The following is a 72,089-nucleotide window of genomic DNA, read 5'->3' as shown; positions in this document are numbered from 1 at the left end:
TATAAGCACGTGGTACTGGTCTCACAAAGTACACCCCACGTGGGTTGAACATAAAGAAAAGTTGCTTTCTTGAAGAATATTGTCAAGACGAGACGTTATAATCTCACGCACATTCGCATTTAACATTGATGATCTAAGTTAGAGGTACAGATCATCCACATGTGGTTCCACTTTACTCACAAAGTAGTGACAAAGTAACTACTGCAAGATATTCTGAACTTCACACTCGAATTACACTGCGTTGCAATTTAAGATAACATTGGATAGTTTAGATCTAAACCTGAAATAAAGGTGATTAAATTTTCAGTTAGGCTGAACTTAAGAAATCCATTGTCCTACGGACTTAGCAGAGACGCGCTTAGCCGGAGATATTACCACTTCAGACGCTCGCCGCGGACAGACTGCCGTGGGCCCCTACCGAGGGTGCTTCACTGATACAAACGGAAGTGACCAGAGAGGCAGCTTCCCATACCAACATGACAAGAGACGGACAGGACCATACTAAGAATAGAAACCTCTTTGCTTTTAGAAACCGTAGCAACCTGTTCCGACGTGGTCCTACTGTTCTCTAGCAGACAGGCTTGTCTGCTACCATCAAGCATGCAACTAGAAATACATTTGCTCATTCATTCTTTCACACAGAAGGGAAGCGGGATGACAGTATCTTATCATATACACTATATGAAAAAAAAACGCATGTAGGTTCCATATGAGACTGTGTGACATGAATTACATATAAACTGTGTTTTAAAGTGTGGTAGTGTGACAGATCGTTCTCGTTTATGTGTAAAAGTAACACGTTCCACTGCTCAGTCTCCTCCCAGATAGAGTCAGAAACACCACAGTAAATTTAGACGTGGAGTGTATGCCGTAAATGACAACAGATTTAAGAAATTAACATGAAAGGAATCCAACAGAGACCTTTCACTATCTGGAAAGAGATACTGTGGGCGTAAAACCCACCAACCTCTCCTCGGGATGGGAGATGAAGGATGGTGAACAAAGAACGGGGGAAGGAGGAGGTGCACGGAGAGAGGGAGAATTAGGAGAGAGACAGAAGGGAAGGGGGAAGGAGATGGACAAAGAGAGAGGGATGGAGGAGATGGACAGAGACATGGTGGATGGGTAGAGGGAAAGGAAGAGATGGATAGAGGAAGGGGGAGCGGACGTGGAGGGAGACAGGAAGCAGGAGGAGATGGGCTCATAGGAAATTGGAATAAATAAATTCCCATTGGATGTTAGGCTTCTTAACTAGTACACAAATATAGCAAGAAGAAATATTTGTTGGGGGTATACTGCAACCATCCACAAATTGGTTTTAGGTTTTTTTATTAAAAAAAAGTACCCACACCGGTTTCGAATTTTGCACAATTCATCGTCAGGCGGTTTTCATCTTTCATCAGAACAAATGATACATTGTTTTCCTGTGAGCTGTCCTGGCATCAACAATCATTCACAGTTACGCGATTAACAATTTATTTCTCCAACCATGTATTTGTATTATAGGCCACTGAAGATGGTTCGAAAATAAAATGATGCTATACGCATCTTGCGACCGGCGAAGAAGTTGTAACGTCACAATAGGTTTCGTTACGTAGTTAAAATGAGTGTTATGTTGCTATCAGCTGATAGACATTATCAGCGTAAATTCAATTATTTTACATAATTAATGAACAGTGAAATAATCTCAGCCCCAAATTACATGCATGTAGAAACAATTATGGATTAAAGTCTTTTATTCTCATTACAATATGCACGTCCTGTGTCCCTATTTACATTTCCCCACCTCTCCTTAAAGTACGTGGCTAGGTGTGAATGTTTTGAGTGTGGTGGCAGACAAACCACAGATGTTGTGGGTCTCAGAATCTTCTACCAACTTTAACACAGTCAGTGGAAGGCAAAGAGCAGGAACAGGATGGTTCGACCAGAGATGCGAAAGCCTAAAAAAAAAAATAACGTTTTCTTACCAGAGGTTGGTCATGGGCCTCCCCCACCACCTCGCGCTGCTCGGGAGAAAGAGCCGCGCAGCGGTTACGGGGAGTCTTTTGGAATACAGGTAAGCGACCAGACGTTCCTTCAGAGCGCTGCGTCGAAATCAGGACAAAGGTATGTGAATGTTTAAATACGTTTAATGTTAACAATTTATTTATCAGAGGCTTTTTCGCGATTGATTAATGAAGAACCATTTATTGATTTTTTTTCAGTTTATCCGATATAAGAATAATCTTCTCCGTTCGAGATATCCGTTACGACCCGCCACGTGGTGCATAGTTTCAAACTGCAACCGCCGAGAAAGCTAATAGAGGCAGTTGTAGCCAGTTTTTGCGATTGCTGAACGTTTATGCTAGCTTGTGTCGATGGTTAACAACTTATTGATAATTTAGTGACGAGTGTAGCTTTTCGAAGATGAATCGTTTCGTATTCAAGCACTTCGCGCTGGAGATACCAGCCAGGAGTCCTGCTCGATGCCAGCCACTGTACATAGAAAATCTGCAAAGAGAAATAGTTACGATATTTGCATTTCAGTGATAACTTAGTGCATGTGCATGTATCAGCATAGTAGTAGTGACTACGTGCTCTCCAAGATTTTCCTTCCCCCCCCCCCCCCCCCCCCACAGGACGATGCAAATCAAAGGCAACACGGCTTGTAATTCAAAGGAGAAATAGTCTGTTTGCACAGTTAAATAATCTGTGTCCATAGTTAAATGAAAATTCAAAGCAGAATTAGTGAAATGTGTATTCAAAAGATTGTTAAGAAGTAATTTCGTAAATTTGTCTAACGTTGGTTAAAATAAAATTAACTTTGTTTTTGGAAGTAATTTCCGTTCTCGTCTTGCTCATTTAAACCATACCTAAGAAAAGAGAATCATATCAATCACGCGGCCCCTTAACTAAAATTATTGGCACAAGACTAGATTCGTGCAGGATGTAGTTTTCCGTTATCCGTTGCGACTTCGAATTCAATCGATAAGATTGTATTCTGAACTTTGATGGGCCTAAACATCAATTCTAAAGCGGGCAGAATGGTCAGGGAAGGTTCATCTACATCTACATGATTACTCTGCAATTCACATTTAAGTGCTTGGCAGAGGGTTCATCGAACCACAATCATACTATCTCTCTACCATTCCACTCCCGAACAGCGCGCGGGAAAAGCGAACACCTAAACCTTTCTGTTCGAGCTCTGATTTCTCTTATTTTATTTTGATGATCATTCCTACCTATGTAGGATGGGATCAACGAAATATTTTCACATTCGGAAGAGAAAGTTGGTGACTGAAATTTCGTAAATAGGTCTCGCCGCGACGAAAAACGTCTTTGTTTTAATGACTTCCATCCCAACTCGCGTCTCATATCTGCCACACCCTCTCCCCTATTACGTGATAATACAATACGAGCTGCCCTTTTTTGCACCCTCTCGATGTCCTCCGTCAATCCCACCTGCTAAGGATCCCACACCGCGCAGCAATATTCCAACAGAGGACGAACGAGTGTAGTGTAAGGTGTCTCTTTAGTGGACTTGTTGCATCTTCTAAGTGTCCTGCCAATGAAACGCAACCCTTGGGTCGCCTTCCCCACAATATTATCTATGTGGTCTTTCCAACTGAAGTTGTTCGTAATTTTAACACCCAGGTACTTAGTTGAATTGACAACCTTGAGAATTGTACTATTTATCGAGTAATCGAATTCCAACAGATTTCTTTTGGAACTCATGTGGATCACCTCACACTTTTCGTTATTTAGCGTCAACTGCCACCTGCCACACCATACAGCAATCTTTTCTAAATCGCTTTGCAAATGATACTGGTCTTCGGATGACCTTACTAGACGGTAAATTACAGCATCATCTGCGAACAACCTAAGAGAACTGCTCAGATTGTCACCCAGGTCATTTATATAGATCAGGAGCAGCAGAGGTCCCAGGACGCTTCCCTGGGGAACACCTGATATCACTTCAGTTTTACTCGATGATTTGCCGTCTATTACTACGAACTGCGACGTTCCTGACAGGAAATCACGAATCCAGTCGCACATCTGAGACGTTACCCCATAGGCCCGCAGCTTGATCAGAAGTCGCTTGTGAGAGACGGTGCCAAAAGCTTTCCGGAAATCTAGAAATACGGAATCAACTTGAGATCCCCTGTCGATAGCGGCCATTACTTCGTGCGAATAAAGAGCTAGCTACGTTGCACAAGAACGATGTTTTCTGAAACCATGCTGATTACGTATCAATAGATCGTTCCCTTCGAGGTGATTCATAATGTTTGAATACAGTATACGCTGCCGAGAGAGTAAAAGTGTGCATAAGATCCTTCCCCACAGTAGGCTTATATAAAAACGAATAAAATTAATCCCTGGTGATAAAATTAAGCAAACTCCCTTCTCAGCCTGCCACAGACAGGGAGAATTAACGACATTTACGATCTAAATACCAGTCGCTGGGAGCTTGCAAAGTCTTCGATTTACTAACAGACGAAAAATTTGTACACCAAGAAGATACCAACACTTGACATATATACAGGGTGAGTCACCTACCATTACCGCTGGATATATTTCGTGAACCACATCAAATACTGACGAAGCGATTCCACAGACCGAACGTGAGGAGAGGGCTAGTGTAATTTGTTAATACAAACCGTAAAAAAATGCACGGAAGTATGTTTTTTAACACAAACCTACGTTTTTTTAAATGGAACCCCGTTAGTTTTGTTAGCACATCTGAACATATAAACAAATACGTAATCAGTGCCGTTTGTTGCATTGTAAAATGTTAATTACACCCGGAGATATTGTAACCTAAAGTTGACGCTTGAGTACCACTCCTCCGCTGTTCGATAGTGTGTACCGGAGAGCACCGAATTACGTAGGGATCCAAAGGGAACGGTGATGGACCTTAGGTACAGAAGAGACTGGAACAGCACACTACGTACACATGCTAACATCTTTTTATTGGTCTTTTTCACTGACGCACATGTACATTACCATGAGGGGTGAGGTACACGTACACACGTGGTTTCCGTTTTCAATTACGGAGTGGAATAGAGTGTGTCCCGACATGTTAGGCCAATAGATGTTCAATGTGGTGGCCATCATTTGCTGCACACAATTGCAATCTCTGGCGTAATGAATGTCGTACACGCCGCAGTACATCTGGTGTAATGTCGCCTCAGGCTGGCACAATACGTTGTTTCATATCCTCTGGGGTACACGGTACACATTCTCCTTTGACGTACCCCACAGAAAGACGTCCAGAGGTGTAAGATCAGGAGAACGGGCTGGCCAATTTATGCGTCCTCCACGTCCTATGAAACGCCCGTCGAACATCCTGTCAAGGGTCAGCCTAGTGTTAATTGCGGAGTGTGCAGGTGGACCATCATACTGATACCACATACGTCGACGCGTTTCCAGTGGGACATTTTCGAGCAACGTTGGCAGATCATTCTGTAGAAACGCGATGTATGTTGCAGCTGTTTGGGCCCCTGCAGTGAAGTGAGGACCAATGAGGTGGTCGCCAATGATTCCGCACCATACATTTACAGTCCACGGTCGCTGTCGCTCTACCTGTCTGAGCCAGCGAGCATTGTCCACGGACCAGTAATGCATGTTCCTTAGATTCACTGCCCCGTGGTTTGTGAAACCCGCTTCATCGGTAAACAGGTGGAACTGCAACGTATTCTCTGTTAATGCCCATTGACAGAATTGCACTCGATGATTAAAGTCATCACCATGTAATTGCTGATGTAGCGACACATGAAACGGGTGAAAGCGGTGACGATGCAGTATGCGCATGACACTAGTTTGACTCAGTCCACCGGCTCTCGCAATGTCCCGTGTACTCATGTGTGGGTTCATGGCAACAGCATCTAACACACCAACTGCACCCGCTTCTCCTGTGACGGGCCTGTTACGGACCCGTTTGCGTGCTACGACCATACCTGTTGCATGCAGTTGGCGGTAGATGTTTTGCAATGTGCGGCTCGTTGGATGCTCTCTGTCCGGGTACCGTTCTGCATACACCTGCAGGCTTCAGCTGCATTTCGTCGACACTCGCCATAGATATCATCTCCGCCTTTTCAGAGTTCGAATACACCGTGGTCACAGTTCCTACAACACTACACTATCACAGACGTCTGGTAACACGATGTACTACAGTTGGTCTGCGTGCGGAGACGAATGCAGAATAACAATAGCAGCAAGCGCTACATGCGGACACTGCGACAGCTAGACCAAACCACAACAGTGCACTACAGCCACACTCGTAAACACGGTCGTCATCGTAAGCATGTCCCTGCAGATGCTGCTCGCCGACCGTGGCCCGTGTTTGTTACAACACGCAACTGAACGTCGGAGGTTTCAAGCGTCAACTTTAGGTTACAATATCTCCGGATGTAATTAACACAATGCAACAAACGGCACTGATTACGTATTTGTTTATATGTTCAGATGTGCTAACAAAACTAACGTGGTTCCATTTAAGAAAACGTGTATTTGTGTTAAAAAACATACTTCCGTGCATTTTTGTATGGTTTGTATTAAACAATTACACTAGCCCCTCTCCTCACGTTCGGTCTGTCGAATCGGTTCGTCATTATTTGATGTGGTTTACGAAATATATCCAGCGGTAACGTTAGGTGACTCACCCTGTATACTGATAATCTTTTCATGATGAGGAGATGCACTCGTAGGATGACTGACAACAGATTGACGGAAATCTTGCGCCGTGGGCATGCCTCGCTCCACATTACTGCCGCTCCCGTGTGCGCTCGATCTCGACGACCAAACAACAAGAGGCTGTAAAGAGCGCAGCCCGCAGCATCCGTCAGACGCCGCCCACGGCGCTGCAGAGCCCGGCGGACCGCCATGGATCACGCCGCAGCCCCCTCGTCCCTCACGCGGCGGTGCGCACGTCAAGCCGGGCAGGGCACACCCGCGGACGAAGACCAGCCGCCATCTTGCCCGTCTCCACAATAACTCATCACGCCGGTGACGCTGCAAGAAGCCAGCCCAAGGTCACTTCCGCTCCCATTACGTGATAAAAATCCATTTGTCGTCAGCGGTCGCTACTCGGACTCTCACGCTGCGACCTGTGTGTGTGTGTGTGTGTGTGTGTGTGTGTGTGTGTGTGACGTTCTTCTCCGCTACGCAGGGACCCGGATGACGGCCTGTTTTTCGCAATCGTCGGAGCCATTCCGCCATCATTTCTCAGTGTGCTGACAGTGAGAATTTGTCGCTCGCTGGCCACTGGATGCCAGAAAGATTAGTCGCTACTGACCGCTTCCCCATTCCCCTCTGCCGTCCGCCTGCTACCAATGGCCGCGCAGAGGACTGGGAAAAGTGCGAGCTAAGAAGCCGGTCGCGTTTATTTGTTTGTAGATTCATAAGAGACGAGAGCGTTCCTTCTTCGCGGATTTTCTGGCTGACTTGCGGGTCTGAGTTAAACTGGAAGTAGGGATGGCAAAAAGCGTCTGGTTAAAATCGATACCGATATCCTAGTCCTCAATAACCATTTTTCGGTTAGTGCTTTTATTTTTTAGTAATAACCGGATTAAAAATCAAAATATCAATTAACCATAGCATCAGTGCTAGATTTTTTCGTTTGTAAATACACATTTTTTAAAGAACGAGTAATTATTATTCGAAAAATTTTCATCGCTTTGAAATATTGCTTTATTACAGAAAATGAGAAAATCGATCAGTGCTGTTTTAATAACAACGCCAACAGAAACGAGCAACAAACACATAGAATAACAATTGGTGCAGCACTGCTGAGACAGTAACGGACCTGTCACGATGTGCCTTGGCGTCTTGGTTCAAATGGTTCAAATTGCTCTGAGCACTATGGGACTTAACTGCTGAGGTCATCAGTCCCCTAGAAATTAGAACTACTTAAACCTAACTAACCTAAGGACATCACACACATCCATGCCCGAGGCAGGTTTCGAACCTGCGACCGTAGCGGTCGCGCGGTGCCAGACCGAAGCGCCTAGAACCGCTCGGCCACTCCGGCCGTCTCTGATGATGGAAAATAAGACATAGCATCTTATGAAAGTAGTGCGTATCGGATATCATTAATAAATTAAAAACTTTACAGTAGTTCACTCAATCAAAATGGAAAGTATCTGATCTGCTGCCTTTGTGCCAGCCGGAGTGGCCGAGCGGTTCTAGGCGCTGCCCTCTGGAACCGCGCGACCGCTACGGTCGCAGTTTCGAATCCTGCCCCGGGCATGGATGTGTGTGATGTCCTTAGGTTAGTTAGGTTTAAGTAGTTCTAAGTTCTATGGGACTGATGACCTCAGCAGTTAAGCGGGTGCTGATAACGTTTTGGCTCACCCAGCCGGTTCCCCATCTAATCTACCCGGCGGGTTAACAACAAAGGGTACGAGTGCCGGAGGACGACGGTTCAATCCCGCCTCCGGCCATCCTGATTTAGCTTTTCCGTGATTTCCCTAAATCGCTCCAGGCAAATGCCGGATGGTTCCTTTGAAAGGGCACGGCTGACTTCCTTCCCTAATCCGATGAGACCGATGACCTCGCTGTTTGGTGTCCTTCCTCAAACAACCGAACCAACCAGACTGTAGCTCCTAGAACCGCTCGGCCACTCCGGCCGGCCCTTGGCGTCTTGGATGGTACGCGTAGCCATGCAGTGTGCATGGTCTGTATGGTAGTTTTTCACAGTCGTCGTCAGACATCAGTTGTGTTATAGAATGTGACCTTCCCTAGTCTGGAAGCATTTTACGAAATGCGGTATTACTGAGAAGTACAGTGCTCCATTTGCTTTACAAGATTAAAAATGGGATGAACCACAACAAACTTGTGACATAATATAAGGAGAAAACTTAAAAGTTAACAGTTCATTCATAGTTGCAACAAAAATAGAAAGCAGCTAATCTGCTGCCTTTGGCTACATAATATGCCTTTATCTGCTTTTAGCCTTTGAAAACGGACAAATTAACACGAAACGTAGAGTTCTTCAACCTGTTTTCACCCTATAACACTGATTATTCGCAATGTCTAAATAGTGGTATGATTCCCGATTACAACACGATCTTTGAGCAAAGTTTCGGAAAATTAGGGTCAGTAGGAACATACTGCTGATTTGTTGGAGCAGATAGCCACTTATCTCTTTTCGAGAAAACAGCGAACGGTGAACGGATTAAGTTTCCACTTATTTGCATATTTAATTTAACATTTTGATTCTATAATTATATCTTGAAACTGAGCGACTCAAAATGTTTCTCTCTTTGTTTGATTTCCACTTTCATTACAGAAAATAATAGGAAAAAACCAAAAATCGATTATTTCAGAAACCTGTTAAACCTAAAATCGGTTGTTTCAACGATAACCTCCACTCCTAGCTAGAAGGTAATGCATTTGATAACTTCGCTCGCCTACTGTTTTCTAAAAGACAGAAGTTTGTGATTTAACGCACGATCAATTTAGAGAAGACACACGGAAAGCTAAAGCTGCATAGCCAGATGAAAATTTGAAGGCCCGTCGTCTCAAATGCGAGTTCGTTGTGTTAACTACTGAATCACCTCGCCCGATTTGGTTACTGCACTTTGGGTCGCATTCTGCAACGAACAGGAGAGTGTTGTAGCTATACTATGTCCATATTTGAGTACTGCAGTGGTCTTCACTTTGTTACAGCCTTGGTCTCTTTGTACAATTTTTGTGTCAACTCTAGTGTCTGATTCCAGTCGTCGGCTTTGAGCAATGACGTCATACCTAAGGCATAGTCACGACATAGAGGCAATCTTTGAAAGCTACTGACCGTATTCGTAAAATTACAAACACAGTGCACGTGATTACTTACTTAGCCCCAAATTATATCGACAAGAATTAAAGGTAACGAAAATAAATAAGAACAAAAAAAGGGAAGTACACATGTCTGAAGTAAATTATTATAGTAATGTATGCGAGCAAGAAAAGCACAGAGAACCTTTGAATCCAATACAGTATAGCGCATGGTGACGTCATAATATTATGAATCAGAGTAAACTTTTAATACTAATTGTTAAATCTAGCGGGGTGAGGACACAAGTAACTAAAACTAACAAAATGTGGGGTATAACGAATACTGGAATCGGTAACTGAAACTGACCTATATGGTTAATTCTAGTTACCGATTCCAGTCATTCCACGGTTCGTTATTTAGATCGTTTTAACAATAAGTGTGGGCACTAAAGTGTTACAGGATTTCTACATACGGTATTACTATCTTCATTATTATGAAAAAGAGAAACTTGGAAGCTGTAACTGCAATATTTATTAGGTTTTCGGTGTAGTTCTGAGATCAATAAGAAATCTAGAAATCCTACAAAAATAAAGTCCACAGACTTACTGCAAAAATATCCAAAATTACGAACCATCGAAAAGCTGGAATCGGTAACTGGTATTGACCTTCAGGTCAACTGTAGTTACCGATTCCATCCATTCGATGATTCATTAATTAGATCATTTATTCATCACGTGTGAGCACTAAAATGTATGCTAATATGATTTCTGCATATGTAAGTGCTCTCTGAATTACTACAAAGAAGTTACTAATCTAGGAATCGGTAATTAGAATTGACCTATACAGAAGATCAGTTCTAGTTACCAATTCTAATTTTTGTTATACAGCGCATTAGTTGTACAGAGAAATTACAAATGTAGAAATGGTATTGCGTTTCAGTAGATACAACTGCAAAAAGAATTTACATATGGGTCATAGAGCGGTTGGAATCTGTAACTGGAATTTACCCACATAGGTGAATTCTAGTTATCGACTCCAATATTCTCTATTTTTTGTAGATGTTCATTTGTCATGTACTGGCTTTTCTTTCAGAAAAGGTTTCTACATATTTTATGCTACTCTTGCGTATTTGTTGTCATTCATTTAATTTTCCAGTTTTCCTGATTCATTTTAGTTTATCCCCGCCCAAACCACCACCACCATTTGTCATGTACTGGCTTTTCTTTTAGAAAAGGTTTTATGCTACTCTTTCGTATTTGTTGTCATTCAATTAATTTTTAAGTTTTTCTGATTCATTTTAGTTTCTCCCCGCCCAAACCACCACTTTCGTGTACTTCTCCCGTTAGACACAACAATTAACAAAAAAACGCTATTTTATAATAGTATGACTTCACGGTGCGCTTTACTGTAATGCAATTTAAAGGATCCCTGTGCTTTTTAAGTCACATAAATTACGAGAATACTTCTTACCAGAAATGAAAATTCGTTTTTAATTCTTGTTCTTAATCATTTTCATTATCTTCAGTTCGTTTCGATGTAATTTATGACTAAGTAAATAACTGCGTAAAAAGTATGAATCACCCAAAAGACACAGTCGGGTCTCAGTATAATTTGGTACACATGCGCACCATTGGGGTGTGTGTAAGTGATTAACATTGTAATTCTCTGTGACAGTTGTAATGGCCGACAGAGCGCATTAGTGTTTTTGGTGTTTAGTTGTGTTAACAGACCTGTTAGGATATATAAGGGGTGTGAACAGCGTCACACGTTGTATGTTCACACTGAAAGACACCGAGATACCGCGTACTTGTCTGAGATAGCGTTATAATCCCCTAACAGTTTGAAAGCGGCTCCATTGTGGGTCTTCATTTGGCCGGCTGATCGATTTGTCCACTATCCAGATTTGTGAAGCTTTTGGGGTGTGGCAGTGGTTCGATCAAGAAATTCTTGTGAGAGGCCCGCATGGAATAAAACGAAAGTAAATAGCCGATCACGTGGTCGTCGACATTTTGGGTGACGTCAAAATGACGTCACGTTTGCGGGAATTGTGAAACGCACGTTATTCTGTTTTTGTCATGCAGGGTATGTCGTGAACGCCAGTTGCTGGTAATGATCATTAGAATCTGAAGATGACCATTGTACGACGTAGTTAAAGAGTGTAATTATATTCTATGATTATGCAACAAAAAAAGAAGTGAATAATGAATGCATCAGTCACTCTGCTCAAATGATAAAATGTCGTTTCTTCCTAGAAATGTAAAAGTCTATTGATGGCATGGTCTTTCTGTCAGAAATAACTTAGAATTCTCAAATGAAATGAACATAAATCTTAGCACAACATATGGTTAAAATGAACAAAGCTGAGTTGAAAGGGAGGATGGTGAGCCGGAACGGATCATAAATATACTTCGACAGAGTTCCCTCTTAGACAAATGCACATGTTCACACCATTATTACAGTGAGTGAATTCCATCCGTGAAGTGTTACTCTCGAAAGTCTCCAAAATAGCTGCCTGTGGGTGTCACAGACTCTTTACGTAATTCGAGACTATTTCAGTCATGTATTACCCTATTACTTTAGTTGTGGAAATAGGTGACAATCGGTTGATATGTCAGATTTTCAAGCCATTCGTACTTGAAATTCCTTGGTGTTGCCACTGCCAAATACAGTAATTCTGTTTTCCTAATTACCATTATTGGCGGATGCACTGTCCTGATCCAAATCTCTTCTCATGTATTGGCCCGAATCATTTGCGTCGTATTTGGTAGCATATATGTTTCGCATTGTAGGGTAGCCAGTAAAAATTGCCGTTGTAGATTCCAATTTGCCTTGACCTTTGGTTGGTTGATTGATTTGGGGAAGAGGGCCAAATAACAAGGTCATCGTTCCTGTCGAAGTAGGGAAGGATGGGGAAGGAATTTGACCGTGACCTTTCAAAGGAATCATCTCGGTAATTGCCTGAAGTGACTTAGGGAAATCACGAGAAACCTAAATCGGGATGAACAGACGTGGGTTCGAACCGTCGCTCTCCCGAATGCGAGTCCAGTGTGCTAACCTTGCACGTGGGCTTGACCGTAACGTTCCTGGCAGTTGAAGTCAAGTTTTGCTTCCATATAATGCTTTGTGGCTTCTTTCTGGCGCTGGACCAAACGCCTCATAGACAGTAACAAATCGATGCTCCAAATTTGGTTCTTTTTGAATTGCCATCTAAAAATATCTGAGGATTTTGCTACTGAATAGCGTTAAACAAAGCCGGCACCCAATATGCGCGTAACTGTCCACAATTCAAACGTGATGCAAAATGTTCCGCACATTTCTCCTTAGAAACCTGTGGCAGGAATTGCGCCACACATGTTTACTCGCTAATTGTGTAAGTTCACATCATACTTTTTCTTGACATTTGGCATTGTAGCTTAGGAAACTTATGGCCGCAGTCCACATAAATCTCATCAGCTGTTGTATGATTTATACAAGGATGTCAACGCCAAAAACTTCGATCTCATAGAAATACTGATGAATTTCCACTGTCGATAAAGAACATACAATCCGCAGTTCATGTCGGAACGATAATCCAGTTAATCTGTTTGAATGAAATACACATGACGACGCTACTTTAGTAACACGTTTTATGAACAAAGCTATTCTTCACATAAAGATGAGATAGGACTTGCGTTATTGCTCTAGTGTACCAACGTAACAACAAGAAAAAGTTTCCTAAATATCAACGACGTCACCGTGCCATCCTGGACGACTTTTGTATTTTCCTCGTGGTGCTCCTTCTAGAGCGATATCTGTATCGACGGTGTAAGTAATGAATACTAAAGAAAAAACTGTGAGTATTGCATGATCAGAAGTTAAGGAATTTATCTTTTCAAAAGTTTAACACACTCAGAAATTTTTACTCCTTGATGTCGACTGATAATGTCTTCTACCACGTCTTGTACCACATCTACATCTACATCTACATCTACATCTACATTTATACTCCGCTAGCCACCTAACGGTGTGTGGCGGAGGGCACTTTACGTGCCGCTGTCATTACCTCCCTTTCCTGTTCCAGTCACGTATGGTTCGCGGGAAGAACGACTGTCTGAAAGCCTCCGTGCGCGCTCGAATCTCTCTAATTTTACATTCGTGATCTCCTCGGGAGGTATAAGTAGGGGGAAGCATTATATTCGATACCTCATCCAGAAACGCGCCCTCTCGAAACGTGGCGAGCAAGCTACACCGCTATGCAGAGCGCCTCTCTTGCAGAGTCTGCCACTCGTGTTTATTAAACATCTCCGTAACGCTATCACGGTTACCAAATAACCCTGTGACGAAACGCGCCGCTCTTCTTTGGATCTTCTCTATCTCCTCTGTCAACCCGACCTGGTACGGATCCCACACTGATGAGCAATACTCAAGTATAGGTCGAAAGAGTGTTTTGTAAGCCACCTCCTTTGTTGATGGACTACATTTTCTAAGGACTCTCCCAATGAATCTCAACCTGGCAATTAATTTTATATGATCATTCCACTTCAAATCGTTCCGCACGCATACTCCCAGATATTTTACAGAAGTAACTGCTACTAGTGTTTGTTCCACTATCATATAATCATACATTTGTCTATGTTAAGGGTCAGTTGCCACTCCCTGCACCAAGTGCCTATCTGCTGCAGATCTTCCTGCATTTCGCTGCAATTTTCTAATGCCACAACTTCTCTGTATACTACAGCATCATCCGCGAAAAGCCGCATGGAACTTCGGACACTATCTACTAGGTCATTTATATATATTGTGAAAAGCAATGGTCCCATAACACTCCCCTGTGGCACGCCAGAGGTTACTTTAACGTCTGTAGACAAATCTCCATTGAGATCAACATGCTGTGTTCTGTTTGCTAAAAACTCTTCCATCCAGCCACACAGCTGGTCTGATATTCCGTAGGCTCTTACTTTGTTTATCATGCGACAGTGCGGAACTGTATCGAACGCCTTTCGGAAGTCAAGGAAAATGGCATCTACCTGGGAGCCTGTATCTAATATTTTCTGGGTCTCATGAACAAATAAAGCGAGTTGGGTCTCACACGATCGCTGTTTCCGGAATCCATGTTGATTCCTACAGAGTAGATTCTGGGTTTCCAGAAATGACATGATACGCGATCAAAAAACGTGTTCTAAAATTCTACAACAGATCGATGTCAGAGATATAGGCCTATAGTTTTGCGCATCTGCTCGACGACCCTTCTTGAAAACTGGAACTACCTGTGATCTTTTACAATCATTTGGAACCTCCCGTTCCTCTAGAGACTTGCGGTACACAGCTGTTAGAAGGGGGGGGGGGGAGGGGGCAAGTTCCTTCGCGTACCATGGAAGGACGTTAAAATACACGCTAATACTACACCATTCGTTTTGTGACTTATATCGTCCTGCTAGTTTTATCGCTCGCACATCTGCTTCCGTTCAAATTTCCCGCATATCCTTTGACTTTCTGCTGCATACTACGGGCACGTGAACGAGAAGCAACAAGCGTATGCTGCACTGTGCGGCCACACTTTCGCCGCTCGGTTCCTTCCGCCCGGCAGGCCAGTCAGCGCTATTTCCGTTTTCCCCGCTCCTCGTCCGGTAAGCCCTTTCGGTGTAAACATTATAAGCTACCTCATTAGAGGGGGCACACTTCTTTCCGACTGCAATTACCGGGTCAATTTACAGACGCTAATGGCCGCCGGACGCCGCCGTCTTCTGAAATTGAATTTCGGTATCTCTTCGGAGATCTGATAAGCGCACGGCTCGGTTTTCTTGCGAAATGAGGGCTGGTCGGAAATCCGAGAAACGGCCTTTCGGTTTTCTTCGCGACGATTTTCGGATTCGTTGCTGCGGTTTCCCTCAGGCCAGAACATCATTTCCAGCAACGCTGTAAACTTCTTACTTTAACGTTATCAACGAGCAGAGATAGACGGTCAGTACTGAAGGGCAGTGAATAATAATTAAGCACTCGCCAGCCGCTCTAACGAGAAGTGTATTACTTCTCTCTACGATCCGCATAAGAAACGGTACGAGGTAAACATCATCGCAGCAGTTAAGAGAGCAACAGACAGCTGGCCATTTCATTTGGATATCAGTAGCAATCTGCATTTTGTTTATTTTATGTGGGAATGATGTGCTGCATCGTGCGTTTCTCTACATTGAGAGGCACTTAAAATCGTAAACATTATCTCTTAATGAAGAGCTGTACTACCCCATCGAATTTCTTTACTGTTTATTTATGTGGCGCATTTTCTTTTATCGTAAATGTAACTCCTGAGACAATTGATAAGGAACTCGAACTCTTAGTAAGTAGAGGAAGCATCGTTCATGACTTTAATACTTGTCACTGTTAAGTTACTATTTAATTCTGCCGCTCTGCTGTTTGAGCAGCGAGAGAACCGAATTCCAAACAGAATTTCAGCAAAAACTTCTGCCTCTATTTATAACAATACTTCCTAATTTAAGCTGAACCACACCAATAGCCGGACGTGCGCGCCAGAATTTGTATGTTGTTCTATTCCATAGGATGACAGGCATCGCGGCTATGTTCTGCAGAGCAGATTTGCTCGGATGTTGTAATCCTGTGTGACCCTTATGGTCAGGGCAATGTTTCTCCACTGTCCTGATGATGTGATCACCATATATATGCCTTCCTAAAACTGCAAGGGACACGGCAGACACCTGCCTTACGCAAACCAAAATCATCCTTTACAGACCCTAAAACACACTTCACACCGTGCTTACGCAGATTACGACCAATTGTATTGGACATTCTACCTGCGTAGCTCAGAAAGGTCCTAGACTTAGGAGGCTCGTCGTTAACATCTCTCAACCTTTTCCTTGCTCGTCAGTAGAGCTACTCCCTTCTCATTTGCGTTTCGCCATAACCTTTGTGGTGAGAGGTAACTTCGAGGTGGGCTAACTCAGCTGACCAAGTTTCAGGGTCTGAGTTCATGTCGGCCCAATGAACCATGGCACGAAGTACACCATCACTCTGGGTTAGTTGGTGCCAACTATCAGTCTGAAGATGCAACTTACTGTGAGCTAGCTTCATAAAAATGGCATATCCCAACGTTCCATCAACCATCGTGTTTTTTACACCTTCATAGTGAAGCGAATATTCGGGAGAACTGAGTTCAGATGTTGTAAAATACTGTTTAAATTCTCAAATCTATGAGGTCAAACGACAACAATGTGGTCCACATATCTACGAAAGTGCTCCGGTTTCAATGCAGCCATCTCCAGGCCACAGTCCTCGAAATCTTCACATAAAAAGATTGGCAATAATTAGAGGCAAAGGGCTGCCCATTACAGCTTCACATAGAATTGGTCACTGAATAAAATGTGAGTGCAAGTGCCAATGCGTCGAAGTAGGTTAGTAACTTTTACACCAGACCAAACCTAATCTCACTTAACGATAACGAATCAGGCGTGGGAAACGCGAGATAGCTCACATCGAAACTTGCTAAAACATCAGAGTTATTCAAACGCACTTCCTCTAATGAGCGTAAGAAATCAACAGGATTCCAAATGTGAGGAACAAACCGATGTACTAGAGGGATCAACAGAACAGCGACGAATTTGTCCACACGTTATATCCGAGTACTAACGTTACTGACAGTAGGCCTAAGGCGAACCGCTTCCTTGTGGATTCACCATCGATATCTTCTGACGCTAGTCAACTTTGCTTCTGTGGTGGCGCAAGTTGCTTACATTTCGTATCTGTCTTGTCTTTTGCATGTGCCATTTTATGGCTCATGGTCAGCGTATCCCCTTGCATACACAAGTTCTAAATTTCTTTACACTGCGCTTTCTGGTTGCGTTAGTGCCTTAACAACGAAGAGGCGTGCACCTATCGAAAAATCGACCGTGTTCAAAGATGTCACCCTCACTGTATTCCCACTACAAGCTGCTTCAACAGTACATACACTACGAGAGAAGTTGTGCCGTCTTCATTTTTAGAAGAACCATCCGAATTTACAAGGATACACCTTACATCTGTAATCACATCACGACAGGGACGTCCAGGGCGTGCTAAACCGCATGCGAGCCTGATGTAGGAGCCGCGCGTGGGCTGCTGACGTTCGGCCAGTCTCTACCTTGTTTGGTCAATCGCGGAAGTACGCGATCCAGCTGAGATTTCATTTAGTATTGCTTTGCGGTTTTTTTCGGTCGGCAGTTCGTCCAAATAGTGGTGTGAGCGCTGTTTACTCTTCGTGATTCGTTTGTAGCATGAAAGACGTTCACAGCTCCAGTGGCAGTTTCCACAAAAAGAGGTAGACTAGCGATCTATCGTCACAAGCCTTTAAAGATGAATGGGAGTGACAGAAGAGAGGGATAACTCGTAATATCTATTATGCAGTGTAAGATGGCTGTTTTTTGATGATGTTATTTGATGTCTCAATATTTGTGAAGGAAAAAGATATAGGCCTACTTCAATAATTGTGGTCAGAGAAACAGTTGTTATGCAACAGTATATATGTTTGCGATGGCAGCACTGCGGAGTGTTAGAATCTTTGACAGTCGGCAGTGGAAAGTTGCGGTGTGCCGCAGGCCGGATTTCGTTGAGTGTACGGTGTAATGCACGGACGCACTTTTGGAAATATGTGAACTGCAGATTTATTACGAGGAGGAATGATGACTAAGAACAATGCTTGGATAGCATATGTAGGTAAAAAAGGTTTTGAACTGAAGAACAAGGAAGTATTTGAAGAGGTCAAATGTTTATTTTTGTTTTTGTAGACTTATATTCTTGGTCCACTTCACTCTCGTCACAGTAGCGTTTTTAATAATTATTCTATCTTCTGAGTTAATTCACTGTACCGTGAAAGTTTTAAAATTAAATGAATTTTCGTATTTCCTGACTGAAATTCTAGAACTTCAAGGGTGGGACACGTGTTTCATTGACATTCTGTGTCGTGATTATGAACCCAATTTCCCTGAACTGTAGTTAGTTTTTAGCATTATATTGTTTTGCTGTTGCGGAGTTTTGCTGTGTTGCTGTTTCTGCCAGCACGTGAGATTCATAGTACGTGATTGTTTCGTTTCCTTTGCGCAATGTAGGTTCTGTCAGTTACTTAATTTTACTAGTGTCATATCAGTGCAGAAATTTTCGTGTGTTTCAGGTTAGATTCTTATACAGATCGACATAACAGTTTGTTTTGTTCTTTTTTATACAGTTACGTTTTTTCAGACAGTTCGCGGTGACCAGGTCTACTGAGCGACAAATTATTGGTCTGCTTATTTATTTGTTGATGAATGAGATCGGTTTTGACCCACACAGGACTCTTTTCAATTTCATGCAAGTGATGTGGCTTTGTGCTTAGCAGCACATTTAGTTGTCAGTTCACATTTCCAGGTTTGTGTTTACGATAACACACACACATAAGCAAAGGCGACTTACTTAAGACAGTCACTTAATTTGATATGAAACAACATCATAACACCATGCAGAAAAAATTTAAATATTTAATGGACAATGAAAGAGCAAGAAATTACAACGATCCACGGACAGGGTTCATTGTTCTGTGCATCACAAAGCACACTGCCCTAAATTTGCAGGCATGGAGCACCTGAAGGAATTGGTGGCATGAATAATGAAATTTCTGAAATCATACTCATTATTTCACTGTCAGTTGACTTTATATATAAACTCAAAGTACTTTTAGGGCGCATAACTGGAACTATTTTTCGCTTTAAAACCCGCTATTGTGAATTTATGAAGGAAAAAGGAGTGCAGGAACGAAAATTAGAACATCCGACATGGACTGGAGACCTCACATTTTAAATGCACTTGACTGCATGCTGCCCACGGTAAGACATTCCAAGGTGAGAAACAACTTATTTCTGATTTGTTGGGGTGCATTTAAAAAGAAAATTGACTTATAGAAGGGACAAATTCTGACGAACACATTCCAGTTACCTAAGATCACTGGGGTTAAAGAAAACGCAAAGTTTGAAGAATTCATTGTGGCCTTGAAAGAATTACAAGAAGAATTATCTAAAGGTTTTGAAGACACTGCCAGTTTTACATCTGTTTTTGAGCTGTTTTTGAGGGCGTTTGCTGTTTCAGTTGAAAGCGCCCCTGTGCATGTGCAGATGGAACTAAATGACCTGCAGTAGAAATCCTATTTTAAAGACAAATCCTTTTACGTTAGATCTGTCGCGGGTGTCTACATTGTTTTCCTCAGGTAGAAAAAAATGGTTAAAATGGCTCTGAGCACTATGGAACTCAACTGCTGTGGTCATTAGTCCCCTAGAACTTAGAACTACTTAAACCTAACCAACCTAAGGGCATCACACACATCCATGCCCGAGGCAGGATTCGAACCTGCGACCGTAGCAGTCGCACGGTTCCGGACTGCGCGCCTAGAACCGCGAGACCACCGCGGCCGGCCCTCAGGTAGAGTTTCCATATCTCTATAATGAGGTTCCAAAAGTGCTACAATATTTTGATCATTATATGTGTGTGAAAGATATTTTCCGACTATCAAACTAAATATGTCACAATTACTTGGCGATCTGAGAGGCGAAAACCTGTGAAATTGTCCACATCTATCCGACGCGACAGTTTGCACCAGTTAAAAATTATATTATGTCTTCAGTGCGCCAAAAATAGTTAAATAATACAGAAAATTTGTTTCGTTTGTGATCTATGTTGTTGATAAATGAGAAATATGAAACCAAATAGCATGGAGTGTGACTGCATTGCCACCTACATACGGCATATCCGCAGTTTCACAGTCTGGGTGCTATGGCACGTGAACCAGGACACGGCATGCAAGCAAAATTACTGTCCGACCCTGTTTCACAATGATGGGGTCCTTTTTATAGTTACGTTTGGAATCACAGTTTTCATTTACATTTCATAAATGTTCAGTGTGCCCTCCACCGGAAAAACTATAAACATGTTCGAATAGATTTCGGGACTGCAGCTGGTCGTCGTAAACTTAATTCCACGATATTTCAACTAGACACCTGCCAGTTATCTGCAGGTCAGCCATCAAGACTGGAATTCGCCGGGAAAATTTTAAATTTCGCATAACACTATAAACATCCATAACTTTATGTATATCTGGAGTCGCTACATTCAGTGCTGTTACTATCTGACGTCGTAGTTCGCCAAAAGTTGTTGTAAGAGAGAGCATGCTGCACCACTACTTCAGACTAACACATGGCGATTGGCCTCGAGGTGAAGTCTTACAGGCCGGCCGGGGTGGCCAAGCGGTTAAAGGCGCTACAGTCTGGAACCGCGCGGCCGCTACGGTCGCAGGTTCGAATCCTGCCTCGGGCATGGATGTGTGTGATGTCCGTAGGTTAGTTCGGTTTAAGTAGTTCTAAGTTCTAGGGGACTGATGACCTTAGAAGTTAAGTCCCATAGTGCTCAGAGCCATTTGAACCATTTGAAGTCTTACAAGAGAACCTCCCCATCGCACCCCCCCCTCAGATTTAGTTATAAGCTGGCACAGTGGATAGGCCTTCAAAACTGAACACAGATTAATCGAGAAAACAGGAAGAGGTTGTGTGGAACTATGAAAAAAATAAGCAAAATATACAAACTGAGTAGTCTATGAGAAGATAGGCAACATCAAGGTTACTCCGAACGCAGGAGCGCCGTGGTCCCGTGGTTAGCGTGAGCAGCTGCGGAGCGAAAGGTCCTTGGTTCAAGTCTCCCTTCAAGCGTAAAATTCTATTTTTTATTTTCATACAATTATCAAAGTTCAGGCACTCACACATAATCAACTCCGCTCTCCAAAATTCCAGGATATGTTCAGATTTGCTTGGACATATGCAGGATTTGACGGTCTACACACGGAAAAACTTGAAAACGTTAAAAACATATGTTTTGACATAGCACAGGGAAAAGTGTGCGACTGTGAAACTGTTGGATTCATTTGTTGCAGTTCATGTGACAAACTCTTATGTTTTCATCACTTTTTTGGGAGTAATTCTCACATCCACAAGAAAACTAAAATCGGGCAATGTAGAAGAATCTTTTTACCCATTCGCCAAGTGTACAAGTTAGGTGGGTCGACAACATATTCCTGTCATATGACGCACATGCCCTTACCAGTGTCGTATAGAATATATCAGACGTGTTTTCCTGTGGAGGAATCGGTTGACCTATGACCTTGCGATCAAATGTTTTCGGTTCCCATTGGAGAGGCACGTCCTTTCGCCTACTAATCGCACGGTTTTGCGGTGCGGTCGCAAAACACAGACACTAAACTTATTACAGTGAACAGAGACGTCAATTAACGAGTGGACAGATCATAACTTTGCGAAAATAAAGAAAAACTTTTCACCTGAGGGGAGACTTGAACCAAGGACCTCTCGTTCCGCAGCTGCTGATGCTAACCACGGCGCTCCTTAGATGAAATTGTCATTGATGTTGCCTGTCTTCGCAAGGACTACTCAGTTTGTATATTTTGCTTATTTTTTCATAGTTCCACACAACTTCTTCCTGTTTTCTCGATTGATCTGTGTTCAGTTTTTCAAGGCTTATCCACTGTGCCAACTTATAACTAAATCTGAGGGGGGTGCGATGGGGAGGTTCCCTTGTAAGTTAAAATCCATCCAAAGTTTTTACCTTCTTTCACTTAAAAGATATAGTCTTGCAAAATCAGACGAATCTTTTTGAATAACCCTGTATAAGAAAATGAGGCCCAAGCATATATGCCTAATGGACAGCAGAATATACGTTGACATGTGACTGACGCAGAAACAACACGTTACATTTACAACCTATAGGGGATCTACATCCTGAATATAAACTTACTGCCTGTTAGGATATAATCTGAGTGTATCACAATTATGACTCAAGTATTAACAACCTGATAATATTCCGCTTTTGCAAAAAATTAACAGTGCAGTCTGACTACAGTAAGATAAATACTGGGTAGTAATCATACTTTCACGGAGTATGAAAAAGTGGCCTTTGACATTAATTAAAGTAAAAATCTACACAACACAACACATAAGTGTGGATGCGTCCTTCTTGTAGAAAAGATGCGTACAATGCACAACAACAAGAAACATGAGACATAAAAACGAAAAATCTCGATGTATTCAGGACTGCAACACGTGCCTCGAAACTCTCTACAATTCAGACTCATTTTCTTTGCAATGTTTCTTCAGGCAACCTTTTCCTGTGTCCCTGTCTGTTCGGACATGTGATACATTGATTTATGCATGGTACCTAGGATATGGCACTCTTATTTTAACCTTGGTTCAAAGATTTTTGACATAGGTCACTTTATTTACATTAATCTCATGTAATGCTTATAAAACAGACAGCAGAAAATGTTTTTGATAATTGACGCTTGTGGTTTTTGTACATTCTTTGCTAATGACAGTACTGTAAATGTTGTAATTACTGTTGTTTTTACCTTAAAATTATCTTTTATATAGACTGTATTGTCTTCGAGGTTACAAGTGCTTTGGATATTTATGCACTGTCCTGATTACGTAAGGCCAGTTTCCTGTTGCATGTGCATGAGAAAGGTTGTTGTGTATGAAGCATACTATTCTTCTACATTATTGTTCATGAAACTGACAGTTAATTTGATTGTCTGGTTCAGCATGTTTGACATGTGACTTACAATAACCAATTTTTCGTAACTTACGATTTTGTATTTCGTGTCTTTATTACGTTTAGAACATGACATTTTGTTGTCATTTCTGTTTTATAACAATGATCAGGTGCCAAATTATGGTCAGTGACGGAAACCGGCAGCAAATTAGTAAATTGTTCTAATGCAGCCAATGTATTGAAATTCATGAACCATTTTGTTTGGCTGGAAAACTGGATGCAAAGAAGAAAACACTTTGCTTACGGAAGGCAGATCATTTGCTATAAGCTGTGCTCACACCGGCAACTAACGTGAACAAAGGCTAAACGATCGCAAGTGGATTGAACATAAAAGTCGTAAGCTCAAGAAATGACTCGAGGAGGAAAATGATTCACGACAGGCTAGAAATTAATTTCACTTATTATTCAACAAATAGGCATGAAAGTTCACGAACAGTAGATGCAAATGTTCTCCAAGGAGCCACTTGGATAAACAATAGCACACATTCACAAAAATACACTCCTGGAAATTGAAATAAGAACACCGTGAATTCATTGTCCCAGGAAGGGGAAACTTTATTGACACATGCCTGGGGTCAGATACATCACATGATCACACTGACAGAACCACAGGCACATAGACACAGGCAACAGAGCATGCACAATGTCGGCACTAGTACAGTGTATATCCACCTTTCGCAGCAATGCAGGCTGCTATTCTCCCATGGAGACGATCGTAGAGATGCTGGATGTAGTCCTGTGGAACGGCTTGCCATGCCATTTCCACCTGGCGCCTCAGTTGGACCAGCGTTCGTGCTGGACGTGCAGACCGCGTGAGACGACGCTTCATCCAGTCCCAAACATGCTCAATGGGGGACAGATCCGGAGATCTTGCTGGCCAGGGTAGTTGACTTACACCTTCTAGAGCACGTTGGGTGGCACGGGATACATGCGGACGTGCATTGTCCTGTTGGAACAGCAAGTTCCCTTGCCGGTCTAGGAATGGTAGAACGATGGGTTCGATGACGGTTTGGATGTACCGTGCACTATTCAGTGTTCCCTCGACGATCACCAGTGGTGTACGGCCAGTGTAGGAGATCGCTCCCCACACCATGATGCCGGGTGTTGGCCCTGTGTGCCTCGGTCGTATGCAGTCCTGATTGTGGCGCTCACCTGCACGGCGCCAAACACGCATACGACCATCATTGGCACCAAGGCAGAAGCGACTCTCATCGCTGAAGACGACACGTCTCCATTCGTCCCTCCATTCACGCCTGTCGCGACACCACTGGAGGCGGGCTGCACGATGTTGGGGCGTGAGCGGAAGACGGCCTAACGGTGTGCGGGACCGTAGCCCAGCTTCATGGAGACGGTTGCGAATGGTCCTCGCCGATACCCCAGGAGCAACAGTGTCCCTAATTTGCTGGGAAGTGGCGGTGCGGTCCCCTACGGCACTGCGTAGGATCCTACGGTCTTGGCGTGCATCCGTGCGTCGCTGCGGTCCGGTCCCAGGTCGACGGGCACGTGCACCTTCCGCCGACCACTGGCGACAACATCGATGTACTGTGGAGACCTCACGCCCCACGTGTTGAGCAATTCGGCGGTACGTCCACCCGGCCTCCCGCATGCCCACTATACGCCCTCGCTCAAAGTCCGTCAACTGCACATACGGTTCACGTCCACGCTGTCGCGGCATGCTACCAGTGTTAAAGACTGCGATGGAGCGCCGTATGCCACAGCAAACCGGCTGACACTGACGGCGGCGGTGCACAAATGCTGCGCAGCTAGCGCCATTCGACGGCCAACACCGCGGTTCCTGGTGTGTCCGCTGTGCCGTGCGTGTGATCATTGCTTGTACAGCCCTCTCGCAGTGTCCGGAGCAAGTATGGTGGGTCTGACACACCGGTGTCAATGTGTTCTTTTTTCCATTTCCAGGAGTGTAGAAAGTTTATCCCATACTTATAGTAACCAATTTTTCGTAATACTATTTAGTGATCGAGAAAATAAAATGAAAACCCCCTGATGTTTGCAGATTGCTCAGACGAAAATGGATACTAATCCTGACTAATTTAGGTAAGGTTACGAACTGAAAATGGGGCTTAGCTCACCCATAGGAATTGGCTGGTTGGCTGACGAGTCCCAACGCCCCAGAGTTCACCTTGCAGATACGCGTTTCCCTATACAGCCAGAGAGACGCCTACTCTAACAAAGGAGAGCATGCACTGTACAGTCTTTGAGCCATGCGAGTGACTCGAAACTCAAGTATACGAAGTGATTCTTATTAACGTTTAAAAACCCCAAAGCGACGTAGATGACGCTGAGACAGGTAATTTAATGTAACGCACATGGGATCGCAAATGTCGGGAAATATCCCAAAAATGGCTGAGACATGTCGAACATGTGACGTCACCAGATGACATACCTCGCTGCACAGACAGCGGACGGGCTTCGGCCTGAGGGGATGACTGAGCGATGCAGTGCTTGCATTCGAGCAAACGGTGCAAACGTCTAACACCTTTTGTAAACGTGATCTGTTGTAAACGAAAAGGTTACAAAATTATGGTCCTCGCTGTAGCCAAGTAAAATCTCTTCTTATTTTGTGTTTCTTTACTTTTGCGGCTTCTGTTTTTGTTTATAGACACTATTTAATAGAAGGAAAACTTTGGCTATTTACCGATAACGACGCCTTTACTCACTTCCTTGTGACGCGTTAAGGTAGTTTTTTTGTCGTAAAGTACTTTGCAATTAACGAGAGGAGCCCGCGATACAGGTAAATAAAATAATAAATCTTACCTCGAGGTAAACACGTAACTGTCAAATGGAATGAAAGAAATGCTGCCTACCAGACGCAAGACTCGATCCCAGACCTCCACGCACTCAATTTGCACTCTTGGGCTCAGAACGACACCGACCTGTGTATCTGACATGGGTTGGGGAGATCAGTCGAGGCGGACATACAGGGTGCGAAGCTCAAATGCGGACGAATTTCCATTTGAATTTCCCGCCGTATCGTAGTTCCACCAGAGGTCGCGATTAGCGTTCTTGAAAGCCATAGATATCTAGCAGACAGTCAGAACTTCAAAATGGCTGAGATGTTACGGACAAGTGCTGAGTACAACCGAAGCTCCGCGATTATCGGAAGTCTACTCGCTGGGCGTTCGTCCACTGAAATAGTTCGTTTCTTCGGGCGCCCGAGACCAAGTGTTTACGTTATTGTGGCCAAGTATAATGCTTCTGATAAGTGTGGGGAAGGTTCCGCTAACCAGGCGAGAAAACCTCATTCGAGGAAACGCGTGTCACGAACTGCGGCAGTCTTCGGAAAGGATCAGGCGCTGATTTCGGAGGTAATAGCTGAGGGAATGGGCGTCATTATTGAATGTGAGCAAGCGAACAATGCGTCGGATGGCAGAGGAGGACCTCATAAGAGCCATTTAGTCGAAAACTGGCTGTCGGATCACGTTGACATGTTCTGGTCAAAGGAGTTCTTGCCCCCGAATAGCCCGGAATTGAACACCTCCCACTATTATGTTTGGAGCGTAGTCGAAAGAGTTACCAATAAGACGAGGCCACCTAATGTCGCTTCTCCCCGAACCGCCATCGAAGCAGCATTCGTGAGTATGGAGAGCCCTGTTTTAAAGAGTACGTGCGATCGCTTCAGAACAAGATAGGAAGCGATCATGTTACTCTTGATAGATATGTAAAAAGATGTTCATTTTTATTTGTATACTGGTTTAATAAATTTGCTTTAAAAAAGTTTCTTTTGTCCGGATTTAAGCGCCGCATCCTATATAGGCTCAACTACAGCACGTGCGGCGAGATACGTCATCCGGTGACGTCACATATTCAACACTTGTCATCCAGTTTTAGGATATTTCCCGACATTTGCGGTCCCATTAATTTACTTGTCTCAAAGTAAACTATGTCACTTCGGAGGTTATTAAACGTTAATAACAATCACCCCGTATAATAAGTAATACTTTTGTGTCCATCTTTTTTATTTGCAGCTCCTTGTTGGCCGTGTTTGCAGTTAAAATTTTTGGATGTGATATCCGCTATTTATGCAAAACACCGTTTTTCTCAGTACCCAAACATGTTTCAGCACCACTGTGCCATCATCAGTGGGTTTTAGTTTTTATTTATTCTTTACATTTGGTGTGCAGATAGCTTGTCAGGTAGTAATTAACACAAAAGTGATCCAGAAAATTCATGCACATCAAATGTAAAGAATAAATAAAAACGAAAACCCACTGATGATGGCACAGTGGTGCCGAAACATGTTTGGGTATGGAGAAAAACGGTGTTTTGCGTAACTGCCGGACCTCACATCCAAAAATTTCAGTACTTTTCTGACAGATGGCTTTCAAACTGACGAAATAAATCTCTCTCTTTCTCTTTGCCCGAATGAGCTTCGGAAGGTCCAACGGAACCCACCGACCGCCGTGTCATCCTCAGACGACAGGCGTCACTGGATACGGATTTTGAGGGGCATGTAGTCAGCACACCACTCTCCCGGCCGATGTCAGTTTTCGCAGCCGCAGCCGTTACTTCTCAAGTAGCTCGTCAGGTGGTCTCATAAGAGCTGAGTGCACCCCGCTTGCCAACAGCACTTGGCAGTCTCGGACGCTGACCCATCCAAATGCTAGCCAAGCCCGACAGCACTTAACTTTGGTGATGTGATGGGAACCGGTGTTACCACTGCGGCATGGTCGTTGCTATATTTGTTACCGGTAGGTTCGAACAACACGTGTTACGGAGATGCTTTGGGAACTCAAATGGAAATGCCTGAAAGGAAGGCGACTTTTTTTTTTTTTTTCGAAAAGCTCTAGCGAGGAAATTTAGAGAACCGACATTTGAGACTGACTGCCGAACGATTGTTGAATACAACAACAGCTAAACTGCGCGTCATTAACGACGGCGGCTGAGTTTAAGTTCGTTCTGCGCATCTGACGTTACAAAACACAGTCGGCCAATGAACAGAGAACGACGTTGCCAGAGCTCGATTGCAGTGCAGAACACGGACGAGTGTCTTCAGTTTTAGAAACGTTCAGTCATAAATAAAGTAATTCAACAAAAGCAATGTCTTGCTAGCAGACTTTCTTTTATAGAAAGTTTGGAAAAAGCATTCTTTATACCAGTTGCTTCATATTCTATTAATTAAACCAAACAAGCAATAAGCCTCCTAATTCAGGCGATAGCAAGGAAAGGTGTTGTATCATTCTCACTAAGCGCTTTTTCGCAATAAAGAACAGAGGTAATTGTTTATTTCCTATTGTACTTCGACGAAACGTGAGTAATTCAGTCATACCAACAGTGTTTGTCGGTATTTTAAAGTCCTCCGGGAGGTTTACTAAATGACGAGCTGCATTAGCGTAATGGTTAAAGTGTTTGGCTGCTAAGCGGTAAGTTCTCAGTTCAAACCTTGTTCGGTGTTTAATATTTTCTTAATTTAAAAACGATAACGAAGTGTCTTATTTCATCAATTTTATTCGTTTGAATGTAATTTTTTGAAATTTCTAGTGGCAACTAAAATCGACAGTGCGGAAAGTATACGCTATGGATTTTTACCTCTGCAAACTCTTCAAAATTTAGTGCAATGGTTTACTGCATCTAATGCTGCACAATAACTGCGTTGAACATCGAAACAAAATTAAGTCATTTATGGGGGCAAGGTATCAGTCAAGAAGATGTGTAAAAATCAAATTTTTGGGCCAGATAGTTTTTGTGAAATCGAATGATAAAGTGTGTCATAGCAGTCGAAACATCATGTGTCTGCACAGGCGAGCAGTGCAGTGATGACAAAATGGCGCACAGCGCGGAATGCGGGGAGCACGTCTCTGTAGCAACGAAAGGGTTAATGCGGCCGTGGTGGTTTTACTTCATAAACTGCGCGCTTCCCCCTACACGTAAGTTTGCAAACAAAACTATGGCGCTGCTTCTTTTGGCGCGTGCAACTGGCAACGCAGCAATCTCCCGCATCTGGGCGGGCATGCGCGAACCGCCAAGATGAAAGAATTGAACTATAGTAATAAATAATTAGTGCCGCCGCATGCATGAGTATCATGAAGCCGGTATCGACATTTTAGTCGTCAAAAATGAAATCCCTGCGAGAACATCACGAGGAGCGAAATTAAGGGAGGCAGAAAGCATTTGCATTGCGGCACAGACTCCGTGAACGAGAAGCAAACACGCGCCTGGGACGCACGTGGGCGGAGAGGAGCAGCCTTTCCTCCTCTTGGAAGCCATCGACACGGGCGGCCTTTGCTTTTCGGCTAATCGGCGTCAAATAATGACTCAGCGCCAACACCTGCCGTCGCCGGCGGCGCGCTTTCTAATTAATGTCTAATTTAACAACGCCTCACGGCGGGCAAACACCGCCACCGCTCCGGCGGCGACTCGGTTACGCCCGAGCGACAAATATTTGTATAATCCCATTTATTCTAAATTCGCTGCTCCGTCTATCGTGGCGGGGCGGGGGTAGAGAGGCGGGCAGAGTGCGAAGAGATCGAAGTGGGGTAGAAAGATGGAAGAAGTGCTAATTTAATTAGCAACGCCATGAAGGTAGGTGAAAGAAGGGGGGTGGAGTTGGAGGGGAGGTTGTTCTCTGTTCGTGAGAGACGCTGCAGGCGCCCTGAGCCCACCCTCTAGATCTAAACGTTCCGTGAGGATCGAACCACACTGGACGCCAATGCAACGTCAGAGAACGGATAGGAACGCCACTGTCAAATGTCGGTGTGTCCACGCTAGGTCAACGTAACGTAACGCCAACGTAACCTTACGTCGCTTAGGTCAGTACTGAACGTTGAGACTGAGAAGCTTATGTCCACGAATAAGCATTGTTTTAGAAAGCATCGCTCGTGCGAAACTCAGTGACACACACAGTGGTTACGGTTACTACAAGCCACACCACAAGTTGGGAAACGGGGCCAAATTTCCAGTAGTTTACTGTCGAGTTGAGATTTTCACAAATGTTTTATTCGTATCTTACAGAAACTAGCAGTACGGCAATAAACTACCTTTTAAAACACGTCGCTAACGCCAATCAAAGTAATTTATAGCAATACAACAATTTATAAAAAATTAAAGAATATTAGTAAACAGGCTACTAAACTAAATACAGAACTTTGTTAACAAGGTACGGTAGTGAAGCTACCAACACTGCCATTAAAAAAAATTAAACATGTCTCAGCAAACACACGATTAATGGCAATAAAAGGAATTTACAAACTTAGAGGAATTTAAAAAGTTTTTAAACAAAAGTGTCCTGGAATATCATTACAACATAACAGATATGACAGACCCGTGTAAGGTGGCCACAAAACACCCACTCAGGGATGCTCAGGCTAGGCAGAACACTGACCAATTTAAATACGCCCGTAAACACAATCGTCACTCTCAGGTTGGTCACTGCACCGACTTTTAGCCAGCGAAAACTTATTATAAGATGGCTTAACTTGCTGACAGAATTAGAGCTAACCTCGTGCAAGGAAACATTACACCACACAGTCCTGAATGAGCGACCACATGATCAACCAACAAGAAGCATGAATTTACTCATAACACACGACAGAATAGCGAAACAATTAAACTGCCCAAAACTACGAGAGGTGGAGGAAAGATCACTGTGTTCAATTACACCGGTGCCAGGGACAGGAAACCCGGTCGCCGGAGGCCACAAGGCAGAAGAGACGCTGGTTACACAAAATTATTACTTAATGATTAAACCTTCCACGAACTTAACTTGCAATTATGCTCGAACAGGCAGTACACGACCTCCGATTGCAAGGATCCACACATCCGACCGCGCACGCGTCGCCAGCGTACCCAACACGTCACGGTCATGCGACAACACGCTCTGTCACCGGAGTTCACGTCTTCTCTGCGACGTTGACGGGTAGTGACCGCTCCTTCATGTTAGATGTCTCCTTTTTAAACTCCAGTGTTGAAACGGAGGACTTAAAGAATCTTGTCAACGTCCCACCAAGGTGAAATGAACAGCAACTACTCGGGGAGCTCTTCCGTCAACTCGACCCGCTCGTTACACACAACCGACATACATCACGTGGCGACTCGGTACAACCGACCACGCCAGCTTCGCGCTGGAGCCACACTGCCCTCCCGTGTCCACCACACTCTCTGCACGCAACGCCCCTACTTCCGCGCCACCAACCGAGGTTACAACCGGTCAAAGTTCTCACTTCCTCCATAGCAGTTTCCCGGAAGCAAAAACGCAGATATCGATAGCAGAGGGAAAAGACAACCAAGGAGCCACTTAATGACAGACAACATATCAAACAAACATGTCAGGGGAAGAAAGGGAAACCAATGCAGTCCAAAACACAAGGTGTAGGACGAGTCGATACACGGCTCACTCAGCTTGCCCTTTTCTCACATGATGTACAGAGAACCAAGGATGAAGGCAACAGTCAGATTCCATATTTCTAGATTTTCGGAAAGCATTTGACATGGTGCCCCACAGCAGGCTGTTAACGAAGGTAGGAATATATGGAATGAGTTCTGTGAATGGCTCGGAGGCTTCTTAAATAATAAAACCCAATATGTTGTCCTCGACGGCGAGTGTTCATCAGAGACAAGGATATCATCAGGGAAGTGTGGTAGGATCGCTACTGTTCTGTATATACCTAAATGATTTGGCGGACAGGGAGGGCAGCAGTCTGCGGTTGACTGCTGATGACGTCATGGTGTACAGTAAGGTGTCGAAGTTGAGTGACTGTAGGAAGATACAAGACGACTTAAACAAAATTTTCAGTTGTTGTGATGAATGGCAGCTGGCCCTAAATGTGGAAAATGTAAGCTAATTCGGATGAGTAGGAAGAACAAACCTGTAATGCTCGGATACAGAGTTACTTGTGTCCTGCTTCACACAGTCAAATCGTTTAAATATCTGGGCGTAACGTTGCAAAGCGATATGAGGTGTAACGAGCATGTGAAAACTATGGTGACGAAGGTAAATGGTCGTCTTGGGAGAATTTTAGGAAAGAGTGGTTCGCCAGTAAAGAAGACGGCATTTAGGACCCTGGTGCGACCTATTCTTGAGTACTGCTCGAGTGTTTCGAATCCATGCCAGATCGTATTGAAGTTAGACGTCGAAGCAATTCAGAGGCGGGCTGCTATATTTGTTACCGGTTGGTTCGAACAACACGTAAGTGTTACGGAGATGCTTCGGAAACTCAAACGGGAATCCCTGAAAGGAAGGCGACTTTTTTTTCCTTCCAAAGACACTTCTGAGAAAATTTAGAGAACCGGCACTTGAAGCTGATTGCCGAACGATTTTTTTGCCGCCGATATACATCGTGCGTAAGGACCGCGAAGATACTATATGAGAAATTAGTGCTCATACGGAGGCGTACAGACAGTCGTTTGCCGCGCGGGGTAGCCGCGCGGTCTCGGGCGCCTTGTTACGGTCCGCGCGGCGCCCCCCCCCCCCCCCCGGGTCGGAGGTTCGAGTCCTCCCTCGGGCATGGGTGTGTGTGTTGTCCTTAGCGTAAGTTAGTTAAAATTACATTAAGTAGTGCATAAGCTTAGGGACCGATGACCTCAGCAGTTTGGTCCCACAAGACCTTACCACAAATTTGAAAAAAAAAAAAGAAGATAGTCATTTTTCCGTCGCTCTATTTGCGTGTGGAACAGGAGGGGAATTGACAAGCAGCAGTGACAAATTACCATACGGTGGCTTGCGGAGTATCTATGTAGATGTAGATATGAGATACAGTTCATCTTACAGAAAGTCGGAGTATAGAATGATAGTTAAACAAATGTTAGTGACAATATGTTAGTGGCCAAATCAAAATTCATAACAGTTATTCTCGACGATGGTCGCACAGCTAAGGACAAAAAGAACGGCAAAAGTATCATCCAGACACCACAAAACTATCAAATTTATCTGCTCTAGAAAATATATACAAACTCGTCAAGCAATATTTAGAATACAATACTCAGCGCATTTTTATTTTTGCCTTTTAATGCTTTGTTTCCAAGTGTCGAATAACGTCTAAAAGAGTATTTTTTCCTTCAATAGAACTGAATTTTTCACTATAGAGATTTTTATTAAAATAGTTGTTCCATCTATACAGGGTGTCACAGGAGGAACGCTCATTGTCCAGGGATATGACAGGAACGGTGATTCGCAGCAAAAATGTCTAGTAAACATGGGCTCCAACACGCATACCTACAGATCTATGAGAACTTCTTCATCTTATATATTCATAAACATATCTCTCCTACATCAACTCTCTCCTTTGTATGAGGTACTGCAGATAAAAACAAGAAAAAACTGTCTCGTAAATATGGGCTATAAATTGCTTAACTTAAGGGCAGTGAACAATTCTTCAGTTGAAGAGATGTGTTTCCCAATAGCGAAGTTGAACTACTGCTCATAGCTCTTAAGGTATGCATTTTTAGAGCCCATGTTTACTAGAATTTTTTGCCGGAACCCAATGGAACTCCTCTGGAACGAGTTTGACAGTCGACTTCGCACCAGACCCCAGTGTCCGAAGTCTTTGCATTCTCTGGTTTCGCCTCCTGAGCAATAATGGGCTGACATTCCATCACAATGATTCAGACGCCCCAATGAACGTGTTCCTAGCGGAGATCAGGCCATCATAAAGACGAAGGGTGGACCTATCCCATATTAATGTCCACTTATATGGTCATGTTGCGGCACAGAATTTCCAAGCGTTAACATTAAAGGCTATAGTTTGACTTAGGTTCGGCATGGTATCGAAAGACAGCTGAACTTCGTTCTTTGTATACCAATCCTGAATCAGAAGCCGGAATTTTTCTGAAATATATGTTTGGTTAAAAAGTCTCAAATGGCTCTAAGCACGATGGGACTTAACATCTGAGGTCATCACTCCCCCAGACTTAGAACTACTTAAACCTAACTAACCGCCGGCCCCGGTGGCCGAGCGGTTCTAGGCGCTTCAGTCCGGAACCGCGCGACTGCTACGGTCGCAGGTTCGAATCCTGCCTCGGGCATGGATGTGTGTGATGTCCTTAGGTTAGTTAGGTTTAAGTAGTTATAAGTTGTAGGGGACTGATGACCTCAGATGTTAAGTCCCATAGTGCTCAGAGCCATTTGAACCATTTGAAACCTAACTAACCTAAGGACATCACACACAGCCATGCCCGAGGCAGCATTCGAATCTGCGACCGTAGCAGCAGCGCGGTCCCCTTCTGAAGTGCCTAGAACCGCTCGGCCACAGCGGCCGGCTACGTTTGGTTAAAGATTTCTACCTCCAAGAACAGTCAGGGATGTGTTCGTAGCGTTGTATAGTATAGCTCCCATCACAATCAGTTAATTTGTCTCTAAACGATGTGCTAGACGACTATGTAAGTGAAGATGGTACATTTCACCATAATTTGTGCACCAGGACATAAACAGATGATATCAGAACTACAAATGGTGCAGAGTCGTTTCATCGAGATTTAAAACGACAGTGTTACAAATCCTATCCTTCTCGTCACGATTTACCGAAATTCTAAATCGATGACTTTCCGTATATTACTAAGAGCTGCGACCTTTCTGACAGGAGATCACGAATCCAGTCGCATACCGGAGGTGATATTCCATAGCATGCAGCTTTGTTAGGAGTCGCTCGCGGGGAGCGATGTCAAAAGCCTTCTTGAAATCTAAAAATATGGAATCAATGTGACACACTCTGACGATAGCACTCATTACTTCATGAGAATGAAGAGCTATATTTTCTGAATCCGTGCTGACTACCTCTCAATAAATCGTTTTCTTCGATATGTTCCAAAATCCCAATGTTATTGACGTTAGCGATATGGGTCTGTAATTCAACGTTAGCGATATAGGTCTGTAATTCAGCGGATTACTCCTATTTCTTTTCTGGGGCACAGGTGTGACTTGTGCAGCTTTTCAGTCTTTAGGTACGGAACTTCCGATGAGCGAGTGGTTGTATAAAATTGCTAAATATGGAGCTATTGCATCAGCGCACTCTGAAAGGAGTATGCTGATACAGTTTGGCCCGGAAGCCTTGCCTTTATCAAGCGATTTACGGCGCTTCGCAATACCGAGTATATCTACTTCCAAGTTACTCATACTGGCAGTTGTTATAGATTCGAATATTGGAATATTTACTTCGTCATCTATGGTGAAGGAGTTTCGGAAAGCACTGTTTAGTAACTCTGCTTTAGTAGCACTGTCATCAGTTACGGTGCCATTGTTATCGCGCAGTGAAGATACTGATTGCGTCTTGTCACTGGTGTCATTTTCGTATGACGAGAATCTCTCTGGGTTTTCTGTCAGATTTCGAGACAGAGCTTCGTTGTGGAAACTATTAAAAGCATCTGGCATTTAAGTTCTGGCTAAATTTCGAGCTTGTGTAAAACTTCGCCAATCTTGGAAATTTTGTGGTCCTTAAAATTTGGCATGCTTTTTCAATGCATCTGCAACAGAGTTGTGACCCCCTTTGTGTACCATGGGTGATCAGCACCATCTCTTATTAATTGGTTTGGTATATATCTCTCGTAGCTGTCGATATTGTTCATTACCGCACATGCAGGCAACACAGCGAATTTTCAGTGTCAAAACAATAAAAAATTTATGATATTAGTTTTGGGCCCATAGTTTTCGGGATCGGTAGTCTGACTGGTGGCAGCCCTGATAACACTTAATCCCTGACGTTGGGGATGGCGGTAGCAAAGGATGATGGCTGAAACGAACTATGGAACGCTTGAAGCAATCACAGCAAAACTTGGTACAGGGGGTGTAACATTGGCGGGGCAATCGCCAGTTTTTGTCCTACAAAGAAATAGGCCTGTGCACGAGCTCGCAGACGGAAATCACAGCTGACCACAGCGCCGCCACAGGGGTATAAAAGAATCTGGCTACCCATAGGGGGTCTTAATGGTGGAGGTGGCGACTGAAGTAAGCCGGGCTATAGGCGCAAGGCAGCGGTAGGGCGAGGGGATGGAAGGGGGGGGGGGGGGGTCGGAGAGCGAGAGGAATTGTTGCCGCCCCCGCGCCGCCCGCGATGTATATTTCAGGGGCGGCTGCCGAGTGGCCAGCGGCCGCCCCCGCCGCCCCCGCCACCTCCCACGCCCTTAAGGCGACTGCATTAATAATGACCGCGACCGCAGTTTGCCGGGCTGCTGGGCGGCGGCGGGGGCGGGTCACGCGCTATCCGCCGCCCGCTGTGTGCGGGCGAGTCCGTGTGTACACTTTATTTGAGCCACGCGCGTACCGGGGCGGAAGCTCGGACACGGCGGAGCACACAATGCGGGAAATGGAACTTTAATTGAAGCGAAACAGTTAATGCGCGCGCGGCGGCGTTTGCAGGGTCCGCACCGCCCCCGCCCCCCACTCCCACCCGCGGGCCTGATGTATAACCCGCGCTGCGGGCCCAGGGGGCGGTCCAGCCTTGGAGAGGACGCCAAGAGCGCCGCGGCGCGCCAGCCGACGCTTCCAATGTTGCGACGAGGAATGGCGCCCGGTCTAAATTTGCATTCCAGCAGCTTCCAGGGCGGGGAACTGCGGGTGATGGGACGCCGCTGGTCGCCGGGCGCCGTGTGGTGGAATGGGAGCAGGGGCGGGGAGGGGGGGGGGAGGGGCGGACGGGGGCTGGAACGCTCCAGTCGGTGTCCACAGGGTCAGTGTGTTCACCAGCCTCCAGATTTTCATCGGTACCGAACGAGTGTTTCCGTGCTGTGATGATGACAGGGCATTCTTATTCTGAGGGGGGTGAGAGGGGAAGGGGGTTCAAATGGCCGCCCAACCATTCTGGTTAACGTTTTTCTTGATTTCCCTCCATGACTTCGGAAGCTTGTCTCTGTTGTTCTTCAACGTGACAACATCCAGATTACATCCCAGCAGTTTGGGTCGAAGATCAAAAATGGTTCAAATGACTCTGAGCACTATGGGACTCAACCTCTGAGGTCATCAGTCCCCTAGAACTTAGAACTACTTAAACCTATCTAACCTAAGGACATCACACACATCCATGCCCGAAGCAGGATTCGAACCTGCGACCGTAGCGGTCACCCGGTTCCAGACTGAAGCGCCTAGAACCGCACGGCCACACCGGCCGGCCGTCGAAGATCGCACAAGTTTTCACCCAGCCTACCAGATACAGCTTACCCCCAGTTTCGTTACGCAACTTCCAACGATTCTGGGTGGTTATTTCACTAGAGCTGCAAAACTGTCGTTAATAAGCGCAGACTACAGTAGACTTCCTAGCTGCTAACGTCATTGAAGGTCGTACCTGCGTTACTTGTATGCTAGGTATGTTGCATACCGATCGGGCGTTACCTCGTAACGGTCGCTTTGTTTACGTATGCGAACAGTGTCTTACTATATTCCAGTAATTCGTGGACAGTCTAAAAACTGAGTGAGAGTATACACAGGGCCATGTAACTTTTCTGCTACTTCAAAATAAACGATCTTTGTAGCAAAGTTGAAGTTATGAGTCTGATTCAAGTTTTATTTGGAAATTGTTGATCTGTAACGTAAAACAGAGGAATGCTGTAGTAAAAATAAAGAAAATAATACAGATCCGTCATATAGCGCTAGAACAAGCAATTCCCTTAAAAAATGTGAAATTTAAGAAAAATAGATAACAAAAAATATATCAAACATCGTTCAGCACTTCGTTGAACTTATATAAAACATGTTTCTGATATTCACTGACAACTTTCGAATTTCTCAATAATCAAGGGTAACTCTTGTCTTCGACAAAGATGAAGTAAGTTCTGTTGAATACAACACAACAACCATAATTGCACATATTTTTTATGTTTGTGCATTTAAATTGTAGTTGCATCAAAAGTAATTCTTTTGGTTACGTAAAAGCACAGAAGTTACGTGATCAACTAATTTTTATTACTTATTAATCGCAATTTGTATTCGTTAAGGGTATAAAATACACAACTGACAGACACTGAAAGAAGTACGTTCATAATTAGGTGCAAAACAAAAAAATCGAATTGAAGTCATGTTGTTACGAAGCCCGTCCAGCCATTTTGTACACTCATGAATACATATGTATCTTCTTTTGCCGCTACTATTATTACTATAACTATCTTTCGAACATTCCCTGTTAAAAACCGTCTTTGAACTTGTATTCCTTTATTATGATATCTTTGTATTTTTTATCTCTTCTCAAATTCTCTTCATTTGTCGACTGTTTTGTTTTTCTCGCTATCCTGTCCATTTAAATCGTGCCATCTTATTTCGGCTTGTTCTTCCTAGTTAACACTTCGGGATAACACGTGACACTACTGTGGAAGATGACAAAAATTAAACTTTATTTTAGTTCTTCGCTCATAGATTTGTGGAGGTTTCTAACTGATAAGATGAATGTCTACAGTGGTGACAGTTTCTTTTATGTCGTGTTTACATAATTTAACATTCTGTATACATTTAAGTAAGCCGGAATGACGTATTATAAACGTTAAACACAAAGAAAACATAAAATAATAACAGTGGAAACATTTTATAGCATTACAGCAATTTCACTTATTATTGTTAAGTTTCACAGATTATATATATTGGGTGGCGGACGAAAAACCGACAAACCAACCCAGAGTACTAGACTGCTAATTGTCATCTACTGTTTCGAAGTTGTTGCGACTACGTAAATACAGACCTTTGCGTTAGCTTGTTATTTATTTATTACCTAATTATTAAATGTTTATTTATTTGTTGTTGTATCTGCTCGTGGCGGGCAACAGTTTGTACATAATTGGCGAGCAGTCTGAACTCGAGGCGAGTTTTCCTGGCGCCTGTTATGTTGGAGGGCTGGGGTTGAGAGACAGAAAGCGGAAAGTATGACTCTTATCAGTAATCTTATTCTTTCAATCAACTTCCGTTTTTACGAAGTTTCTCAAACTCACGCATGTTGTTGACCATTTCCTGCCTATGGAGGTACCAGAGTCATGCTTAAAGATCTTCTCCTTTCACTGACGCCTGCGCCTTTGTACTGACGTAATGTATGAACAAGCTGTCTGAAGCAGGAGTCTCGCGAACACATGCGGCGGTTTCGACAGGTGCATAGTCCAAAAACCATTCAAGCAGTTACCTGCATCGAGGAAGCCCCTAAACTGCACGTTTGGAAGTTGCCGTCTGAGGAACTCCGGAGCTCCAACCCGCAGCGAAAATGAATAAGCGTAACGGTTAAGATAGGGCTCCGGTCCTATTCGCAGTCCCAAATTAAAAGCGGCCGCGACCGCTTAGGGAGATTTACTGCGCGGACAATGAATCAGCGAGGGGACGAAGCCACCGCGCATATCTAATTGAATTCGAGTATCAAATTCTTTCGCAGAACGCTATTATTCGCGCGAGCGCCATATATATCCGCGGCCGGCTGACCCCTTTTATCTGGTGCGGACACCCTACCCTGCCGTGCTCCATCCCGGCGCGCCCGTCCCCGGATGGAGCCCGCTATAAACAACATCGCCACGAGATGAACGCGCAAACGGCCCGCGCTACTTGTAGCGCCCGCTCTCGCAAGTTGCGTTCGGTCGCCATATATCTGCAAGGCGGGGGCGGCGCAGGGGCAGATGGCGATACGACGTAATGAGCTTTCTTCGTTAATTATCGGCTATCCCCACCCCCTGCCCCCTCGCTCGCGAGGCAATGCATTTCCAGCGCGCGGTGTCGCGTCTCTACGCCCCCGCGATGCCACAGTGGGCGGCTCCGCCCCCGCGGTGACCGGCGCCGCAAAACACCGACGCCTGCAGAAACACTGTGCGCCGTTGCCTCCACTCCGTGATGGTCAATTAGTAAGCGGCCGTGCAGCGCTGCGGGGTGGGGCGGCTGTGTCCGGCGGCCCTCGCCGCAGGGTCTGTCTTCGTTAAATTGTCGCCCCCCGCCGGTGCTGCCTCCGGGCGTAATGGTCACCGGCTGAAAGCGTGTTTTACAGCTGCCCACGCCCCAGCGCGGTTTAACCGCTGTAAGCAGGCGGACTGACGGCAGCAGCTAGCCGAGAGCGCTGGTGCGACTACAGGGCATCGCATTCTGTGTCTCCGTCGCGGGAATGGCTTAATTTCTCGATTCAAAGTATATATACGCATTTATGGAAACTATTTATTTACTCGCTGCGCTCGCGTTTCAGTATTTTTGTTATGATGAATGATGGTGGGTGGATAAGCTAGTAATTTATAAGTGTGTACATAGCGGTGTTGAGCCGTATGTACACTTGACAGCAAAAAAAGTGGGTCACTGCCGAATACAAGCAACATAATGTAGCTGTATTGCAGGTCCTCTAAACTCCAAAACCCTGTGGGGTACAGTCGTTTGACTACACACAATGGGTACTGCAAGAGACTACTGGAGACCAAAGGTCTTTATGGCAGTCAGTCTAAGTGTCAACTAATATCGTCACACAAAACATATTAGAAAACACGTTCTTAGCGATGAGACACCCCATAACACTCATAAACTAACCTTAATTACAACAAGTGACATTCCAAAAGTTCTGAGAAAACGGATTATTTTACATATATCGTACACTAATCCTTAGTCAAAATTAAATACTTGAGACAATATATGGAGTTACAAAGCTGTACAGCAATTGGAAAAAAGTTTTTCGCTCTCTAAAAGTTTTTCCATCCATGTGCTGAAGGTCGCTCAACGTCGAGTGGCTCTGGTAACTGGATATTGGACGAAATAGTAGAAAAACGCGATTAATGGCAACAAGCACTCTAAGGAAATCTCAACATTAACAGCGAATCACCAGTAATATCATTGTTCTCGTAACACATCAACAGCTACGTGTACACAAATTTGAACTTTAAATGACATGACCAACGTCGTCGTTCTGGACCTGGATTCAAACCCAGCACCTATAGCCATTGCTAACTACGCCAAGCTTTGTTAGTGCCTTATTAACACCCGATCACTAGGCATAAAGAGACGTGAAATATAGACGTTTGCACCAGTATCAGTTATCAATTAAGATCCTGAAAATAAATGACGAAAATGTTTGTACTGAACTGGGAATCCTGTCATAACAGTTACCTTCCTGGGAAGTACCCACAGCGACGTTTAATATGGTGTCATTCACAGGGAACAAGGTTTGCTCATGTTTAAAATTGAAATGCCATCATATAAAGTTTGTGACAGGGATGCGAACCCAGCACCTAATCGGATTGTTAACGTAGTATAGTCATGCTCAAAAGTATCCGAACTACCTGAATTGCATTTCGCCTGATTCCCATGGAACCCACATAACGCAGCTGTCTAGCAGGTCCTCTAATCGCTCCTTGGTACAGTCGTTTGACTATTGAAAATAGTTCCAACAAGTCACCACTAGAAAACACTGCTCTGTATCGCAATAACTCAAGATGTAAAGTAATACCACGATACTACAAATATCAGGGAACACCTCATCACAGATAAGATTGTCCTTAAGGCTTGTAAGCTCACATTTATTGCAATAAATGACATACCTGAAATGTTAGCACTCTCATTATTACGTCAGACAGGTAATGCATGTAGTAAGTTCGTCGTATTCATGATTTCCTCTTCAAAGTAACATACCATACTTGTTATTTAACACAAAATGTCATTAAAATTGACGTTATTCACGAGCAGCTAGTTGAGAATACGTATGAACTTCAAATGACACGACGAACCGTCTCGTTCTGCATATGGATTCAAACCCAGGTCATGCAAACTAAGATTTCGTGACTGACGGAAATTAACAGTAATTTCTTACTAGGCATAAAGAGAGTGATATACCTCGATTTTAGACAGTATCAGTTAACAAATATCAACTTTTAATTACATAACGTAAACATTTTTAACGGACGCGAATTCCTACCCAGCATCTATTGTCCCTGTTAACGAACTACGAGAGATGTTAAATACTGCTTCTTCACAAGTAACTTACTTGAAATGCAGTGAGGTAAAGCTTTGTGTTAGACAGGGATTCGAACCCAGAACCTAATTGTATTGTTATCGAAGCACAATCAACTTTGACATATCGGATTTTCTCGGCAGTAGCTAGATGTATTAACTGAAATGACAAGACGAAACATTAAATTTTTCCTTCCCAGGACTCCAACCCGGCACGTATCGCTGTTATATTCTAGAGAAAAGGAACGTTGGTACAGGTTTGTTACACCATCAGCGACATGTGAGCATATTTGAACTAGAAATAATATGACGAAGAGTTCAGTGCTGACTGAGAATCGAACCCCAAACATATCGTTGCTGACTACACACAAAGAGACGACAGTTACCGAATTTTTCTCCACCAGCAGCTCGCAATAACATCCTTGAACTTACAGTGATCTCGCAAATAGTTCTGTGTCTCACTGGGAGTCAAAAACGTCAGATATCGTTAGTGTTGACAACCAATGAAAATGCATTAAAAATAAAAATTATTATCCACCAGCAGTAAAATACTACTCACTTAGATTTCGATTGAGTCTGTTATTTTATTACGTTATTTTATTTCGGCGATTACAAAATAGAGTCAAATGTATGCACGGGGTAGCCAAGGCAAGTAAATGAATGTACTGAACATCCTGCAAACCACTATAGGGAGCCTGTGTGTCAGAATTCTCATCTTGTGTGCCGCAACGGTGTTATGATAGAGAAATGAATCGTAGAGAAGAGGGTTTGGTGGTCTGTTGGACTGATAATAGTTTCCTATCATGATGGTCTGGGTTCGATTCCAACTTCTGCCGATATCCTTTGATAGGGACAGGCAGATTCTATTCTCTTCTGGCTACGCCAAGTGAAGAAGGTATAATGACATTGTTGTCTGAAAATCATATTAAACATGATATTCCTTCTCTACCAAGTAGACGATAGGTGGAACCACAAGAAAGTAAGGAGTGGCGACATGTAGAAACTCTATCACCAGTAACCTTTCTTATACTAGTTATTTATTTCTAGTGACGAAACAAACCCTGTGTATGGTCACAGGCCACTTATTCCATCTTTTATTTGAGCTTCTGTATGTCGATAAAATTGGTTCTGAGCTGGGACTACAACTCAGACCGCCCTTAACGCGGAATTTGATCCCTTCGTGACAATACAGCTCGACTACAACTTCTTGTTTGTTTAAAACTGCAGATTCCTCAACATATCCACATATTGCGCATTAATGGGTTGGAATCCTGGCCCAGCACTCAAGTTTCCACTATGTATTATCAAGCTCTAGGACGAGAACACCTATCTGCTGGTGGATAATAATTTTTATTTTTAATGCATTTTCATTGGTTGTCAACACTAACGATATCTGACGTTTTTGACTCCCAGTGAGACACAGAACTATTTGCGAGATCACTGTAAGTTCAAGGATGTTATTGCGAGCTGCTGGTGGAGAAAAATTCGGTAACTGTCGTCTCTTTGTGTGTAGTCAGCAACGATATGTTTGGGGTTCGATTCTCAGTCAGCACTGAACTCTTCGTCATATTATTTCTAGTTCAAATATGCTCACATGTCGCTGATGGTGTAACAAACCTGTACCAACGTTCCTTTTCTCTAGAATATAACAGCGATACGTGCCGGGTTGGAGTCCTGGGAAGGAAAAATTTAATGTTTCGTCTCGTCATTTCAGTTAATACATCTAGCTACTGCCGAGAAAATCCGATATGTCAAAGTTGATTGTGCTTCGATAACAATACAATTAGGTTCTGGGTTCGAATCCCTGTCTAACACAAAGCTTTACCTCACTGCATTTCAAGTAAGTTACTTGTGAAGAAGCAGTATTTAACATCTCTCGTAGTTCGTTAACAGGGACAATAGATGCTGGGTAGGAATTCGCGTCCGTTAAAAATGTTTACGTTATGTAATTTAAAGTTGATATTTGTTAACTTATGCTGTCTAAAATCGAGGTATATCACTCTCTTTATGCCTAGTAAGAAATTACTGTTAATTTCCGTCAGTCACGAAATCTTAGTTTGCATGACCTGGGTTTGAATCCATATGCAGAACGAGACGGTTCGTCGTGTCATTTGAAGTTCATACGTATTCTCAACTAGCTGCTCGTGAATAACGTCAATTTTAATGACATTTTGTGTTAAATAACAAGTATGGTATGTTACTTTGAAGAGGAAATCATGAATACGACGAACTTACTACATGCATTACCTGTCTGACGTAATAATGAGAGTGCTAACATTTCAGGTATGTTATTTATTGCAATAAATGTGAGCTTACAAGCCTTAAGGACAATCTTATCTGTGATGAGGTGTTCCCTGATATTTGTAGTATCGTGGTATTACTTTACATCTTGAGTTATTGCGATACAGAGCAGTGTTTTCTAGTGGTGACTTGTTGGAACCATTTTCAATAGTCAAACGACTGTACCAAGGAGCGATTAGAGGACCTGCTAGACAGTTGCGTTATGTAGGTTGCATGGGAATCAGGCGAAATGCAATTCAGGTCGTTCGGATACTTTTGAGCACGACTGTACATAAAATCAGAAGTTAAATATCAAATGTTTTCAGCAACAGCGAGATGCTGGAACCTTAATGACGAGAGAATTGTTTTTGCCTGACTGGGATTCGAACCCAGCATCTAGCACCGTCGTTTTCTAGCCATGAACAGACGATAAATAGCTATTGTTGGTTCACCAGTAGCGAGATGGGCGCATGTTTAGCTAGACATCAGGCGACGAAAAGTTCTGTGCTGAATGGAATTCAAACCCCGCACACGTGGTCATGAAGAAACTTTAACTATCAAATTCTTTTCCAATAATAGCTAGGAATGGCATGTTTGTACTTTCAATGATGTGATGGAAAATACTCTGCTGGCTAGAAGTTGAATCCACAACATGTCGTCGTTGGTCATCACAACGAACACAACGTCAAACCCAAATCCGTTTTCACCCGTAGGAAGGAGAGGAATGTTTGAACTTGAAAAGATGTAAGGAAACGTTTGATCTTGTAATGTTGTGATAAAAAGCTCATCATGTGGCTGTGAGTTGAATCGAACACTTTACAGCTGACAATGCACGAAGAGACGTTGAAAATGCAACTATTTTTCACTAGTAGTTCGGAGTGCACAAGCTAGGGCTTGAAATGAAATAATGAATATTTTGTGCTGATCAGGATTCGAAACCAGATAGGTGCCTTTCGAGGACGCCTAGAAGAGTTTGCAATCTTCGGGACCACAGTGAAATCGAATTCCAATCCGAGTCTAGCACCACAATTTTCAACATCTCAGTTTCAAATAAAGTAAGAGCCTTGTGAATTTACATGGCCATTGGTTCATTAAATGAAATACGTTTTTTAGTTTACGACGGCTTGCTGGTGACAGAGTCTCTGCCTTACGGAGTTTCTCCATCTGTCACAGCTCAAACGAATGCCACTCTGCCCCAGTCGGCAGCGAAGGGATGTTATCTTTATTGCGGATATTGAACTACGGAGCTTACTGGCGTTCTCCACTTGGCGTTACTAGGGGTGAAGGAGAGCTACTTGTGTGTGTTAAAAATCTACGCTTGACGTGGGATATGAATCTACACGTTTTACACATCAATACAAGATTAATCCACCAGACCACAGAACCCCCTGCCAAGCACATAATTATGAATTGCAGAGTATTCATTTACATGTAGATGCAGATTTCAAGGAACGCGTAACAGGAAGGAGGGCGGGATCTGGGAATGGATAGAAGTGCAAAATATAAGCGTGAAATGCTTGCAAAGTATTGCTTACTTAGATGTGTGCCACAGTTCGTTTTATCTTAGGACCGAGAGATAAGGAAGGGCTGTTCTCAGAACGAAGAATGGGTTATAGGGAAGGGGAGACCAAAAATACGGTTTCATAGGTGTTGAGAGGAATGATAGAGAGTAAAGACAGCAGACATTAAAAGAGAAAATATAGCGTCATTGGAAACCGCTAGATTTGTTTATAAAGTTTTGGGGGAGTGGAATAGAAGGGCACTTGCGGCGACAGTGTCAGAGAGAGAGAGACTGTGAGAGAGAATAGAGGAGATATTAACAACGAGTAAACATAAATGTTCAAATGTGTGTGAAATCTTATGGGACTTAACTGCTAAGGTCATCAGTCCCTAAGCTTACACACTACTTAACCTAAATTATCCTAAGGACAAACATACACACCCATGCCCGAGGGAAGTCTCGAACCTCCGCCGGGACCAGCCTCACAGTCCATGACTGCAGCGCCCTAGACCTCTCGGCTAATCCCGCGCGGCGAGTAAACATAATATGAAATCATTTGCGTATTGTGTGGAGGACAGTGGGTGTATTCATGGATGGAGGGGAAGAGAGAGACGTATTTGAAATAACAAAAACTACTGTGACAGAGTCCATCTGCGCTGATTAATTTGTAAGTATGTAGACAGGGTATAAATGATATCAAAATAGAATACTTAACAAACTGTATATTCAAAAGAAACTCACTTGAATTAAAAGGGCAACTCAAAGGAAAGCTAACCCATATTGTATCTTTTCTGTTGCCACGCGATCTTCCACTAGCTCCCAATGAGGAAAAATGACGAAAAAGAAGACATAACAAAACATTTTAAGAACTCTAATATTTTATCCAGAATCCTTCATTATTTTGTACTTCTATCACGCGTCTTGGCATAGAATGTATAAGCCGTCGGACGTAACAGCCTGAAGAAGCAACTTCCTCCCAGGCTTCCAGGACGCAGTCCCAAAGAGCGTCCGCAGTAGTTGGTTGGTTTCGTGGCCAGTTCTCTGTTAATGTTCTGGCGACCTCAGCCCACATGTTTTCCATGGAGTTCATATCAGCCGCCCGTGGCGGCCAGTCCCTGACGTTGACGCCAATCGTGGAGAGCCGCTGCTGAACAAGTGCAGACTTGTGAATGGGAGAATGGTCCTCTTCCAATGTGACGTCTCCTTCTGCGTACAGCATTCGCACTGACGGAAGCATCACATTTTCCACATTTTCCAATATGTGGGCATACGGCACGCTGTCCAGAGTTCCTCCTATCCTGTGAAGAATTCCCGCCCCTCTCGCAGAAATCCAACCCCAGCAGGTAACAGATAGCCGGCCACTTCTTCTCGTCGTGGTTACATATTCGCGTCGATGGCGAGTCCCTTGCGGCCTGTAAACGATTCGTGGACCGTCGTTATTGGTGGACCGTCGTTATTGGTGGAAAACACCTTCTCATCAGTGAAAATGACGTTGTCCCACGACGCCCTCAGATGGAGCTCCGCAAATGCTAGCCGGTATAAAAGGTTGTCTTCGCTGAGCTCTTGTTTCACAGCGGATCGTCGTGCATGCAGTCCAGCGTCCCTCAGCCTTCGGCGAATCGAGTCAGCAGATCCCCCACCATCTCATTGCAGTGGTATGTGGTACGCCATGCCGTCTGCCAGCTTCTCTGATGGAACATCCTCCTTCCTCAGTGAGAGCGACGACTCTACCTCGGCCGGCCGGAGTGACCGAGCGGTTCTGGGCGCTTTAGTCTGGAACCGCGCGACCGCTACGGTCGCAGGTTCGAATCCTGCCTCGGGCATGGATGTGTGCGATGTCCTTAGGTTATTTATTTTTAAGTAGTTCCAAGTTCTAGGGGACTGATGACCTCAGATGTTAAGTCCCATAGTGCTCAGAGCCATTTGAACCTTTTTTGACTCTACCTCTCCCAGTGAGCCATTATGGCAGACAGCCTGATGTGTATTTCTGCTCGCCGCTCTTATACTGATTCCAGGAGAGGAGGTAAACATATTTACGTCAAACGGAGCGGCAGAGGAAGAGGCATGCGGCGCAGCCGTGCTGGCTCGTCGCGGGCTGTTGGCCCACCAACGCCACCGCCAGCTCGCTCACTTCGTCTCGCCTCGGCCAGCCTGGCTGGCCCGTAGCTCGCGAGCCGCGGCTAGTACAGACCCGGGCCGGAAGTCCACTATCACCCCTTGAAGGATCAAAAGTTACACCTAACCTACCCAAGTTTTGTGCACTTATAACATGTAGTCAGTGTCTCTGAAACAATACGTGCTGCACGACGGAAATTACTTTCTGCTGAGGCACTTCATTTACATCTCAATGATAAACGACTACTAGAGAACATTGCTCTTTACGGCAGTCAATCCACTTGTAAATTAACATCATGATATCGCAGATATTAGGCAATACGTTACTAGGGATGAGGAAGGCCTTAACGTTTGCAAGTAAACATGCTACTCCTAGCTACTACTGAGTATGAAGTTGATTATTAATGTGTCTCCATAACCATGTGTGCGGCGTTCGACTCTCAGTCAGCATAGACGTTATCGTCACCTTATTTCTAGTTAAACGTGTGCACATCTCGCTGATGGTGGACCAACATTGGACATTTCTCGTCTGTTCCTGGTTAGACAACGACGGCGGTAGGCGCCGGGGCCGGCCGCGGTGGTCTACCGGTTCTGGCGCTGCAGTCCGGAACCGCGGGACTGCTACGGTCGCGGGTTCGAATCCTGCCTCGGGCATGGGTGTGTGTGATGTCCTTAGGTTAGTTAGGTTTAAGTAGTTCTAAGTTCTAGGGGACTTATGACCTAAGATGTTGAGTCCCATAGTGCTCAGAGCCATTTGAACCATTTAGGCGCCGGGTTCGAATCCCGATCAGGCAATATTACTTCAGTCGTCATTTAAGGTTCCAACCCCACTACTGGTGACAAACTGTGACATCTACATCCTGATTTTACGTACTTATGCAACAATCCGATTAGGTGCTGGGTTCGCATCCTTGTCCCCAGCATTACATGATGGCATTTCAATTTTAAACATGTGCATCCTTTGTTCCTTAACAATGCAACACTGTACAACGTCTTTCGAGTTTAATTACCAAGAAGGTAATTGTCATGTTAGGGTTCCTGCTTTGGTACAAACATTATCGTCATTTACGTTCAAGTTGAGAATTGATAACTGATACTGGTGCAAACGTCAATATTTGACGTCTCTTTCTGCCTAGTGATCGAGTCTCGATAAGGCACAAAGCTTTGCTTGGTTAACAATGGCGTTACGTTCTGGGTTTGCATCCGGATCCAGAACGAATACATTGGTCGTGTCATTTAAAGTACAACTTCGTGTACAAGTAACTGTTGATTAGTAATGTGAACAATGATATTACTTGTGATTCGCTGTTAATGTTTGGATTTCCGTAGAGTGGTTGCCGCCGTTAATCACGTTTTCTTTTAACTGCTTAGTATTACATAAAGTTGATGCGAAACCGCTCCCCGTTGAACGTTGAACGACGTTCAGCATGTGTTGCGTAAACCTTTTAGACAGCAAAGGTCCGCAGCTCGTGGTCGTGCGGTAGCGTTCTCGCTTCCCACGCCAGGGTTCCCGGGTTCGATTCCCGGCGGGGTCATGGATTTTCTCTGCCTCGTGATGACTGGGTGTTGTGTGCTGTCCTTAGGTTAGTTAGGTTTAAGTAGTTCTAAGTTCTAGGGGACTGATGACCATAGCTGTTAAGTCCCATAGTGCTCAGAGCCATTGGAACCATTTTGAAGACAGCAAAGAACTTGTTTCCAATTGCCATACAACTTGATAAATCCATATACTGTCTCAGATTAGATTAGATTTACTTTCATTCCAATTGATCCGTAGTGAGGAGGTCCTCCAGGATGTGGAACATGTCAGAAAAACAACAATACATGACAAATATTTACAATTAAAACAAATAAGCTAATGTACCATTCCACAGGTCCCAAGTGGAATGATCGTCATTTTTTAATGAACACTAAGAGTAATTTTACAAATACTAATGCACTGAATTTAAAATAAAAAAGTTTTTTATTTATTTATAAGGTAATACAACTACTGTAATACTTATTTACAATGAACACATTACTGCACTGAAATGGTGCAGAAGTTATGTTGTACTTATATACAAATCAGTTGGTTTTACTAAGAAATTCATCAATGGAGTAGAAGGAGTTGGCCACCAATAAATCCTTTAGGCTTCTCTTAAACTGAATTTCATTGGTTGTTAAGATTTTTATGGCTGCTGGCAAGTTATTGAAAATGTGTGTTCCTGAATAATGCACACCTTTTTGTACAAGACTAAGTGACTTTAAATCCTTGTGAAGATTATTCTTATTTCTAGTATTGATTCCATGAATTGAGCTGTTGGTTTGAAAAAGTGATATATTTTTAATGACTAATTTCATTAAGAAATAAATATATTGGGAAGCAGTAGTTAGTATCCCTAGTTCCCTAAACAGGCTTCTGCAGGATGTTCTTGAGTTCACACCACATATAACTCTCACTGCACGTTTTTGTGCCCGGAAAACTTTAGCTTGGCTTGATGAATTACCCCAAAAAATAATCCCATATGACATTATGGAATGAAAGTAAGCATAGTATGCCAGCTTTTTCATTTTTATATCCCCTATGTCTGACAAAATTCGCATTGCAAACAGAGATTTGTTAAGACGCTTCAGCAGTTCTGTGGTGTGCTCCTCCCAGTTGAATTTATTATCAAGCTGTAATCCCAAGAATTTAACACTGTCCACTTCTTCTATCTTCTTGTCATCGTATGTTAGACATATACTCTTGGGACACCCCTTACAAGTTCTGAACTGCATGTAGTGTGTTTTTTCAAAGTTTAGTGACAAAGAATTGGCTAGGAACCAGTGATTAATGTCCACAAATATTTTATTGGCTGATCTTTCTAAGACTACATTTGACTTGCTATTTATTGCAATGTTTGTATCATCGGCAAACAAAACAAACTTGGCATCTGGTAATGTTACTGATGAAAGGTCATTGATATACACAAGAAAAAGTAAGGGCCCCAAAATGGAACCTTGTGGGACCCCACATGTAATTAGTTCCGAGTTGGATGAGGCCTGATAGCTTGATACATGTCTCTTTCCTAATAACACCCTTTGTTTCCTGCCAGAGATATAAGATTTGAACCATTTTGCAGCATTTCCTGTTATACTATAATATTCTAGTTTACTTAAAAGGATATTGTGATTTACACAGTCAAATGCCTTTGACAGATCACAAAATATACCAGTTGCCTGCAATTTTTTGTCTAATGAATTAAGCACATTTTCACTGTAAGTGTAGATAGCCTTCTCAATATCAGAACCTTTTAGAAATCCAAACTGTGACTTTGACAGTATGTTATTTGAGATAAGATGGTTATAAAGACGACTGTACATTACTTTTTCGAAAATTTTTGAGAATGTTGGCAACAGTGAAATTGGACGGAAATTTGATGCTATTTCTTTATCTCCCTTCTTAAACAGTGGCTTAACTTCAGCATATTTCAGCCATTCAGGAAATATTCCACTAATAAACGACTGGTTACACAGATAGCTTAATATGTTACTTAGCTCAGAATCACATTCTTTAATTAACTTTGTTGATATTTCATCATACCCACTAGATGTTTTTGATTTTAAAGATTTTATGATGGACATTATTTCTGTTGGGGTAGTGAGGGTCAAATTCATATTAAGGAAGTTACTTGAAATGTCTGGTCTAAGGTAATCCATAGCAGCATCTACCGAACCTGACAACCCCATCTTGTCAGTAACAGTTATAAAATGTTTGTTATAAAGTTCTGCAACACTATACACATCTGTCACCAATGTATCATTTACTCTTAATGCTATTTGTTCCTCTTCATGCCTGGTTCTACCGGTCTCCTCCTTCACTATATCCCATATTGTCTTTATTTTGTTATCTGATATGACTATCTTTTCCTTGTAATATATTTGCTTTGACATCCGTATTACAGTCTTTAATATTTTGCAGTATTTCTTATAATGTGCTATAGCATCAACATTGGAAATGTTTCGGAGTGACAGATACAGTTTTCTTTTTGTTTTACAAGATACCCCTATTCCTCGAGTAATCCATGGCTTCTTTGTAGACTTTGCTCTAACCTTGGTAAGTTTTGGGGGAAAGCAGTGTTCGAATAAGGTAAGCACTTTATTAGCAAAAATGTTATATTTTTCATTCATGCCATGAACGCTGTAAACATCAGTCCAGTGAATGTCTCTGAGGAGTGTCCTAAAATAATCAATTTTTGGCTTACTGATTACCCTTTTGAGCTCAGATTTAACAGATTTTATATCCTGTTCAGTATTAACATTTAACAGAAGGAACTGCATGTCATGGTCTGAGAGGCCATTGACTATTGGTTTTGTAATATAATTTTGTTCATTGGACTTTTCTATAAAGATATTATCAATGGCTGTTTGTGAGCAAGTGGCTATCCTAGTGGGGAACTTTACTGTGGGAATTAAGTTGAATGCTAGTGTTACTAACTCAAACAAGTTCTTATTGGGAGAGTCTTTAAGGAAATCTACATTGAAATCACCAGAAACCACTATTTCTTTGTTTTTGGTTGTTAAATGGGCCAGTACAGCTTCAAGGTGGTTGACAAACAGATTAAAGTTACCTGCAGGTGCTCGATATACACTTAATATTATGAAGGATTTTTTGTGAAATTCTAATTCTGTTGCACATGCTTCCATATGCTGTTCTAGGAAAAATTTATGAATGTCTATGTTCTTAAATTTATGACAGTTCCTGATGAATGTGGCAACTCCTCCTTTCTCCATTTTTGATCTACAAAAGTGAGATGCTAACCTAAACCCTGTAACACTTAAAAGTTCTATACCAGTGGTCACATGATGTTCAGAGAGGCAGATTATGTCAGCTGGGTTTGAAGACTCTAATTCATCTATGCAGATAGTTAATTCATTAATTTTATTTCTCAGTCCTCGAATATTTTGATGCAATAAAGATAGCTGACATTTCTCATTGACTGAGTTAAGATTGGGTGGAGTTAAAATATCTGCTGACAGTTGAAAATTCTTAACCAATGGCTGTTTATGCTGATGTAATAAGCTGGAATTATGTTTTTTGATTTCTTTCTCAAACTGAAGATTTGTCTCAGTTCTAACCTCTCTTAAAATTTGCTTTCTTTCTGTCCTCCCTACCCTAAAAAAGGGTCTTTTCTGAATCCTATAACCACTGGTATTTTACCACTCATGATAGTGCCTCCCCCCTTTAACTTTCCTGCTATTTCCCCAGCCAATTTACCCTTCCCCTTCCTGTTGAGGTGAAGGCCATGCCTAGTATAATCCCACCTACTGAGAGAATCAACAGGAACCACACCAATGTGTGACCCCGCACCCGACATGAGCAGCCGTTCCAGCTCCAAATTAACTCTCTTGACAGAAGAGTTCAAATGAGGTCGGTCATGGCGCCCAAGAACAGATACAAACTCAACACTAGTATGCTTCGATGCTGATGCAATCTTCGCCAGGTCACACTCTATACTGTACCCAGGATCTCTGTCAATACTGTTACCTGCCCCACCCACTATAACCACGGTGTCTTCCTTAGTGAAATCTTTGCAAAGTGATCCTAAATCCTCTGTCACCTGCTCCAGACCAGCACTAGGTTTAAAAAAATTGGTGACCTGGTATTCTGATCCTAGTTCATCCTGCAAAAGTTGGCCAACACCTCTTCCATGGGAACTACCTAACAACAACACTTTCTTTCTCTTTACTGATTTCCCTACATTCTTACTTTTCAATTTGCTGCTGAAAGTTTGTTGTGCCCTGTCTACACCTGCAATTGCTTGAGGCTCACCAGCTTCTAACTGAAGCAACAGGTCAAATCTATTTTCCACATTCACCATAAAGCTGTCAGACAAAGTTCTAGGCCTGTTCCTCCTGTTGCCTGTTGCCACTTCCCACCTCTCTTTACCCTTCTCCCTCCTTAACCTGTCAAGATCTCCCCTGGCCTTGTCTAACTCAGCCTGAAGGGCGGCAATTTTCCCCTCCTGTTCTAGTATCTTCCTATCTCTACTACAAATCCTACAAAACCACTGATGAGTCTCATTTACTTCCCCTATTCCCACGCCACTACAGTCACCCACATGGAAAAAACTACAGCACCCATCACACCAAAGCCCCGACCTAACAATTCTACGGCAAGTCAAGCACTTTTCACTCATGATAAACGTAATAGTTTATTAAGAATAAGTCAGTTAAATTACAGATAAACACGAAAATATGGTTACACAAATTTGGCCTATACGCAACTGTTTACGCAACTGTGTGTAAATAAAAACAAAAGTGCAAAGTTTCTGAAACAACTTAAACTTTACGCTACTTTCCGGAAATGCTAGTTGAATAATGAAGAGGTACGCTAAGTTAAATTGCTGGAGAGAGCAAGGAACAACTAAACGAAATTCTATAGATTTGCTTCAGCAGAACGTAAACAGAAAATACGACTGTACGGTCTTTTCGTGTTTTCTGCTATATTACGTAAAGAAAAATGAAACCTTTAATGGTAGACTTAAACGGCACACTAATACGCTTATTTACCACGTATTCAGTACTAATCTATATGTTTTATAATCTAAAATGACTTATCTTTACGAGAACACCAAAACTCGCGCTAGTCGCCTGGCTGCAGGCCTAAGGATTACTGAACGATTTATGTGACAAAACTAGTTGTCCCATAACATTTGAAATGTCACTTATTGTAATTAGGTTCAGTTTACAAACGTTAAGTACTGTCTGATCTCTTCTGTACTATTGTGGTGTTACTTTACATCTGGACGGACTGTCATAAAGACCGGTGTTCTCTAGTAGTCTCTAGCGGTACCCATTGTGTATCTTACAATGACTGTACTGTGGAGGGTTGCGACGATGTGCAACACAGATATGCTATGTTGGTTGCATACATTCAGGTGCAGCCTACACATTGGAATTCAGGCGTGACCCACTTTTTTTGCTGTCGAGTGTACATTACTGGCCATTAAAATTGCTACACCAAGAAGAAATGCAGATGATAAACGGGTATTCATTGGACAGATATACAGGGTGATTCAAAAAGAATACCACAACTTTAGGAATTTAAAACTCTGCAACGACAAAAGTCAGAGCTAAGCACTATCTGTCGGCGAATTAAGGGAGCTATAAAGTTTCATTTAGGTGTACATTTGTTCGCTTGAGGCGCTGTTGACTAGGCGTCAGCGTCAGTTCATGCTAAGATGGCGACCACTCAACAGAAAGCTTTTTGTGTTATTGAGTATGGCAGAAGTGAATCGACGACGATGTCTGTATTTGGGGCACTGAGAATCCGCGGGAAACAACTCAGTATGAACGTGATTCGCCTAAGGTGAACGTTTTCTGTGCCATTTCAGCCAATAAAGTTTTTGGTCCCTTTTTCTTCGAAGGTGCTACTGTAACTGGACTACAGTATCTGGAGATGTTAGAGAATTGGCTGTTCCCTCAGCTCGAACAAGAAGCACAACAATTCATATTTCAGCAGGATGGAGCGCCACCACTTTGGCAATTATCTGTCTGTAACTACCTGAACGTCAACTACCCGAGGCGATGGATCGGCCGCCAGGCAGCCCGTGACAGAGCACTTCATCACTGGCCTCCAAGAAGCCCTGATCTTACCCCCTGCGATTTTTTCTTATGGGGGTATGTTGAGGATATGGTGTTTCGGCCACCTCTCCCAGCCACCATTGATGATTTGAAACAAGAAATAACAGCAGCTATCCAAACTGTTACGCCTGATATGCTACAGAGAGTGTGGAACGTGTTGGAGTATCGGGTTGATATTGCTCGTGTGTCTGGCTCAAATGGCTCTGAGCACTATGGGACTCAACTGCTGAGGTCATTAGTCCCCTAGAACTTAGAACTAGTTAAACCTAACTAACCTAAGGACATCACAAACATCCATGCCCGAGGCAGGATTCGAACCTGCGACCGTAGCGGTCTTGCGGTTCCAGACTGCAGCGCCTTTAACCGCACGGCCACTTCGGCCGGCTCGTGTGTCTGGAGGGGGCCATATTGATCATCTCTGAACTTGTTTTTGAGTGAAAAAAAAACCCTTTTAAATGCTCTTTGTAATGATGTATAACAGAAGGTTATATTATGTTTCTTTCATAAAATACACGTTTTTAAAGTTGTGGTATTCTTTTTGAATCACCCTGTATTATACTAGAACTGACATGTGATTACATTTTCGCGCAATTTTGGTGCATAGATCCTGAGAAATCAGTACCCAGAAAAACCACCTCTGGCCGTAATAACGGCCTTGATACGCCTGGGCATTGAGTCAAACAGAGCTTGGATGGGGTATACAGGTACAGCTGCCCATGCAACTTCAACACGATACCACCGTTCGTCAAGAGTAGTGAGTGGCGTATTGTGACGAGCCAGTTGCTCGGCCACCATTGACTAGACGTTTTCAATTGCTGAGAGATCTGGAGAATGTGATGGCCAGGGCAGCAGTCCAACATTTTCTGTATCCAGAAAGGTCCGTACAAGATCTGCAAAATGCGGTCGTGCATTATCCTGCTGAAAGGTAGGATTTCGCAGGGATCGAATGAAGGGTAGAGCCGCGGGTCGTAACACATCTGAAATGTAACGTCCACTGTTCAAACTGCCGTCAATGCGAACAAGAGGTGACCGAGATGTGTAACCAATGGCACCCTGTACCATCACGCTGGGTGATACGCCAGTATGGCGATGACGAATACACGCTTCCAAAGTGCGTTCAACGCGATGTCGCCAAACACAGATGCGACCATCATGATGCTGTAAACAGAACCTGGATTCATCCAAAAAAAATGACGTTTTGCCATTCGTGCACTCAGATTCGTCATTGAGTACACCAATGCAGGCTCTCCTGTCTGTGATGCAGCGTCAAGGGTAACCACAGCCATGGTCTCCGAGCTGATAGTCCATGCTGCTGCAAACGCCGTCGAACTGTTGGTGCAGATGGTTGTTGTCTTGCAAACGTCCCCATCTGTTGACTCAGGGATCGAGACGTGGCTGCACGATCCGTTACAGCCATGCGGATAAGATGCCTGTCATCTCGACTGCTAGTGATACGAGGACGTTGGGATCCAGCACGGCGTTCCGTATTACCCTCCTGAACCCACCGATTCCATATTCTGCTAACAGTCATTGGATCTCGACCAACGCGAGCAGCAATGTCGCGATAGATGAACCGCAATCGTGATTGGCTACAATCCGACGTTTATCAAAGTAGGAAACGTGATGGTACGCATTTCTCTCCTTACACGAGGCATCACAACAAAGTTTCACCAGGCAACGCCTGTCAACTGCTGTTTGTGTATGAGAAATTGGTTGGAAGTTTTCCTAATGTCAGCACGTTGTAGGTGTCGCCACCGGCGCCAACCTTGTGTGAATGCTCTGAAAAGCTAATCATTTGCATATCACAGCATCTTCTTCCTGTCGGTTAAATTTCGCGTCTGTAGCACGTCATCTTTGTGGTGTAGCAATTTTAATGGCCAGTAGTGTATAAAAACGCATGCTGCATCGGCATGTAGATACACAGTGAATATGCTTCTGTTTTATTTTGCTGTATGTGGAATATGAAAGCATGCATTATATTTTGTGATTAGATTTTAAATGTCTCGATTCATTACTTTCATACGGAAGTAGAGTTTACAGAGCTTCTTCTGGCTCACGTATTAGTGGAAATTAGATGTTGCCACCAAAGCAACTGATACCAACGATTTCTTCCCTCCGTTTAAATGCACTGTAGTGCCTACGTTTTTGATCCGCACCCTAAGATGACTAATTTATGATTAGCAGAATTAGTAGATCATAATCGAATGCAGCCTCACCGTAAGCCTCCCTCGTTCCACATGTGAAGGTACGACATTTCGCTGTTCTTCGTACAGCCTTTAAATGATGTCGTCCTTGTGAGTCTCCCAGCGTCTCGGAAGCTGTAAAAGATCTGCTTGACGCTCAGCGCCTTATGATGCGACGGGCCCGTGACTGTTCTGCTACCTCAGTAGCTCTTAAGGCCGCCTGACGTTCCGCATCCAACTTCCGACGGACCTGAGGCTGCTCCGAGGTTTGTTGGATTCCATTAATTTTAGTAGCCCCAGCTCTGTTAGAACTATGCTCTAAATCAGACTTACGTTGGCGAAGTTTATCGAAACAGGTTAAAATATGATTCTCGGCCTTACCGTTGGTCTTTATTGCTGTATCTCGACAAAAACTCTCCAATTGTGCCAGGTGATATAGCAAGTCAATATCATAAACTGCGCTCACAATAATATTGAATTTGCACTGTCACGAGGTAATTTGTAAACCCCAAGAGTCGCCAACCGGCACGCCAGTGTCGTCTGCATCCCATTGACGTGTATCACAGTTAAAACGGTTAATAATACTAAAAAAGGTACAACTTTCTGCAATAGCCTACGATCAGCCGCCAGGTTCAAGCTATCTTCATACCAAATTTCAACGGAAGTGGTTCAGCGGTAGCGCTATGAAAGCGTAACAGAGTTAATTATTTATTTCTAGTTTCTGCTACCAGTCACTTTTTTATTTTATGTTTAATCTAACATAATACAATGCGTTTCCAACATGTTCTGTTCATCTTCAGGCGTTCATACACACATAGATACATACAGAGAAATGTTACTTGAACAGTCTAACTGTTTAACAGAATATGTTCTAAACGCGTTGTATTATGTTAGATTAAACATAAAATAAAAAAGTGACTGGTAGCAGAAACTAGAAATAAATAATTATCCCACAGTCACTGTTCACAAACATAACCACTACGGTCGAAAATAAGTAACAGATTTACTTTCGCATTTATAATATTAGTATGAAAGTATTGTTTGGTACAGATTAACCACGCTGTGGATAATGTAAGCATTGTATTCTAGCTGTTACCGCAGTTGTGCCCCCATATCCATAAAATGAAATGAAATGTCCGTACGGCTTCACTGCTCTGCAGACAGCGGTTGAGGAGTTTGGGGGCTCGGTGCTAGTCTTTTTATTTGACGCCAATTCGGCGACTTGCACCTCGATGGTGATAAAATGATGATGGGGACAGCACACGTATCAATTCGAGAGCGGAAAAGGAAGTCCACCGCCCTGGTGAATCGAACCCGGGACCCCACGATCGATTGAGTAATGCTAAACACATAACCACAAGCTGTTTACGCAAAGCTCAAGGCGTCCTACATGTTCAAACAAAATAATACTTATTAACTATTTGCTAATTTAAAATTAGGAGACGGTGTTTCTGTGGTGTCGTAAGCATATCACGCCCTATCAGGCAGCACCAAAGGCGTCGAGAGGTCGACAACCCACTGCAGAGACGGCGTACAGTCCAGCGATTGGAGTAAGAAGAAGTCGCAGCGGTGGCGGAGCCGGGGAAGTGATAGGCGCCGGTGCCACAGCAGAGAAGGCAGTTCCAAGTCAGCTCGACTACGGAGAAGACCGCCTCTTGCTTGTGTACTTGGCGCTGCATCGTCTGCTGCTAGCGAGTCCACACCAGCCCGTCTGCGATGGACGTTCTAGTGGGACCAGAACTGTTTACTATCCAGCCTTAGCTTCTAGAACAGTAGTTGAACTTCAGGATTCGTCAGTAAAAGTGTGTTTGCTTGCCACTAATCATTATCAGTGTTTCACTGTTCTCCTCGTTCTCCTCTCATAGTGTTTCTCTCAGAGCACTATAAATAGTTCAGGGTGGCGGCAAGTAAAATCTCATTCTGTGGGGTTCATAAGTACGACACGACAGTTTCATTCTGTAGGATATAGTCTACATCTGCATTGTTGTCTGAACTCCACAGTCACTTATAAACTAATTCTAATGTGGATTATGAATAACACATTCAAGAAATGAACAGAAATTTGACAATATAAGTAACTTTTGGCTCTCACTACGGCAATCACTACGGCTTCAGAGCTTGCAGGCATCGCTGCAGACACACTTACCTGCAGATGGTTGGACGGTTGCCAACCGAAATATTGTGGCAATAAGTCAACACGATTCGGCTGCAATCCCGAAACCTCATAGAATATTCAGTACGCCAGGAAAACTTCAAGAATTACATCACTGATAACGTCTTGTAGGAGAAGATCTACATTGGTATAAGTGCTCCGTACTTTGTTGAACTTCAGAGATACAAAGGGCTGACGATGTGAAACGACCCCATTTCTGTAAACTATCTTTTCCTCTTGCAGCCCTTTCTGAGTCTGTTCAGCCTTTCCACATGGGCCATTCTCCAGTGAAACCAATTTTTAAATTTTTTTCATGCAGTATTCAGGCCCCATCTTTCATATAAATAAATAGGAGCTTGTTTGTTGGCCAATGTTATTTGTTGCCCACACGACACTTTTCGTGTACATCAGTCATGGAGGAGGAAGATGGTGACCATATAATGGGTTTATTTTTACTATGACTGTTCCTTCAGACAGGCATGTCTGAACGAACAGACATGGTAAAAATAAAAATAAAAAATCAGTGTTAGAAGCCTAGACGGGCAAAAGCAACAGTAACAACATTGGTTTTAAATCCTCGCAGTCTCATTGTCCGTGTTGCGGCAATCAAGTAATTTGCGAGCATTAAGGGATGCAGACACTGTAAGTGGGGTACGGAACTATGGATCGATCTCGGGAGGGGGGGGGGGGGGGCGTGAACTGAGAGCCGAGTGGTTAACGCGACAGTTGTAATAAGTAGGAAATCCGAATTCGAGTCCTTGTCCGGCATAAATTTGTTTGTGTCACGAGTAGGTAGTAAATCTATACCTAATACAGGGCTATTACAAATGATTGAAGCGATTTCATAAATTCACTGTAGCTCCATTCATTGACATATGGTCACGACGCACTACAGATACGTAGAAAAACTCATAAAGTTTTGTTTGGCTGGAGCCGCACTTCAGGTTTCTGCCGCCAGAGCGCTCGAGAGCGCAATGAGACAAAATGGCGACAGAAGTCGAGAGAGCGTATGTCGTGCTTGAAACGCACTCACATCAGTCAGTCATAACAGTGCAACGACACTTCAGGACGAAGTTCAACAAAGATCCACCAACTGCTAACTCCATTCGGCGATGGTATGCGCAGTTTAAAGCTTCTGGATGCCTCTGTAAGGGGAAATCAACGGTTCGGCCTGCAGTGAGCGAAGAAACGGTTGAACGCGTGCGGGCAAGTTTCACGCATAGCCCGCGGAAGTCGACGAATAAAGCAAGCAGGGAGCTAAACGTACCACAGCCGATGTTTTGGAAAATCTTACGGAAAAGGCTAAAGCAGAAGCCTTACCGTTTACAATTGCTACAAGCCCTGACACCCGATGACAAAGTCAAACACTTTGAATTTTCGGCGCGGTTGCTACAGCTCATGGAAGAGGATGCGTTCAGTGCGAAACTTGTTTTCAGTGATGAAGCAACATTTTTTCTCAATGGTGAAGTGAACAGACACAATGTGCGAATCTGGGCGGTAGAGAATCCTCACGCATTCGTGCAGCAAATTCGCAATTCACCAAAAGTTAACGTGTTTTGTGCAATCTCACGGTTTAAAGTTTATGGCCCCTTTTTCTTCTGCGAAAAAAACGTTACAGGACACGTGTATCTGGACATGCTGGAAAATTGGCTCATGCCACAACTGGAGACCGACAGCGCCGACTTCATCTTTCAACAGGATGGTGCTCCACCGCAGTTCCATCATGATCTTCGGCATTTCTTAAACAGGAGATCGGAAAACCGATGGATCGGTCGTGGTGGAGATCATGATCAGCAATTCACGTCATGGCCTCCCCGCTCTCCTGACTTAACCCCATGCGATTTCTTTCTGTGGGGTTATGTGAAAGATTCAGTGTTTAAACTTCCTCTACCAATAAACGTGCCACAACTGCGAGCTCGCATCAACGATGCTTTCGAACTCATTGATGGGGACATGCTGCGCCGAGTGTGGGAGGAACTTGATTATCGGCTTGATGCCTGCCTAAAGGGACACATATCGAACATTTGTGAATGCCTAAAAAAACTTTTTGAGTTTTTGTATGTGTGTGCAAAGCATTGTGAAAATATCTTAAATAATAAAGTTATTGTAGAGCTGTGAAATCGCTTCAATCATTTGTAATAACCCTGTACATCTGACGTCAAAAAATTCTCCATCAACGAAAAAATTTGCAACATACAATAGGTATTCGTCGAAGGTAGGTTCCTTGTACCTTTGTCTGTGTGCAGCTACCTCGTTCCTGACGTCAGGAGGGGCAGTTCCGGCTGTATGGTGCTTACCCCGCTTTTCTAGGATTCAGACATACAGTAATGAGTCTACATGCCTCATTAAGAGCTATAGTTCTTGAAAACTTAAGCCTGTATTATGCAAATTACATAGTACTCATCCCACTACATTTATATCAACCTATGTCTGTGTACTTACTGGAGTGTGTTCCAGGTTATATGGTCGTGGTCCACGAAATTGTCTTGTTTCTGATGTTTCGTACAGAGCTACCAGGAGAGGTAATCCTTGTCGGAGATGACACTTAACGATCGAACTACAATCTGTCAAAGATGAAACTTATTTCTAGATTCAGTAGAGCTACTGTCCGTATATCACTACGTTCGATTCATACTTGTTTCCTGTTGCAATTGTCCCAGTGTTTACATAAGTTGTTGGCTTCTCTCTATAGCCGTGGATCATCGTGGGTCACTGAAGGTAAAGCTTTGGTTTCGAAACAGTTCATGATTCACTGAAGGGCGTACCCTGCTGCAGCTGATTTTTCTGCTTTCCGTAGTCGGTAAAGACTTCTGTGTCCCTTCACAAGTGTACTCACGTTTCTCTTTGCAAACTTTTACCACGCCGCCGTTCCACAATATTTATGTCGTTCATTGACACCTGTCTCAACAGTCAGCAAGATGCAGTGGAACCAGGAGATACTCTGAAGATGTCTAAAGCAGGTCTTGACGAAAGGTCAGGAACAAAACACTTTGATGGAACATGAGCTACCACCCGGAAGATTCAGCAGCAAATAACGTAACCGGTAATGAAAGCTTTCATTCCAAGTGCACTTGCCTCATTACTAAATTTGCATTCGTTTTCTAACTCTTAACACGGTAAACTACTGCAGAGATGACTAAAATCAACTCCCCGAAAAAACATTAGTCAGCCCACTCACAAAAGCATACTCGATGATTTCGAGCCCTGTGCAAAAAAGATAACATTAATTATCATTATGAAAACCCGAAATTTAGTCGCCGTTACATTGGAGATGTTTGTGGCTGCTCCGTCTGATGTGTAGATATAACGAAAAGTAGATAACAACATCAAATTCTTACTTCAGAGAAGTCGACGACAGCATATCGACGGAGGGCGGGTACAACTGGCAACCAACGTGGGGCTCGAACCCACGACCCTGACATTAAGAGTCCCTCTCGTTCCGACAGCTCCTCCGCCTGCACTGTCCGATGAGGTGGCGCACTGTCACCAATGAACGTGAAGTCAGGGCCGAATGCACTCCTGGAAAGTCGCACGTGGGGACGGAGTACAGTGTCACGATACCGTTGACCGGTGACTGCACCGCGTTCAAAGAGTTGGAGGTCAGTAGACCCATGTAACATTATGCAGCCCCACTCCACAACACCTGGACCAGCAAAACGATAATGTCCGACAGTGTTCCTGGGTGCACTACGTACTCACATATAGGGAGAGCTGGGAACGCTATATACTTTCGAGCGTGATCGTTAGGGTGGTCCACGTGTTATGGTGTGGTAAGGGATAATGTTGCATGGGTGTACTGACCTCCAAATCTTTGAACATTGTACTCCTTCGACATATGTGTCTTTTAGGGGTGTTTTCGGTTCTGGGTTCATTTTTATGGAAGACAACATCCGATAGCATCGAACAGCGCAGGTGGAGGAGGTCTTTACATAGGAGGGTATTCGGCGAATGGACTGATCTGTCCGTTCCCCCGACTTAAATCCCACCGAGCACGTGTAGGATGTGTCGGGAGACGATCGCACCGCGTCCACGTACACCAACGACGGTCCAGCAGGTGTCAACCACTCTGGTGGAGGCCGGCAGCGCTCCTTACCAACCCCGTGACTAGAGTGGCAGCACGCTGCAGATCGTTCATTACCGTCCGTGACTATCACACACGCTACTGAGAAGCATATCCCGTCTTTCGTAATATCCAGGAGACGGTCTCTGCGTATTTCTTTCAGTTACTTTCTGCACTACTAGTACACTCCTGGAAATTGAAATAAGAACACCGTGAATTCATTGTCCCAGGAAGGGAAAACTTTATTGACACATTCCTGGGGTGAGATACATCACATGATCACACTAACAGAACCACAGGCACATAGACACAGGCAACAGAGCATGCACAATGTCGGCACTAGTACAGTGTATATCCACCTTTCGCAGCAATGCAGGCTGCTATTCTCCCATGGAGACGATCGTAGAGATGCTGGATGTAGTCCTGTGGAACGGCTTGCCATGCCATTTCCACCTGGCGCCTCAGTTGGACCAGCGTTCGTGCTGGACGTGCAGACCGCGTGAGACGACGCTTCATCCAGTCCCAAACATGCTCAATGGGGGACAGATCCGGAGATCTTGCTGGCCAGGGCAGTTGACTTACACCTTCTAGAGCACTTTCGGTGGCACGGGATACATGCGGACGTGCATTGTCCTGTTGGAACAGCAAGTTCCCTTGCCGGTCTAGGAATGGTAGAACGATGGGTTCGATGACGGTTTGGATGTACCGTGCACTATTCAGTGTCCCCTCGACGATCACCAGTGGTGTACGGCCAGTGTAGGAGATCGCTCCCCACACCATGATGCCGGGTGTTGGTCCTGTGTGCCTCGGTCGTATGCAGTCCTGATTGTGGCGCTCACCTGCACGGCGCCAAACACACATACGACCATCATTGGCACCAAGGCAGAAGCGACTTTCATCGCTGAAGACGACACGTCTCCATTCGTCCCTCCATTCACGCCTGTCGCGACACCACTGGAGGCGTGCTGCACGATGTTGGGGCGTGAGCGGAAGACGGCCTAACGGTGTGCGGGACCGTAGCCCAGCTTCATGGAGACGGTTGCGAATGGTCCTCGCCGATACCCCAGGAGCAACAGTGTCCCTAATTTGCTGGGAAGTGGCGGTGCGGTCCCCTACGGCACTGCGTAGGATCCTACGGTCTTGGCGTGCATCCGTGCGTCGCTGCGGTCCGGTCCCAGGTCGACGGGCACGTGCACCTTCCGCCGACCACTGGCGACAACATCGATGTACTGTGGAGACCTCACGCCCCACGTGTTGAGCAATTTGGCGGTACGTCCACCCGTTCTCCCGCATGCCCACTATACGCCCTCGCTCAAAGTCCGTCAACTGCACATACGGTTCACGTCCACGCTGTCGCGGCATGCTACCAGTGTTAAAGACTGCGATGGAGCTCCGTATGCCACGGCAAACTGGCTGACACTGACGGCGGCGGTGCACAAATGCTGCGCAGCTAGCGCCATTCGACGGCCAACACCGCGGTTCCTGGTGTGTCCGCTGTGCCGTGCGTGTGATCATTGCTTGTACAGCCCTCTCGCAGTGTCCGGAGCAAGTATGGTGGGTCTGACACACCGGTGTCAATGTGTTCTTTTTTCCATTTCCAGGAGTGTATTTTTTATTGGGCAGTGGTTATACTGTATGTTACGGTACTTACATTTCCGCCCTGTTGTGTATCTCTGGTGGATAGCTCCTTCTATTGATTCTGTTGCAATTGTGTGTAATTTAAAAGAATTTTGGAAGACTGTTCTTGCTATGCACTGTCCAAGTGTCATCATGCTATGTTACTTGGCGATGATCCATCATGCGAAAGTCACTTTAGTCCCTACGTTTTCCAAGCCAGTGGAGTTAGATAACGCGTGGACGTTTAATGTATACTTCGTTAGTCGTGCACCATCTTGTATTTTGAAACGGAAGGTGTTTTTACCATGCAACACTTGTAAGTAGGCTGTTTAGGTTTTTATGTTGGTAATGCCACGAAGCGCTCTGTATCAAAATCACTGACTCTGCTGTATGCAGTGGCTGGTTGGCATTGTTGGATTATTCGCTGTTGTAGTGTTGGGCAGTTGGATGTGAACAGCACGTAGCGTTGGGCAGTTGGAGGTGAGCCGCCAACAGTGGTGGATGTGGGGAGAGAGAGATGCCAGTTTTGAGAGGTCACTATAAGCGGACGACCTGGACGTGTGTCAGCCAGAAAAAGGAAATTTGTAAAGATGGATGTCATGAATTGATATATACAGGGTGTTACAAAAAGGTAAGGCCAAACTTTCAGGAAACATTCCTCACACACAAAAAAAGAAAATATGTTATGTGGACATGTGTCCGGAAACGCTTATTTTCCATGTTAGGGCTCATTTTATTACTTCTCTTCAAATCACATTAATCATGGAATGGAAACACACAGCAACAGAACGTACCAGCGTGACTTCAAACACTTTGTTACAGGAAATGTTCAAAATGTCCTCCGTGAGCGAGGATACATGCATCCACCCTCCGTCGCATGGAATCCCTGATGCGCTGATGCAGCCTTGGAGAATGGCGTATTGTATCACAGCTGTCCACAATACGAGCACGAAGAGTCTCTACATTTGGTACCGGGGTTGCGTAGACAAGAGCTTTCAAATGCCCCCATAAATGAAAGTCAAGAGGGTTGAGGTCAGGAGAGCGTGGAGGCCATGGAATTGGTCCGTCTCTACCAATCCATCGGTCACCGAATCTGTTGTTGAGAAGCGTACGAACACTTCGACTGAAATGTGCAGGAGCTCCATCGTGCATGAACCACATGTTGTGTCGTACTTGTAAAGGCACATGTTGTAGCAGCACAGATAGAGTATCCCGTATGAAATCATGATAACGTGCTCCATTGAACGTAGGTGGAAGAACATGGGGCCCAATCAAGACATCAGCAACAATGCCTGCCCAAACGTCCACAGAAAATCTGTGTTGATGACGTGATTGCACAATTGCGTGCGGATTCACGTCAGGCCACATATGTTGATTGTGAAAATTTACAATTTGATCACGTTGGAATGAAGCTTCATCCGTAAAGAGAACATTTGCACTGAAATGAGGATTGACACATTGTTGGATGAACCATTCGCAGAAACGTACCCGTGGAGGCCAATCAGCTGCTGATAGTGCCAGCACACGCTGTACATGGCACGGAAACAACTGGCTCTCCCGTAGCACTCTCCATACAGTGACGTGGTCAACGTTACCTTGTACAGCAGCAACTTCTCTGACGCTGACATTAGGGTTATCGTCAACTGCACGAAGAATTGCCTCGTCCATTGCAGGTGTCCTCGTCGTTCTAGGTCTTCCCCAGTCGCGAGCCATAGGCTGGAATGTTCCGTGCTCCCTAAGACGCCGATCAATTGCTTCGAACGTCTTCCTGTCGGGACACCTTCGTTCTGGAAATCTGTCTCGATACAAACGTACCGCGCCACGGCTATTGCCCCGTGCTAATCCATACATCAAATGGACATATGCCAACTCCGCATTTGTAAACATTGCACTGACTGCAAAACCACGTTCGTGATGAACACTAACCTGTTGATGCTACGTACTGATGTGCTTGATGCTAGCACTATAGAGCAATGAATCGCATGTCAACACAAGCACCGAAGTCAACATTACCTTCCTTCAATTGGGCCAACTGGCGGTGATTCGAGGAAGTACAGTACATACTGACGAAACTAAAAGGAGCTCTAACATGGAAATTAAGCGTTTCCGGACACATGTCCACTTAACATCTTTTATTTATTTGTGTGTGAGGAATGTTTCCTGGAAGTTCGGCCGTACCTTTTTGAAACACCCTGTATATGATGACTTTTTGAACATTCTTAAGGTAAATACATTGTTTGTTCTCTATCAGAATCTTTCATTTGCTAACTATGCCTATCAGTAGTTAGTGCCTTCAGTAGTTAGAATCTTTTATTTAGCTGGTAGTATTGGCGCTCGCTATATTGCAGTAGTTCGAGTAACGAAGAATTTTGTGACGTAAGTGATTCATGAAAGGAAAAGGTTACTGTTATTCAGGGCCATTCTTTTTTTAGGGATTATTGAAAGTCAGATTGCGTTGAGCTGAAAATATTGTGTTTCAGTTTAGTGACGATCAGAATAAGAGAAGAGAGAAATGTCTGAGTACGTTCAATTTTGCTGAGCTGTTTGAAAATCAAATAACGTAAGAGGTTTTCCAACACTGTCATTTTTAAATTTTTCTGAGGGGACGTTTCATACTTTATACATGGAGTTGAAATGAGTTTCTTTAATTTCTTAACAACACATCCAGTCTCGTAAACAGAAATTTGTGTTAGCTGCAGATATCTAATCTTTCTAAATATCTTTTTCAATTTGAACAGAACACTTTCTCCTAGGAACATGAGGAGTTTTTCACATTTGGAAAGATCTTACTTTTCCGAAGCAATTTTTGTAATTTGAGAAAAAGTTGTGGCTCACATAAAGTGAATGTTATCATTTCAAAACGGAATAAGAAAATACATTACACTTTTACTACAGGGCTAGCTCAAAAGTGTTGCACCATAGAACACTCTTTTCTACTCACACCATTCATCGTCTGTGGGAATAGCTTTCTCTGTGTTGGAAATATTGGAAAGTAAGCTCGCATAAGGATTAAATTTTAACCAAGATATCGCACAGGCATAGAAATAGTGTGTAAAGAGCCGTGAAACGAAAACCGAACACCCACCACAATGCGACCATAAAATGTTTCCATTCAAAAGTAATGATCACACACCTTAAGACATTTATCTCACTGGGATACGGGACGATCAATTCCTCTTTCGCAGAACACGGTTGGCCGCTGACGGATCGACAAGCGCTTCCTCGTCCAATTGAAATCGACAGCAACGCATGTCTTTCTTCAGGTCGCCAAAGACGCGAAAATCACACGGTGAAAGATTCGGAAGGTATCGACGATGTTGCAGTGTTTCCCAATCAAATCGCTGAAGCGTAGCGTAGTGGTAGTTTGGAGGAGGAGACCAGACAGCGAGGTTATCGGTCTCATTGGATTAGGGAAGGACGGGGAAGGAAGTCGGCCGTGCCCTTTCAAAGGCACCATCCCGGCATTTGCCTGGAGCGATTTAGGAAAATCACGGAAAGCCTAAATCGGGATGGCCGGACGCGGGATTAAACCGGCGTCCTCTCGAATGCGAGTCCAGTGTGCTAACCACTGCGCCACATCTTTCATTGCTGAAGCGTAGCCTTTGTCCTATTGGCAGTGTGGGGGCGGCGTTATCGTGCAACAGGATGGTTGTGGTCGGCAGCATTCCTGGGCATTTTGAGTGTATGACACATCGAAATTTCTGCAAAGTGTCTTCATAGCGCTGCGCATTGATCGGGTTTCGACGCTCGGGGTGTCGACTAGCAGAAGGTCAAATCAAACACCTTTCAGCCGTCTAAATTTCCAAATTGTTGTTTTATTGGGCTACAAGTTTCGGCGATACCTTACGCCGTATTCAGGCCGCCTGACCGACGTGTAGGAAGATTTCAACCTTGCTCCCGGTCACAGTAGGGCCCAGCGTTCAAAGACTGTAGATTTTTGATACAGTGATCACTTTGAAGGGATCGCTGTACCTTAAATCTACAGATACCAGTCTTTGAATGCTGGGTGCTATTTTGACTGGAATCGAGATTGCAACCTTCCTACAAGTCAGTCAGGGGGCATGAAGATGGCGTAATATATAGCCGAAACTGGTAGCCTAGTAAAATAACGGTTTGAAAATTTAAACGGCTGAAAGGTGTTTGATTTGACATTCTGTACTAATCAGCCGAGATCCCGCAACCATCTCAGAAGAGATGGACATACAGAAACTTAATTGGAACTTGTGTGAAAAGCTTTTTATTTCTTTGGCGAAAGAGAAGTGGGATATTTGTTTCACTGTAAGCTCTGTCGTTTGCCCTCGGGCTGTCGGAATTCTGTCGGACGGAATCATCCCACTGCACGATAACGTCCGGCCCTACACTGCCAATCGAACGAAGGCTACGCTTCAGCGATTTCGTTGAGAAACATTTCATCCTCCGTACGGCGCGGATCTTTCACCGTATGATTATCACAACTTTGGCGACCTGAAGAAAGGCATTGGTGGAGGTTGGTTTTAGTTGGACGAGGAAGTGTAAGAATTGGTGCGGGAACTGATCGTCTCGCCTCCCAGTGGGATAAATGTCTTATGCGTGTGGGATCATTCCATGGTCACAGGTCACACTTCCGCGGGTGTTCGGTTTTTCTTTTTTTTTACATAGTGTCCGCTTGGTAGGATTCGGTTAAGAGCAAACCCTTTTATTTCCGTCAGTGTACGTGGTACCCTGAGCACTTTGCTTCCATAGCACAGCAGTGACATAAAATTCTCAGCTATCAGCATCCTAGAACGCAGTGTCTGAGATAGCGCTGTGTGGATCAGACATTACGGCCTCGGCGATGGACGCACGTCATCCAGAGTCGGCGCAGGAAAAACATTTCACAAAATTTGAGACGCTGTGCCAAGAGACGATACAGGTTCTGTGGGGAGAAAGCTGTAATAGCCGCGTGTCCTGAGGCTCGGCGCAGGAAGTGGCGGTTGTCCGCTCTGGGTGCATTGTCTGCCCGTCCTTTGTGGGGCGGTGATGTAAGCTCCGCATTAGTAACTGGAGCACTTAAAAGGCACGCATACCGGACGCGGCCGGCGGCGACAGCTGCCACGCTGTTTCTCCTCGGGGTCCTCATCGCCGAGTTTTCCACCGCCTCGTTCTGAACGACTGCCCGACGCGAGGCATGGATGCCGTACCTCGGATCGTCTTCCTCTCTGTTGCTTTCCTTTCTCTATGCAACGACAATGGCAAATTTTGTTTCCCCGATAAAGTGTTTCAGCTCATCTCATGCTTTTGTTTACAGTCGCGCAGGCAACCTTCTCGGTCCAGTTACGTTAATGTAACCACCGCCTGTGCTCGGCGTCAGCCTGCATTAACCACTCACGGCAATCACAGACGGCAGATGGTAGCACTGGCAGTGGAGGCCATATAAAGCGTGTCGAGGGGAAAATAGTGCAGTTGTTGTCGGAATGCGGAAACTGGGCGACTTATCTTGAAACGGAACTTGTTGTACCTTTCCAATGGTTTATTAAATTGCTAGCGTAGCACGCAGAAATTATTAGCAAGAGTTTCTTTGACTGGGTGTTGTGTGATGTCCTTAGGTTAGTTAGGTTTAAGTAGTTCTAAGTTCTAGGGGACTGATGACCATAGATGTTAAGTCCCATAGTGCTCAGAGCCATTTGAACCAAGAGTTTCTTCTCTTACAGGTAATACCTCAGCTGGTGTCCAAAAGGAGAGAATGGACTAAACAGTGTTATTTATCGAATTTTTTTCTGTTGTGCACCACGTTTCCCATTTTCCTTTCCTTTGTGCGGCCTGGACGGTATAAATGAGTGAGTGTGTGAATAGCAGAAAACTTTAGGCACAGATTGTAACAGTGCATGAATGGTCGTTCTGGGGTAGGGTAGTACCAACTCCCCAAGCGCGAACAGGTTTAGCAGAGACCAAGTTTGCAGGTCAGGACAAAGATGACACGTAGGCGCGCGTATTGGCTCTGTCAGGTTGGCGCGCCACCCCCACCACGTTTGTCAGCGGAGCGGTTAGGCGAATTCGCGAATTCGGTTGGAAGGGCACTTGTTCCTGGGTCGTGGTGCGGGACAGACATGGAGACGCAGCTCTCGCTTTGGTAATGTTAACATAGGTATTAGATTGTCTGAAATCTGCTCTGTAATAAGGTCCAGATGTTGAAATCAGGTGCGAAATTACCACTGAACCCCATAAGGGAATTGATTTTCTGAATTTACTCGAATTTCAGTAGACCTTGCGTTAGTGCCTTGTTCAGGCAACGCACCATGTGCCTTAAGCTCACGGTCACGTTATTGCTCTGTGCTTAACGGAAATTCACTCATTCAACGTATTTTAATCTGCTCTTCCATATACAGTAATATTTTGGGGATTTTTATTTATTTTCCAATGTTTTCTTTGGGAACTTGCTTTCGCGCCACGTGGTCGGTTGGAGCAACCG

Source organism: Schistocerca nitens, chromosome 9 (genome assembly GCF_023898315.1).
Source record: "Schistocerca nitens isolate TAMUIC-IGC-003100 chromosome 9, iqSchNite1.1, whole genome shotgun sequence".
Lineage (NCBI taxonomy): Eukaryota > Metazoa > Arthropoda > Insecta > Orthoptera > Acrididae > Schistocerca > Schistocerca nitens.
This window is presented reverse-complemented; position numbering follows the sequence as displayed.